This window comes from Physcomitrium patens, chromosome 3, assembly GCF_059467195.1.
Source record: "Physcomitrium patens ecotype Gransden chromosome 3, ASM5946719v1, whole genome shotgun sequence".
In the NCBI taxonomy this organism is placed as follows: domain Eukaryota; kingdom Viridiplantae; phylum Streptophyta; class Bryopsida; order Funariales; family Funariaceae; genus Physcomitrium; species Physcomitrium patens.
This window is the reverse complement of record NC_143412.1, coordinates 122902-174684: the sequence shown is the minus strand read 5'-3', so window position 1 is coordinate 174684 and position 51783 is coordinate 122902. Positions and strand designations below refer to the sequence as shown.

Here is a 51783-nt window from a genome sequence, read left to right as displayed (position 1 = left end):
TATTTATGAAATATTTCTTTTAGAAGTAGTAATTATTGGTCAAAGTAATTTTGTGGCATTTAATATCATTAGATTCCTTTTTAATTTAGTCATTTTCGATTTATTGTGGTTAAAAAATTACATCCTTCAAATAGATTGGATTTCTTCTAGTCTTGATTTTTTTAAAATATAACTAAGAGTGTAGTTTATTAAGTAAAAATTCATAAGTCTAATACAACCAAACCTATATTTATAGGTGCAAGAGCTTTTTTATATACTTCAAAAAAAAAAAAAACAACTTGTGTCATTTATGCCACATTTGATTCTAATGGTGAGAAGACTCTAAATGGCATTCCTAGCCAATATCAAGATTTTCAAGATATATTTGAAAAGAAGAATGCAGATATTCTTCTAAAACATCATTTTTATAACTATTCAATTGATCATCAAGAAGGAATTTAACCACCATTTGGATCAATGTATAATTTATCACAAAATGAGTTAGCTAAATTTAAAGGGTATATTGAAGAAAATCTAGTCAAAAATTTTATATACTATTCTAAATTTCTAACAAATGCTTTAATTTTATTTATAAAGAAAAAAAATAAATCATTACAAATGTATGTTAATTATTAAGAATTCAACAAGATCACCATCAAGAATAGGTATCTTCTATCTTTGATATTTAAAAATTTTAATCAATTGAATTAAGCTAAAATCTATATAAAAATAGACCTATAAGAGGCATATAATTTGTTATATATTCAAGAAAGAGATGAATAGAGGGCTGTATTTTGAACCAAGTATGAATATTTTGAATATAATGTCATGCCTTTTAGATTTATAAATGGACTAATAGCTTTTTAATATTTAATGAATGATATATTTTAAGAATTTTTGAATAATTTTGTTGTTTTTTATTTAGATGACATCTTAATTTATTTTAAGAATACAAAAAAAATATGAACCTTATATTTGACATATGTTACAAAAATTAAGAGATGGAAAATTCTATACTAAGATAGAAAAGTATATATTGCATACTACTTAAGTTAACTTCTTAAAATATATCATTTCAAATGATGGACTTATAATAGATCCTAAGAAAGTTCAAACTATTATAGATTAAAAGATCCAAAAAATGATAAAAGATGTTCAATGTTTTTTGAGATTTTCCAACTACTATCAAATCTTCATCAAATACTTCTCTCAAATTGTAGCTTTACTCACATATTTGATTTTTAAAGATAAACTTCAATAGAATCAAGAAGCAATAGTTACATTTGAAGCTTTGAAGATAATCTTTGTTTTTGTACTAATCATGTATTAGGTTGATACTTTAAGCCATTTTTTTATGGAAACAAACGCATCTAATTTTGCTTTAAATACTATGTTGTCAAAAATGGAAAAAGATGATAAATTTCAATCAATAGCTTTTCATTCTAAAAAAATTTAATAATTGAAATAAACTTCAAGATCCTCAATAAAGAACTTCTTACAATTATAGATTTATTTCAAAAATGGTGCTATTATCTAAAAAATACTTTTAATTCAATCATTTTATATATAAATCATAAGAATCTTGAATATTTTATATAAGTACATGTTTTAAATCATCACCAAGCCTATTGGATCATGTCCTTACCAAGATTCAAATTCAAGATCATTTATTAATTAAAAAAATAACAAGGTTTGTCAAATGCACTTTCTAGATGATCTTACTTTGGACCAAAAGGAGATGTCGCTTTTGATCAATAATAAACAATTCTCTTAAGGCTAAAAGATCTTCATATTTAAGTAATAAAATCAATATTAATTATTGATTCAACTTTCATTAAATAAGTTCAATCAAGTATGTCCTCTAATTCTCTTATTGATAATGTTAAGGAAAATTCTTCAAATTTTTATGATACTTCCAAGTTTAAATTCAAAAAAAATCTATTATATTTTGAAAAGTGCTTATATGTTCTAAAAGGTGGAGCTCAATTATGTGTTCTTTAAGCTTATCACAACTTTTCAGCAATATGATATTTTAGATACAATAAGACTTTAAAAATAATATCTAAGGATTATTGGTGGTTCCAAATGAGGAAGGCAATCAAAGATTTTGTACAATCTTATGATATTTTTTCAAGATTAAAAACTCCTTGTTATTAACCTTATAGACTTCTTGAGCCATTTTCCATTCGAAAATAATTATGGTCTTCATTTCTATAGATTTTATCTTTGATCTTTTAGTTTCAAGTTCTTATGACTTTATATTTGTGATAGTAGATTTTTTTACTAAGATGGCACATTTTGTACCATATACAAAATCTATGATAAGTAAAAAAATAGCCAAGCTTTTTTTTAATAATATTTATCACTATCATGGATTATCTAAAGATATTATATTAGATAAGAAAACTCAGTTTGTATTAAGTTTTTAGAAAATACTTTTCAAGATTTTAAAAGTAGATATAAAACTATCTTTGGCTTTTCATCTTCAAATTGATGGATAAATAGAGCATATAAATCAAGTTTTGGAGTAATATTTTAAGTGTACTATTAACTATTAACAAGATAATTACACAAATTTTTTGCAATTAACAAATTTTTTTATAATAAAATAGTATATTTTTCTACACAATAAATTTTTTTTTTGCTAATTATTGTTTTCATCTATAATTTAATGCTTTTGATTTTTCAAAAGTTGATAATCTTATAGAAAAGTATTTGACAAATCATTTATCTAAGTTACATACAAGTGTAAAGGGGCAACTAAAAGAGGCTCAAGAACAATAAAAGAGCAATGAAAATGCTTATTACAAGGAACAACCTTATTTTTACATTGGTAATAAAATATAATTATTTTTTTATAATATTAAAACTATTTGCTCTTATAATAAATTAGATTACCATAGACTTGGAATATTTTTTATATATAAATAAGTCAATCGAGTCACTTATCAATTATATCTATTGGAATCTATAAAAATCCATCTTATATTTTATGTATCTCTTTTGGAGCCATATAAGACAATGGATATTTTAAGAAGAAGAAAAATATCATTACCTCTTATAGAAGTAGATAATATTAAAAAATTTGATGTGGAAGAAGTCTTAGACTTGAGGGAGCACTGACTTAGATTGAAATATCTTATTCAATGGCATAGATATGATATCATTAAATATTCATGGGAGCCAATAAAAAAATCTTATAAATACAATAGAGAAGATTAAAGCTTTTCATCAATGACATCCATCAAAACCAAGATGAAGAATAGAAAATCTTTACTATAAAAGAAACACAATTTGAGGAAGAATGCATTCTATCTTTTATCTTTATTTGTAGTTTTTATATAATTGTGGTGTTAAAGAGATCAAGAATTAACAACCAACAAATTTAACTTAAAAGCCATCATTTGTTGACTTACTAGATGATACATTATAATTATTACAACCTTCAAGAAAATGTAATAAGAATAAAGGTCTTCAAGAATGACATGATCTTTCTTGAATAGATGGTAAGATACAATATATTTGGTATCATAACTTGAAAGGAGAGTCTTAATGTTTGGTGATTTTATTGGAGGTAGGAATTATTCTTAATGATATTACAAATATTTTATTTGAAAGAATTTATGAAAGTCTCAACAATGATCTAATAATACGGTGGTCTTCTTGCTTTAAAATAGAACATTATTAATGGCTAAAAAGACCTATCAACTACCTTCAAAAGAAACAAAGATCAATATATATGGAAAATATAATTTGCCGCATCTTAGATTTTTTCAATATGTAATCATCACTCCTTGTAGAACTTATTTTTAGAAGTAGGAATAATATCATGAATATATATTTATTATAATTATTATCTAAGTAATATAAATACATAGAAATAGATAAAAATAGATTAATTTTATAATATCTTCTAAAGAAGCCTTTTAGAAGGTTCATAAATGCTCTTTGATTTTACATGTATTTACAGTTGATTGATAGGTTAGAAACTTGGTCAAAAAATTAACCACATGCCATATGTGTTGATAGTTTATAAAACAAACTAACTATATGGCATCTATATAGAAAATTTGCCTTGCAAGTTAAGATATGTGTTATACAAAGTCAACATGTTTTAAAGGTCCTATGGAATGTTGCTATGTAGCTCCTAGGTAGATAATATATATAGAGGCAAGAATAAGCCTTCTTCACGCTTGTCAATTCTTTTCTTGCTTTTAGTCTAGTTTCAAGAATCTATAATTTTCTTGTCTATTGACAGTAGCCATTCTAGTTTCTTTTTAATATACACACTTCTTTATTTTTATTTTGTCATATTTCTTTGAAAAACTCTCACTTGTTTATTTTCTTTTATCAAGTTTTTGTTCTTAACATAAGGATAAATTTTACCTTTTAATCCAAATTACAAGATGACTTCAATTAAGAATTTCTTATAATTGGTAGTGTAAAGTGAGATAAAAAAATAATAAAGATAAAAAAGAAAAAAAGAAAAAAAATGAAATGAATGTAATTAAGTAATTACATACTTCAAACTATAATAACAATCTTTTTTTCTATATTTTTATTTTAAAAATAAAATTAATAAGTTAAAATTATACTTTAAAATAATTAATTTTACTGAATTTCTATTAACATTAAAATATATAAATTAAATTTATTATCATTATATTATGAAGGTTTAAAAATAGAAAGTAAATAATTAAAATAATAAATAAAAATACTTTACTTCAAGAAAAATTTCTTTATAGATTAAGATTTTGAGTCTCACCAAGATTCACATATAATGTATAACAGTGTCATAAAGAGGCTTCGAGGCCTTAGTCTTATATTTTTACCTACATCCAAGAAACTACAATTTACATGAGGCTTGTGTATCTTTCTTCCTACAAGAACTACGTTAGTTGCTAGTCCTCCTATTTTCTACTAGTAGAACTATTTTTTTGCATTTTTAACTGAACTATAGTGTTTAAAAACATTCAATTAGTCTAAAACCTTACTTGACCTTTAAATCTTATTCCATTATTTCATAATGATTTCCAAGGTGATAAAACTCAATTTTATCAAAGTCTTGAAATTGCTTCTAAATATTCCTAAATAATTCTAAATAAATTCTAAATAATTCTAAAAATTCCTATAATATTTCTATATTGCTAATATCAATTTAAAGATACATTTATTTATTTTAAATATTTTTAATAATATTAGAATTATTTTAAATAAATTAAAAATACCTCTAAGATTTATTTAAATTCTATTATTATAAATTTTTATTAATTAAAGTTTTGTGCCCTATAAATATTTTAAAATTTTAATAAATAATTAAATAATAAAAAATAATTTTTAATTTTGATATATAAATATTTTTAATAGATATTTTATATTTTAAAAAATATTAAAATTAAAAATAAAATAAAAAAAATCTTTTTTTTTCTCTCTCAATTTTTTCTTTCTATTTAAGGTATTTAAAATTTCAATGGTATAAATGACTTTCTATATAAATTCTTAGTTTAGAAAATATAATCACTTTGACTTAGAATTTTGAATTTTGACTCTTGTCATACTAGGATTTTTAAATTTTTTAAAAAGTCCAATGGATTCATCTAAAAAAATTAAGTTTTGATTTAATTTACGCCTTTTATATAGAGCTTCTATACCTCTTTTAAATGCATCATAGTCTCCACCTACTGTCACGGACATATACATTTATCTCAATAGTTATTTATATGATTAGGTAGAAGTAAGTAAATATAGATTAATTTCATAAAGTCTTTTAGAGAAGCTTTCTAGAAGCTTCATAGACGTAGTTTTGACTTTAGATGTATTTATAGGTTAGAAACTTGGTCAACAAGTTAACCAAATATTGGTAGCTTGTGGAACAAGTTAACTCCATGTAGTAGCTTGTAGAACAAGCTAACTATGTGGCGCATACATAGATAACTTGCCTTGCAAGTTAAGACATGTGGCTAGAAAAATCAATACATCTTGGAGGTCCTATAAAATATTGCCATGTACCTCCTCGTTAGAGAGTATATATAGAGGCAAGAGTAAAGCCTTCTTCACTCTTTTCAATGTCTTTTTAGTCTTTAGTCTTGTTTCAAGACTTTTTAGTCTTCTTGTTTTTGGCAATAGCCATTCTAATTTGATATTACACCACCTTTTGAGTGACTTTCTAGTTCTCTTTAATAACACAAGAGTGTATTGGAGATTTTCTTTCTTTGAGATTCATACCCCTGATACCTACTTTTTTATAAGTATTAAATTTAACATACTTTTTAAAACTTTGATGATATTTATTATAAGTTTTGTTGCTTTAAATAGTGATCCATCTTTGATATACCACTTCTTTGCATTAATCTTATTTTCAAGATTTGAAATAAGTGTCTTAAATGTAAAATTTGGCAAATTATACATGAAGTCTAGTATGTTAAATGGAAAAATTGTATTGTTGAAGAAGGGACTGAATTTACAAGGGTTATTCAAAATAGTTTGGCAATGAACTAGAATGTTATTGGAATTGTCATTGATCACCTTGTTCTTTTCTTGTCATGAAGAATAATCATCAGCTTCATATTTTTCTTAATTGAGTGGCCAAAGACTAAAATTTTGATGGCCAAAGATTGTAAGAGAATCTATGTGAATGGATTTTTTGGCCTTTTTAGCTCCCACATCTCTTTTATATTATTGTCATTTCTATTATCATCAATTGGCATTATCATAAACCTACTAAAGAAGTGCTTAATTTTCTTTATGTACTTGTTTCACTTCTTCTTCTATGTTCAAAATCAAAGTTAAGTTAATTTGAGCTAATTATATATAAGATATGTCAAATTATAATATCTTATGACCACTTCTTAATACATTAATCAATTTAAATTAAATCGAGTTAAATAAAGAGATATAGATAGTAATATGCTCAAGTCAAGTTAGTTTCTTATTTCAACTTCATCCAAATCATATAATTTAAAGAGACTAATCCTAGTACATTATTTTTTAATGTAAAAAATTAGTTAAGTAGATTTTCATTAGTATTGTGTAGAGCTTTCTTTAGTTCAATTTGACCTAAAGTAAATTAATCAATGCTTGATAGGAGATGAATGTATACTTCACGTCTTATAAAGAAATGAGTGCAAAAAAAATATATATATATATTGACAATTTTTGAACTTCATTCTTTCTATAATTTTTTAAAAAATTCTATACTTGTCTTCTACTTCTAAAAATTTATAATGATAATAATAATAATAATAATATATTTCGATTTTTTATATTACAAAAATTAAATATTAAATAAAGTAGAATTCTAATCATCCTTTCCTACAAAGAAAAGGAAAAAAATCCTTTTTCTTCACTTTTAACACTATGCCAAAATAAAATATATTAAACAATATGATAAATATTATATGGCCAAATAAAAATGAATCTTAAGTTATATATTATAGAATTAAGTTATGTGAGTGGTATTTTAATATATTAATCATCTTTGCTATTGTATATAATATAAATTTAGCCAAAATTAAAGATTATAGCCAATCATAAATTTTTTGAAATCTCCAGGTTAAAGGGCTAGAGTTAAAATATAATACTAGATTTGAAGTATAAAATCTATAGTTGAAGTATAAAGCTAGACTTAAAGTAAAAATATAGAGTAGAATTATTTTTTGAGAGTAAATAGTTTTTGAATTATTTATAGTTTTTTAAGTATAAATAGTTGCTGAATTATAAATAATTGCTAAAATTTTTAAGTTGCAAATAGTTAGTGAAGTATAAATAGTCTTTGAAGTGGAAATAATCTCTTAAGTTTATATAGTTTGTAGGATAAAGATTCATGCATACATTGTTGTAAATAGATTGTTCAATGATTTATAGAAAGTTAGTGCAGTTTTATAACTCAAATTAAGTCCAATTGCATTTGATAGGCAAAATCAAATTAGTAAGTCTTATGAAAGCTGAGTACACTAAATTTGAATAAAAATCAAATTACTTTAATCCTATATTATTATTTTTTAAATTAGAATTTTTATTTTATTCTATTTTGAAAAAAATAAAAACAACCACTTGAGATTTTTGTTGATGTGGGATATTTGGAAAAGAATAATTGTTATAAGAAATTGTAATGCTTATAGGATGAGAATATTTTACTCAATAAAAGTATCTCACATTAAATTGTACACAAACTATAAAGACTTTACATTGATGTTCTTCTACGTCATTACTACCAATAGCTTCAATCTTGGTAAAAATATTTGTTTTTCTTAAAAAAATAGTTTTGTATAAAAACTTAAAGTAACTTAGACCAATGAGAATAATTAGTGTACCAATTATACATAGATCCAAAGGCATAACAATAAGTACCAAATATATTTAGATCTGAAATACAATAATGGAAGAAAAAACTAAAAAAAGTAGAAGGATAAAGATTCTACCAAAAATAAAAAATTCTAAACTTCACCATACCAGCTCTTGTTCTTGTATTCAACTTTAGTTCAAGATAATCTACAAAAAATATCAATCTTAAGAACAAAAGTATATTTTAGATTTAAATAAACAGGACCAAGTTTATCTAAAATATTTAAAATGAGTTTATTCAATTGGTGAATATTATAAAGGAATACATTAGAAAAGGGAAATGAAAGTCAAATGCAAATGCTATCAAAAACAATAAATTAGGAATTCTATCAATTCATTCTTTGTAATAACCTTTAAATGAAAATTACTTATGGTAGAAAATTGAATCTTAGGAACAACTCTATTATGCTCCAAATTTGTGAACATTTTAAAGGTGAAGATATATCCAATTAATAAATATTCCAACAATTTTAGAACACCAGGATAGAAAAAAATCATATAATAATAGATGATTAAGCCTTTAGAGTACCTTAGACCTCTATTTTTAGATATATTTTATATTCATATTATACTATTAATAATATATATCTATATATATATATATATATATATATATATATTGAAAAAAATAAACTATATAGAATTATAATGCATGCAATCTCCTAATGCAAAAAAAATTACAACTACATCTACTATTCTTAATATCACAGCTAAATTGTTATGCAAAAGATGGACACTCATTTTTTTGAGAAAATAATACTCACCCCCTAAAAAATGAATTTTCATGCATTTGATTTCAAAAAATTGATCACAATAATGTCTTCAAATGGCTTAGAAATGATAAATTATCACCCCAAAAAAATCTATTTTTATACTTTTGACATATATTTTTCAACTTTCCTTTGCTTTCTATAGCATTAGTTTGGATGACTTTGCTATGATACCACAACATATAGATTGTTAAAGTTCACATAAATCTTTAGACTTCTATAATAACACCAATTCAAACTTACTTAAAACTAACATTCACTGCCATATTGTACACATTAATGGTGGCAGCCACTACATGGCATATCCAAAGGATCCAAAGCATTTAAAACTTATACAGTCAAAACAATATTATAAACAAAATTTACAAATAAAATGATTTTAGACTCTCATTTTTGAACTTTCCACAATTCATATTAGCCAAAGGTATCAAAAAGTAAAAAAAATAAAAAAAATAAAAAAATAAAAAACTCAATCTACAGTGCTTTCTTGACGGAGGCTGTGGAATTGGGGTTCCACATGTATCATCTCATCTATTCACTTTAAATTCCACTGAACACACTTTTGCCACTTAAGACATAATTTACATTGTGGAACCCCAATTCACATGGCAGCGCTAGATCTAGAACCATGACCATGAGGACTTTTTCTCATCTTCTGCAGCCTGTGCTGCTTCAAGCATTCGAACTACTCTCTTCATCTCTGGACGATCTACACCACTTGACTGAGTGCATTGTTTAGCAATATTTAACACCTGTTTCAATGCCTTTGGATTGAAATTACCTTCAATGAATGGATCTGCAACAGCTTTGCCTTTTTGCTTATTTACCTGAATGTAAAAACGGTTTCCAGTCCGCCACTTAGTTAGCATTCCTTTGGTAATTCATTTTAAAATACAGTATCTAGTATTGGATATGATTATACATCAGAAGTATTGCAAATATCGATTCTTCATTCAATCTCTGGCAAGATCGGTTGTAACTTAAGAACTTTGATCTACATATTTCGTTTTTCTCATCCTTGCTTTTATAAGTTATAGCAAAATGCAACTGTCAACGATTATCAGAAAGTCGATGTTGATGAACCACGTTGTTCATCAGAAACTGACAGACTTACCCAATCAATAATAGAGGTTATCTTCTCCGAATTTTGGATTGGCTTCCGGCCTGTAACAATTTCCAGTAGAAGAACTCCAAAACTGTATACATCACTCTTGTCTGTCAATTGGCCTGTTCTGAGATACCTGTGCAGTTAATATTGTGTTAGTAACAGACATGGATTGGTGATTTTTGTTATCACATATATCATAGCCTTGAGAGCAATGAACATGAAATGGTCATTCCTTGGCATACTAGACCTTTCATGCTAGTTGCAAACTATTAAAAGCGTGACAAAAACATGGATCTTAAATCAGAACCACATTAACAACCAGAATCGACAACAACGGATGTTTGAATGACAATGAGCAAGCGTGTGTCAGAATAATTACTGGCATATCGAGGACGTGGAAGTGATAGAAAACGTACTCTGGGTCGAGATATCCAAGAGTTCCTTTTATCATGGTGGTAACATGCGTTCGGCGGATGTTATCTTGGTCGGAACCCACCTTGGATATACCAAAATCAGCAACCTTGGCATTCATTCTCCTTGTTATCAGAATGTTTTCGCTTTTGATATCCCTGTGAAATATTGTAGGATTACAACCAGTGTGCAAGTACTCAAGTCCTGATACAAAGACGTGTGAACCCAGTCAATACTTTGCCTTAGCCAGCTCATTTTGAAGACGTTTCTAAAGCCCTAAAAATTTGGTCTGGAGTTACAGAGCACAAGCAAATGGCAAAGCCCACAGACTTCAAACTAATTGCAAGGCTAAACTTGTGCTTGAGGTGAACTCATAATTCACTAAATGAAGGAAGAAAAGTAAGATTGTACCACATGCAGTTTGTAAGGCAATGCTGAGACGTTGCTTCCAATCGAGACGAGACCTTTTTCCTGCATTGCTAAACCTGTTAGGAATCAGTCAATGTGCAAACTCAAGTGAAGAAGACACAAAACATACTTTCGATTACTCATCCAAAAAATAAAATAAATGATACACTTCTGATTCTCCATTCCTTTCAGCTATAAGTAAATCTGACCGTGAAGATGATCCCATAAAGTCCCTTCTTCTGCAAATTCGTAAATCAGAACCTTCTTCACATCTTGGCAGTAACCCAAAAGTCTCACCAAATTTCCATGATTCGCACTCCTAAGAAGGTTCACCTGTCCCAATATGACCGGAACGGTTAGAAAACGAAGACAGAGAACAATCACCCTCACGCAAAATACTTTGACGTCCATAGATTAACCCTAAGTGCCAAAGCTAAAAATTGATATGACACTTCCAACCTCTATAAATAGAAATATATATAATTTAATCCATGTTGTACGGCAAACCTTCTTCTTCACATTGACATACAATTTAGTCCCTTCTGTAAACTTCATTTGAGCTTTAATGAGCTAGTTTAATGGATACTTTTATCCTCACCATAGAGGTTAATAAGTGTAAGAGTCCAATGGAAATGCCATCGACCTTTCAGAAAAAAATTCACAAAACGCAACAAAAATTCAAAATCGTACCTCATTGACAAATTCAGGTATCCCTTGTTGAGAAGACTCATCGAGGACCTTCACGACCACCTTCTTCCCATTTGATAGCTTGCCTAAGTACACAACTCCAAAACCACCCTTTCCTAGCTGTGTGGAAGAGAGGCCATTCGTCATATCCTGGACCTGGTCCCAACTAAAATTCTTGACATTGTCTTCGTATGAACTGCTCTCATCCGTGTTGCTTGACTCATATGCTCTAGACGAGCTGGAGTACTCGGTTGGGTTTCCAGAAGTTGGTTGCTTTGACGATCTGGAAGACTCAGTTGAATTACCAGAAGTGGGTGGCCTTGACGGTCTGGAGGTTTCATATGCTTCATGTGGATTATATTCAATTGGGACCGCAAATTGGGAGCGAAAGTTTTCGTCAATCTCTCCACCATCCCTCTGCCAGAGAGAATTCATGTACCATCACACTGGTGTGCATACCAACATTTCAGAAGCAAAATAATAAAGCAAAACTCTCCATCACTAGCATCCGATGCTTAGGAACAATATTAGGAAAAAGGCCAAGATTGTCTAGAATATAGAAGCGGGAGAGAAAATAGGGTCTCGAACCTTACCTCGAATATCCGCTCATTGTCTTCAGAGAATATCTTCCACTTCTTTCCAGAATGCTTATCTGTGGCTGAAACATACAGTTTATTATCAGTATTGAGGTCAAATCTCACACGGATCTGAGGTACGCCGCGTGGAGCCGGAGGTATCCCATCCAATTCAAATATGGTAACCAAGATGTTGTCGCGTGTTCGAGCTCTTTCACCTTCATAGATTTTGATCAGCATACCAAGCTGGTTATCAAAATATGTTGTGAACACAGTCTCTCTAAGAACAGGTATAGTGGTATTCCGTGGAACCACTACAGTCATCACACCTCCAGATGTCTCCAAGCCATAAGACTTGACAGTAACATCTAGTACAAGAGGATTGATCCAAGGCTCAACCTTAACTCCAACCCGAATGCCGTTGCGAACAACAGCACCGCAAACAACAGCCTCATCAGGGTTGATGGACTTATTCAAAACTGCACCATTCTCGAAGAAATCAACCAAGAGCTGTTGCACTTTAGGGATACGACTGGAGCCGCCGATCAATACAACCTCTTGGACGTCTCCCTTAGAAAATTTCGCATCTCGTAGACACCTCTCTACGCAATCCATGCACCTTCTAAAGGGTCCATATTCATCTCTTCGAAGCAGGAACGCGAGATACTGGATTCGAAGTCAAAGCCGTCAAGCAAGGAATCAATGTGAAAGGTGGCTTCCATACTAGAGGAAAGAGCTAGCTTGACTCTCTCCACCTGCTTCTTCAATCTCATGAGAGCACGAGGATGCCTGGTCACGTCCTTCTCATGCTTCAACTTGATTTTCTCAATGAAGTGATTGAGCAATCTCTGGTCAAAATCCTGTCCCCCCAACTCGCTGTCTCCAGAGGTTGCGATCACTTCAATAATGCCCATATCAACGATAACCAAAGTTACGTTCAATGTACCACCTCCGAGGTCGAACAACAGTGCATGGGTCACACCATAAACATCCAGTAATTTTCCTTCGCTCAGATTTGAAACAAGATACGCTAAGGCTGCACAACTATGATCAGAAACAAGATGATACCCTTCAAAACCAGCCGTTCTACAAGCATACTCCACAGCTTGTCTTTGTGTGTAGTTAAAGCAGCCAGGAATACTCACGGTAATGAACAAATTCACGGACCTCAGATATACCTCCGCTAGAACTTTCATATTTTCGAGGACCATGGCGCACACTGCTTCCGGAGAGAAAACTTTCTCATTCCCCTTATACTTGACATGTATCACTGGCTTGTTACTCACACTGCGAACCACTCTAAATGGCCAAAGGGAGCTCATTGACCGAATTAAAACCTCTGAATTCAGATAAGTTCTCCCGATCAATCTCTTGGCATCTGCAACGATAGACAACGACCATCGTCATCATTCAAAGGCCCAGAAAAAGACTAGTGCTTTCAGGATCTGTTTCTAAACTTGACAAGGAGCAGTTCTGTGATAATTGACAAGCAACATCCAAACATTTGAATGGAATGTGAAACAATGATATTCAATTGATCAAGGTTGCAGCTACAAGACCTTGCACAGAAGTATCGCACAGCAAGACTTCAGTATATCTCCCTAGAATGGATCACTAATCATCCAGAAACAATTGTACTACCACACAAAATCACTCGACATTTATGATGCAATAAGACACATGTTGTGCACTAAGAATAATGCCCATAAGAACTTACCAAAAATTGTATTTGTAGGGTTTCTCCACACTTGATTCTTGGCAGCATCTCCAATAAGACGCTCTGTTTCGGTAAACGCAACGTAGCTAGGCGTACTTCGGTCACCATGGTCATTGACGATGTGCTCGAACCGATTCTCTTTATACAACCACACCGCAACACGGCTACTCGTCGTCCCTAAATCTATTCCAATAGGTGTTCTAATAACCTCAGACTCAGCCATGACGCAAAGGTCGTCGCCTCGGAGCTAGCTAGAAGAAATGTAGAGTAAACTCCAGCTTCTTCACTCAGTTCGTAAACGAAAACAGGTTTGAGGACCAAGATTTAGGGCTTCGGAGCGTTAGGATGGTCGCCAGCGAAATCTATTATGCGACAACAATATATCCAACAATAGAGAGAAAAAAAAAAACTAGTTCGGTGTCCACAAGGGAAGGAACATGATCACGTCATCCCTACCAAAGCGCATTCACGCCAGATAACAGAGGAGTATAGTTTCCAAGATCAAAAACGAACCTCAGCAGCATTCCTCCAGGATCAGACCCTAGCCAAACACCTGCTCATCATCCGAGCTTCCGAAACCGCCAAATCCACAACTAGAATCCACTTCGCATCACGCGCGTGAGCATTGCAAGTCGGAAAAAGAAGCAAAAAAAACTCCATAGTATAAAATTTTGACTCCAAGAAGAGTCAAAGTTTACTCACCTTATCAAGTAAGGTGCAAATATATATATATATATATATATATATGTTTGCATATAAAAATTAGAAATCTTGAACACACCTGAACCTTTGTTGTGACCGTTTGGATTTTTATTTTTTAAGGAATTGAATTTCTTAGCAATTGATATGTGTTTTGGAGATTTTTAAACCTTCTTTCATTGCACATTTGTATTGAAAATGCTTCACTTCTTCTCTACCTCTAAAAATTGGAATACTAAGAACTAACACCATTTCAATAATAGTGGTAAAAAATTCAGAACTTTTGTAATGCAAAAAAATGACACCAACTGAAGTCAAAGTCTGCTGATCCACTAAACACATGGATGAAAAAAGTTATTTTCCTCACTTCAAACACTAAAATCTGCCAATCTATGGTCAAATGTTATGGAAATATTTGAGCATGTTATTTTTGTGGTATAGATTAGAATCTTATAGGTGGAAATGGAAATAAGAGTTTTCTTTTTCTTTTCCATTCTTTGGACTAGAATGGGCAATTTTGAAGTGTTTTTGGTGGAAAATAGTCCAAGATTTTTAAAAGTTATTAAGGATTTTAGTTAAAAAAATTACCAAGCTCTTTCATATTTAATAGTTTTAAGAGTAAATAAATAGTGGCATTATTAATCAAAAGTCTAGTATCTTATTGAAACTTTGTATGACTTTACAAATAAATTGACTTGGTCTGAAAACATTGATTTGGTCTGAAAACACAAACATCACCATGTTTGGATTTAAATATGATTGATATTTCTAGAAAATTATCAAAAACAAGAATATGATAAAAACAAATAAACAAGTGAGATTTCTCTTAAAGAAAGATGAAAAAATAGAAATAACTTGATATGTATATTGAGAAAGAAACTGGAATGGCTATTGCCAAAAGCCAAGAAAACTAGAGACCCTTGAAACTAGACTGGAAGCAAGAAAAGAGTTGACAAGAGTGAAGAAGGCTTCACTCTTGTCTCTATATATACTATCTAACTAAGGGCTACGTGGCGATGTTCTATAGGACCTCCAATATGTGTTGACTTTATAAGACACATGCCTTGACTTACAAGGCAAGTTTTTCTACATGTGGGCAGCATAGCTAGCTTGGTCTTTAAGTTAACAACATATGTGGCACATGGCCAATTTGTTGACCACGTTTCTAATCCAAAAAGTCAATTAAAGACACTTATAAAGTCAAAGCAATGTCTATAAAGCTTCTAAGAAGCTTTTAAAGCAAATATTATAGAACTAACTTACTTTTATCTACTTTTATTTACTTCTACCTATTTCTACATGTAATTATTGGCTTACATCCATATATCTGTGACATTACCTCCCCTTCTAGAGATGAATTCCACGAGGAGCAGTCATCATATACTGATGAAATCTATGATGCGATGAATTGTATTCGCCACATACTCTGATCTTTGTTCTCTTCGAAGATGATTGATAGGGCCTCTCAACCATCGGTAGTGTTCCATACTAGGGCGGGAAGACCATCCAGTTATTTGATCATTGTTAAGGCTTTCATAACTTCTTTCGAATAAAATATTTTGAACACCGTCAAGAGATGTTCCTACCTCTAATAAAATCACCAAACATCAGGAGTCCTTTCCAAGGTCGTGGTACCAAACGCGTTGTATCTTGCCATATTTTCGAGGAAGAACATGTCATTCTTGAAGATCTTCATCTCAATTGCATCATCTTGAAGGTTGTAACAATCGTAATGTCTCGTCTCAGAGGTCACCAAACGAAGGCTCTTGAGTTGAATCTACTTGTTGTTGGTTCTCCATATCCTCATCGTCACAACTACAAAGAAGCTACAAATAAAGGTTAAAAGTAGAATGTTATCTTACTTAGATCTTGTTTCTTTTATAAGAAAGATTTTTATCTTGATTTTGATGGATGTCATCGATGAAAAGCCTCCATCTCTTTTGCTACATTTGCAAGTTTCTTTACTGGCTCTCATGTGCATTCATTAATATCATATCTACTCCAATGGACAAGATATTCCAATTTATTTTGATGCCACCTTGAATCTAGGACTTCTTCCACTTCAAACTCTTCATTATTTTCTACTTCTATAGGAAGAGGTGGAGCTTGTCTTCTTCTTGGTATGTCCACTGTCTTGTATGGTTCAAGAAGAGATACGTAGAATATTAGATGGATATTCATTGACTTCGGTAGGTGTAAACGATATGCAACTAGATTGATTTGTGCAGAAATACAAAATGGTCCAAGCCTTCGATAGTCCAACTTATTATAAAGACGAGTGGTCTTGATGTTACGATGAAGTAACCATACCTTATCACCCATGTGGAATGGTAGTTGTTCTTTTCAATAGATATCCGCATTGACCTTTTATTGTTCTTGAGCTTCTTTTAATTGCGCCTTTGTTATTGCATGTAGCTCTGACTAATGAATTGTCAAATCTTTTATAGCAAGATTATCAACTTTTGAAAAGTCAAAAGTATTAAGTCGTGGATGATAACCATAATTGACAAAGAAAGGTGTTTATTTTGTAGAAGAAGGTATTGTGTTATTGTAAGCAAACTATGCCAATGGCAAAAGAGTTGTCCAATCATCTTGTTGGTAGTTGATGGTACATTTTAAATACTGCTCTAAAACTTGATTAACTCGCTCTATTTATCCATCAGTTTGAGGATGGAATGTCGAAGATAGTTTTATATCTACTTTTAGAAACTTAAAAATCTTGATACATATTGAGTTTCCCTATCTGATATAATATCCTTGGATAATCCATAATAGCGATAGATATTGTCAAGAAAGAGCTTAGCTATTTTTTCACGTGTGATAAATTTTGTACATAGTATAAAATGTGCCATCTTAGTAAAACAATCTCCTATCATGAATATAGAGTCATAAGAACTTGAAATTGGAAGATCCGTGATGAAATCCATAGAAATAGAAGACTGCGGTTGTGCTCGAATGGATAATGGCTAAACAAGTCCGTAAGGTCGATGACGAAGAGTTTTTGATCTCGAGCAAACATCACCAGATTGTACAAAATCTTTGACTGCTTTCCACATTTGGAGCCACCAAAAGTCCCTACATATTAGTTCCAAAGTTTTATTGTACCCAAAATGTCATACTACTGGAAAGTCATGATGAGCTTGAAGAACACTTAATTGAACTTCACCTTCTCGAACATATAGGTGTCCTTCAAAATATAGTAGATTCTTCTTCAATTCAAACTTAGAAGTATCATGAGACTTTGAAGGATTTTTCTTAATATCAAGAATAAGAGGATCAGAAGACATACTTGACTGAATTTTCTTAATGAAAGTTGAATAAACAGTTAGTGTTGATTTCATTGTTCAAAGATGGAGATGCTCTAGCTTCAAGAAAATTGTCTGTTGTTGATCGAAAGCAGCATCTCCTTCTTTTGGTGCAAGATAAGATCGTCTCGAGAGTGCATCTAACAAACCTTATTATTTTTTTGGTCGATAAGTGATCTTGAATTCGAATCTTAACAAAGACATACTTCAATGGACTTGGCAATGATTCAAAACACGTGCTAACAAAAAATATTCAAGATTCTGGTGATCCGTATACACGGTGACTGAGCTAAAAACATCTTCTAGATAATGGAACTATTCTTGAAACAAATCCATGATTGCAAAAAGTTCTTTGTTGTCGATCTCATAGTTGATCTCGACTACTAAAAATTTTCTAAAATAAAAAGCTATTGGATTAAGTTTATCATCTCTTTCCATTTGTGACAATATGGCACCCAAAGCAAAGTCTGATGCAAAAATGTCTTAGAAAAATCGACATGATACAAAATTGGTACAGAAGAAAAGATTTTCTTTAAAGCTTCAAATGCTACTTTTGCTTCTTGATTCCATTGAAATTTGTCTTTATAAGTCAAACATGTAAGTGGAGATGCAACTTGCGAGAAGTCTTTGATGAAGATTCAATAATAAATGACAAATTTCAAAAATCATTGGACATCTCTTACCGTTTTTGGGATCTTCCAATCCATAATAGTTTGAACTTTCTTAGGATCCATCATAAGTCCATCATTTGAAATGATGTATCCTAAAAAGTCGACTTGAGTAGTGTGAAATACACACTTTTCTATCTTAGCATAGAGTCTCGCATCTCTTAGTTTTTGTAATACATGACAAATATGAAATTCATGTTCTTCTATGTTCTTAGAATAGATTAAGATGTCATTTAGGTAACAGACAACAAAATCATCTAAAAACTCCCGAAAGAAATCATTCATTAGATATTGGAATGCTATTGGTGCATTTGTAAGTCCAAAAGGCATGATGTTATATTCGAAGTGTCCATACCTTGTTTGAAACGCAGTCTTCTATTCATCTCTTTCTTTGATGCATACTAGATTATATGCTCGTCGTAGATCTATTTTTGTAGCTACTATGACCATTAGTTACTATGTATATAATAAAGATTTTATGAATAACATCTCCTGAAGACAACGGACAACCATCTATGACTTCTATATGAACAGGTTTAATTTTCTTCACTAAAAATATACTATGTCTTTTAGCAAATTCTTCATCTAAGAAACATGCCGAGGCCTTTGAATCTAGCAAGGCAAAGGCTTTGTGATGTTTAGGTCTTAGAATAACATTTATCATAAAACATGGAGAAGGTTCTAAGGAGAGGATAGGACCTTCACTAGGTATTGTGTAAGGTTCCAACCACACGGTCCTTACTATAGCTGGACAAATTCGTTTTTTGACATGCTATCTTCTTTGATCGTCGTACTCTTCATTTTATAATTGCATCATTCCTTTGGGCAATGTTGAGTAGTGTGCTTAGATTCTCCATAATATAAGCACAATCCTTCCAAACGATGACAAGTCTTTTCTTACTCGATAAGAGGTTTGAAACATACCGCATCAATTTGCATATCCTCTACTTCTAAATGTATGTGTTGAACAAATATTGGTATTGCCATTGAATTACAGTAACGTTGAGGTCCACTTGTACAGTTCTCAGATTGGAATTCAAAAAGACGATTGTCGCACTTCATAGCAAAGTCGATTACTTGACTCAATGTTTGAGGATCAGGTAACTTGAGCATTAATTTTTTTACCTCATATTGTAATCCGTAGAGAAATTGGCTAATAAGTACAATATCATCTTACTTGATATCAATTACAAGTTGTCAAAATTGTGAAGCATACAATGTTATTGATCGATTGCCTTATCACAAAATATGGATCTTATTGGTTGCAACACAAATTGCATCATATTCTCCATATATGAATCGAAATTCCATAAAAAAAAATCTCTAAGTTATCTAATATTGGATCTCATCATTTAAGAAAAGATGAAAACCATAATAATGCTGAACTTAAAGGAGCGTACCAATGAATCTAACTTGTAATCTTAGAGTTGGATAGCTTTGGGGTTGAAATTCAATCACAAGTTTTATTCGATTGATAAATCCTCTAAACTTGGATCTAGTGCCAACAAAATTCTCAGGTAGGGCAATTCTTGGTTCTCTAATACTGGAAGGACATTCCACTATAGAAAAAAGGACATGATTTAGTGCAGATGTTGAAGTAGCTCCAATCATTTCTATATCTTCACTTCTTGCCAATCTTGTTGCTCCTTGTGGTGATAAATTGAGTTGATGCATAGCAAGTATTAACTCACTCAATTGTTCTTACATTTGTGCCATTGCACTCTTCATTTCAACTAGTTTTGCCATGATAACACTTAGAAAAGAGAAGATGTCTAATATCGCTCAAGACAAATAAAAGAGAAGACTTGAGAACAAAGAAAATACTAAGGACAATATCAATTTTAAAGAGGGTAATTCGCAACTTCTAATATGCTTATGTCTTATTAAGAGAAAGGGATAATCTATTCTTAATCAAGATTAGACAAAGCTCTGATATCATAAGTATACTCTTGTCAATCTGTCAATGAGAAGAATATGATAAAAATAAATAAATAAGTGAGACTTCTCTCAAAGAAAGATGACAAAATAGAAAAAACTTAATATGTATATTAAGAAAGAAATTGGAATGGCTATTGCTAAAAGCCAAGAAAATTAGAGACCCTTGAAATTAGATTAGAAGCAAAAAAAGAGATGATAAGAGTGAAGAAGGCTTCACTCTCATCTCTATATATACTATCTAACTATGGGCTATGTGACAATGTTTTATAGGACCTTCAATACATGTTGACTTTGTAGGACACATGCCTTGACTTACAAGACAAGTTTTTCTACGTGTGGACCACATGGTTAGCTTGGTCTTTAAGCTAACAACATGTGTGGCACATGGCCAATTTATTGACCACGTTTCTAATCCAAAAAGTCAATTAAAGACACCTATAAAGTCAAAGCAGTATCTATAAAGTTTCTAAGAAACTTCCATATCAAATATTATAGAAATAACTTACTTTTACCTACTTTTATTTACTTCTACCTATTTATACATGTAATTACTCGCTTATATGCATATGTCCGCGATAAAAACAAAACATAGCCAAGTCATTTTTTTCCAATAGATCTATTCTCAATAAATAATTTATTATTAGTATATAAAAATTATAATTAAAAATATATTTTATAAATTATTAATAATTTAAATTCTAAAAAATAAAATAATAACTTATTACTTTTGTAAAGTCATATTACAAAATCAAAATCATAATCATCTTTATCTCAATGAGGCTTGTAATTGAAATTCCTTGTAATAGCAAATTAAGTAAATGGACCACCACTAATACAAACTTCACTATACAGAAATCCTTCAGCAATTAGAATATGATTCAAATATTTAAATAAACTTTCACATGATTCTTTTTAAATATGAAAAATAATTTTTATTAATTCTTTAGATTAATTATAATATTTTGGTTTATTTTTAACATACATACATGATATTTAATTATAAAAAAAAAATTAATAATATTAAAATATATAATCTTAATATATAAAAAAAATTAAATTATAAATTTAAATTAAGTAATATATGAATATAAAACTTATGATCTAGTATCTCCATAAAAAAATCACATTCCAAACCTACAAATACTCAAAATTCTTTTTGCTATGAATCTACATAAGCTTTGACCATATTTTTCAAGATATAATGTTGTTTTAGTAATAACTTAATGTTTTTAAAGGATAAAAATATCATTTTTGAACTCCATAAATTTATCTTTTGAAAAACTACTTTAAATTAATACTATCAAACTTTTCATACAAGGCAATTACAATAATTGTTGTGTTAATGCTTTATCCAATTTTTTAAAATCCACCGATCAAATGTTTTGTTTCTTCACGTTGTCCGAGAAAAGAGATTTTGTCTTGAGAAAGCATTGGACTTTTGGCTGACACTAAATTCTCAATTAATCATAAGATGAAAAATACTCCAAGATTATTTATAATTTTTATTTTTATTCCTTTCTATGATATTAAACATAGTAGCAATAAACATCAAATGTCAAGCTTCTTGTAATAATAAAAGATATAGCAATAAATAAAAATTACCAAACCTCCAATAATAGTAAAAGTTATAGTAATAAATAATAATTACCAAACCTCTAGTAATAGTAAAAGTTATAGTAGTAAATAATAATTACCAGATCTCCAGTAATAGGAAAATTTGTAGTAATAAATAATAATTACCGGACTTCCAGTAATAATAAAAGTTATAGCAGTAAATAACAATTACCAAACCTTCAGTAATAGTAAAATCAATCAGTAATTTCCAAATCTTTCGTAATTTCCAAAACCCTTTTTGTGGTAGTAAAATCCTTGTAATACCAAAATTCCTTCAATATTGAATCCCTTTGATGCACTAAACTTTAAAATTTGATAATTCTCAATCCAATTGTTATATTGAGGTCAAATTTTTTGAGAAGCAAGGCAGTACCCTTAACTCTTTTATATCCAATTTTCAACTATTGATTCTTTACAAAACTCTAGATAACACAATTTCAGTAGCACGGCCTTTACATATTGACTTACAAACACCTATGTACTGATTTTATGATTTCTTACAAACCCAATACTCAAATGACATGAAATTTTTTTTGTATAACTTCTCAATATTATAACTACACCTTTGATCCAAAATTCATTAAAAAATGCTCAAAAAAAATGGCTCAAAACATAACCATCAACAATTCGGTTCACTTACTTCCTTAATTTGCATGCTCTGACTTCGCCCAGCCATTTCTTCCTCACTTCAGATCTGATTTCATCAAATCTTACACAATAGTTGAAGCCCTTCAAGTCAACTTTCCGACTCTACCTTTCGATTGTTAAATGCCTTTCTACAACTCTTTGTATGCTTGAAAGAGTGACAATGGGTACAAATTTCACATCCAGACTTTAAACAGCCATAACTCTCTCATTGCAGACTCAAAGTTAACAATCCTTTCACAAAAATTGTAGCCCTTCAAACCAGCTTTCCAACGACATCTTTCGTTTTCCAGAGAACCTTCTATAACTTTCTATATGCTTAAAAGAGTCACGGTTGGTAAACAATTCACACCCTAACTCCAAACAACCTTAACTTCTTCATACAAAACTCAAAGAACAAACTTTATACACCAAAATTATAACCCAAAAAACAAGCTTTCTAAATCTCTCCTCTAAACCCTTGAATGCCCCCGAAGAAGTGGCCTCTCCTTCGGTTTTCTCTGGAACAGCCCTTTGAAGCTCATTGGTCATGACCTGTAGCCAATGAGAGTGAAGATCCTCTTAACCTTTCCTTATCTATCCATGTAGATGGCCTAATGCCACAATACTATAATATCAATACTCATATCTTTCTACATCTTCTATATTAAATACCCCTAATACTTCTACTTTTATTTATAAAACTTATACAAGTTATTTAAGATTTCTATAAACTATGAACTTTTATAGAAAATAACTCATTACTTTCTAAGGTCATTATTAAATAACATCAATATAATAACCATTATTTTTACACTATGAATAAATTACAACATGACAACGTATAGTACATAGAAACTCAAACTATTTCACCTTCAGTATATGAAAACTCAATTGATTTGATTTTTCTATCATCTCCATGGTTGTAATCATATTTTTGGATGTAATACAATAATTTTTTTATAATGTTAAAAAGTTTCATTCTATATTTTTGATAGTAATAAGATTTTTTACTTAAAAAATAATCTAATGCTTTTTTCAAAAATAAACTTTGAAACAATAATAATTTTTTTTTTTTAATGTTTCAATCCAAGTTTATAATAATCATCCAAACAAGGTTTTTTGTTTGAAATTTCTTATTTACAACACTCTCACCATATCATATCATTATTTGCATTATAATCTAAGTTCAAATTCTTCTATTTCATCTCCATTGTAAGAAAATAAAATAAATTCTTACATTCATAAATAAATCATTTAAAATAATAATTTTATAATTTTAAATAAATAATATATTTCATAATATATTGCATATATTTTATAAAATTTATTAAAAAAAGTTGAATTCTATAAATGAATTTATCAATACTTGTAAATTGAGAAATTGAATTTATAATTACTTTCATGTCTTTTATCATTCTCAACTACACAATTCAAGATTATTTATTATAGTAAATTCCAAATTGTAGTAGTTTTCAAGCTTTCATGTAAGCTAAAGGAACCAATATAATTTCATATAATAATTATATATTCCAAACATTGAGAATGTTGTTGAATTCCACAAATGAATTTATCAATACTTGTAAATTACAAATCTCAGTTCACAATCGCTTACATGCTTTTTTTTCATTCTCAACTACACAATTTTTTTTTAATAAATGCATATATTTTTAGATATTAAGTATTTGATCATTTTGACTTTTGAATTGATTTTGCATATGAATAAGAATTTTAAAGTTTTGATTTGATCTATCTCTTTATTTTAAGGATCTAGGAATCTAATAGTAAATTTAAAATCCTATACATGTTTTTTAATATTGAAATATAAGGTGTTTGACTTGATACAATTGTTTGTTGATTTTTTTTAGAGTGAATAATAAAAAATCTTACAAGTTCAATCTCATGCTTTTTTAAAATTTTCTTCCATTGATTCAAAAAAAATTCAAAGTCTATCAAGCATGCTTTTTTTGTACAACATCTTTTTCTATCTCCTTAATATATTATTCATACTGCTTAAAGTCTCAAAGACAATATGTATATAGAAACGTGATTCTTTTCAAATAATGCACCATAAGTATTTATTAATTTTTTTAATATTTTTTTTCTTTCAGATAAACTATCACTATTAAAATAATAATTCAAATTTTTTAATAAAGATAAAAAATTCAAGTATTCAAACATATCCGGATTTTATCTACAATTCTTTTCTTCAAGACTTGCTTTTATTTCAATATTTTCAAATTCCACACACTCAAAGCTTGCATTATCAAGCATAATATGATAAATAACATTCTCAATCCAAGGAAATCAAACATTAAATGTAAAACTCAATGATAATTAATAATAAAATAGGTGTGAATTATTAAATAAAATTAAAAAAAACATTAAAGATAATACAGAAGTATGGAAGAATTTTGTCCACTCTTGGCTAACTAGTATCAGAGCTTCATACTACATAGCTACTACAATAGATGCCACTTATTATTATAAAACATACTACCTTTAAATTAGATTACAATTTAATACAATCTATTACAATTTACAGCAAGTAGAATTTAAATACATATTTATAATATTTATAATATTGGTATTTTTTTTTAAAAAAATTGAGTTAATCCATCCTTCTATTATAAAGGATTGTGGTTCTAATAGTGTAATTAACTTTACTTGTGCTTCTTTCATTTAGTAAATATAAATATTTTGACTTTTACATGCAAATTGATATTTTGAGATTATTTATCTCTATTCTTTTGGAGTGTTGTGAATCTAGTGATAAATTTAATTTTTCTAAAGAATGTATGATTTAGATGATATAAAAATTTTTAAAATAAACTTTAGAATTGATAAATTCTTAAATTTTTAAATTTTTGAAATTTAAAATTGATCTATTCTTTTATTATTGAAAATTGTGATTCTAATAGAATAAAAATATTTATTTATATTATTTATATTTAAAAAATATTAAAATTTTATTTTTTATTTTATATATTGACTTTGAGATCTTATGATTTAAGATTACATGTGTATTTTAGATTTACATACAAATATAATTGATTCCTTTGAAAAAGTAAATATAATTAGTTCTATTTTCTTTAATGAATCTATATCTAATAAATAGTCCATTGTCAATATAAAGGGTGTGGTAGGAAACGTATTTCCTAAAATTCTAATACTTTAAATTTCAAGAAAAACCAAAAAGCACCCCATTACTTTTATGCACTAACACTTTAAATTTTGAAGAAAATCAAGTATCACTTCATTATTTTTGCAGAGCCATATCACAAATCAAAATTATAATCATCTTCATTTCAATAAATCATATAGTTGAAGTTCTCATATTGAAAATAATAGAGTACTCAATATACCAAAAAACCTGTTTAATTACTTTATTCTAGATTAAATCAAGTTTGGCTTTCAGATAAAGTCTATTATATTATAAATTAGTGACATTTGAACTAGTTTTGAAAAATCTTGAAATAATGATAAATTTTTTCTTTAATTCTTTCAATACATAGAATTCATTTCTTTGTTTTAATATGACTTTTCAAAACCAATAATTCTTTGTCTTATCAATTACGTCCATGCTTTAAATCTACTTGAACTAATAAGTCAAATAGTGATTTTATATAAAAATAAGTTATAAATAGAAAAAATTTAAGTTTATTGAGATATCATGAAAAATTTAAAGTTATTATTCAAGTTGCTAGGTTTATATGATTGTCTATATATTGCACAATGTAAACAATCAAGTTAAAAAAATTTATCAATTTTAAGACTTTAAATGACTAAGAAGATTGCAACTAGATCCTTATTTAGTAACAAATGCATTTTATGATTGTATCAAATTTTATTCAAATTTATGGTTTAAATTTATGTTAAATTTAATCTCACAAGAATTAAGCTGTTAATAGCACAAGCTTATTTCTTAAGCATTTTAGATGCTCAAATTTGTTCATTTCTATAATATTTTTTTTAATATTTTATGTAATTAAAGATATTAATAATATAAAGAACTATTAAAAATACTTTTCATAAAAAGATCTATTTGCAATTGAATGCCTTATTATTATTTTAATAGGCTTCTATTTCAAATTTATCACTTTTCAAATTTTTGTATGTAGTTACAATAAAAAATAAATGTAATTAAAATTATTTACTTTGATTACTCAAAATATTACTAAATGATGCAAAGATGTATTTTTAAAAAATATAATAATAAATAGATCAAGTTTTAGGATTTAAAGTTTAGGATTTAAGATTCTTAAGGTTTAGAATTTAGAGTTTAAGGTTACAAGGATTTAGGATTTTAGATTTTAAGGTTTTGGATTTTGAGTTTTAGAATTTATAATTTAGAGTTATATATATTTTCTCAAAAAATAGACATACATTTTTTGAGATTTTAATTTGACCTATCTCTCCATTTTCAAGGATTGTGGTTCTAATGGTGCAATTAATTTTACTTATGGTTCTTTCATTTGGTAGATATTGATCCTTTGACTTTTGAAGATAGACTTGACTTATTATTAGTGAAGAATTTTAATGTTTTGAAATGATACATTCCTGTATTTTAGAGTATTGTGAATCTATTGATATATTTAGTTTTTTCAAAAAATTCATAATTTAGATAATATGGATGTTTTAAAAATAAACTTAAGAGTTGGTAATTTTTAAAATTTTTAGAATTCTATAATTTGGACATGACTTATTTTCTTTCTTTCCATTCTTGAGAGTTATGATTTCAATGGTAGAAAAATATTTATTTTTGCTATTCTCATTTAAAAGATATACACAATTTGACTTTTTAAGATTTAAGGTTGATTATGGAATCTTAAGATTTAGAATTTAGGATTTATAATAAGAAAATTGTGATTTAATAAAAATGATTTAAGAATAATTTTTCTATATATCAAGTATTAATATTTTCATACATGTCGTCTTCAAGATTTTGAGAAGCATAAGCAATTACTAGAGATAGAAGCATGTAATAGATATAGCAGCAAACTTTGGATTTATATAATATAACTAGAGCTAGCACTCTTGGCTAATTTATAAAGAAATGGACTAAGATTTGAAGGCCACATTAGACTCTTAGGCTAATGGAATGTTTTTAAACACCATGGTGAAGTCAAAAATATAAAATTATTGATTTTACTAGTAGAAAATAGAAGGCCCAATAGCTAATATTGTCCTTGTAAAAAGAGAGGTACACAAGTCCCATATGGATTGTAGTACCTTAAAAGTAATTAAGAGGATAAAACTAAGGCCTTGTGGCTTTTCTTAGGTACCTACATATACTACTTATGAGTCTTAGTAAAGCTCAAATTCTTGATCTCTTAAGCAATTTATCCTAGAAGTAAAAATTATTTACTTAATTTTTTATTTTTTTACTTATTATTTTTTAAACCTTAATAATTTACTCATAGTAACTCAGATTTATATGTTTCTTATAAAATTAAAAATATAATAAAATATCTTTATAATTTCTTATTTTTATTTTTATTTTTTTACTCGATAAAAACTCAATAAATAAACTATAACTATTTTTGTAATATATAATTTTTTGATTGTACTTATTCCATTTGTTTTGTATTTTGCTTCTTTTCTTCTTATTCTTGTTCTTGCTACTTCCATTTTACACCACCTATTACAAGCAACTTTTAATTGAAGCCATCTTGTAATTGGATTGAGGAATAAATTTTATACTCACATTTTAGTGAGTTTGCCAAGAGATGGTACTTCTAATAGTAAGTGTTAATATGAAGTTGTTTGTTATAATTGTATAAGTCAAGTAAATATTTGAATTAGGAATGATACCAAGCTTTGATGATTATTAATATTTTTTGGATTGGCCTTCCTTTTCTATGTATTAAAATTTTTTATTCATATTTATTTCCACTTTGAAGATGTTAAATTACTTCAATGGAGGAATTTGGAGTGATTTTGAACTAAATTGTATATTTATTTAGAATGAATTAGAAATACTTCCTCCAATCCATTAAACCTCATATGCAAAAATACTTTGTAAGAACTATTGTACCTCTGTTCCTTCAATATTTTTGTAGTTAAGATTAGTAGGTGGCTCATTTATTTTTATATAGTTTTTATTTACTAAGTAAATGCTACATATGTATGCCAAGTATTATATTCTTATACATGTAGCGTTGAAGATTGAGGTTTAAGGTTAAGATTTAGAATTTAGGATTACTTGTGTATCACCAAAAAAATGGGCATGTTTTTTTAGGATTTTTATTTGACATACTTCTCCATTTTTAAGGATTGTGGTTTTAATGATGCAATTAATTTTACTTATGGTTCTTTTATTTGGTAAATATTGAAACTTTGATTTTTGAATATAAAATTACTTTTTTATAAGTAAAGAATTTAAATATTTTGAAGTGATCAATCTTCCTATTTTAGAATATTTAAAATATATTGATATAATTAGTTTTTTCAAAAAAATATATGATTTGAATGATATGGAGATTTTAAAAATAAAATTTAGAGTTGGTAATTTCTTATACTTATATAATTTTGAAATTTGGACATGATCTATTTTCCTATTTTTGAGGATTGTGATTTCAATGGTATAAAAATATTTACTTATACTATTTCCATTTTGAAGATATGAAGGATTTGACTTTTTAGAATTTAAGATTGCCTATGGAATCTTAGGGTTTGGAGTTTAAGTTTTATAATAATAAAATTTTAATTTAATATGAACTTGATATATACCATTACTATTGCCTTAAAAAATTAGTTAGAATAGATTCAAAGATCGATACAATATAAAAAAATTACATTTAAAATCAACAATAAAAACTTTAGCTACTTCAAAAAATATATATATTTTCTACTTCCAGCTATAGGATCTTCTTTTAGAATACTAGAAAAAGATTGAATGCAATTCTTTTTAGAATTTTTGACTACACGGATTGGAAGATTGTAGCATTTCATGTAATGATAACAACATTTTTTTGAGGCCCTACATTATAGAATCAGTTCATTTCAATTCCTTATTGAATAAAATATTTATACTATGCAAAGTTGCAACTCTTTACCAACATGACTTATTTGAAGTTAAAAACTTATGTACCAAATTTTTGATGCTATAGAGGAGTGTAGCATATTCTAAAAAAGCTTGCAATATAAAGAAGTCCAAAACTTGATTATCCACATTTTATTTTATTTTTAATTCAATTTTTTATAAAATCTCAATCGACTTATAATTGGGCGTGTTGTGCAACCAAGATTTGCTTCAAGTAGGAAATATTTCTACATTGCATCATGGAATTTAGGTCAGATCTCACTATCAATTCCGTTTTTCCAAAGAAACAAGGAGTTGATAGGAGTTTTTTTTTTTTTTTTTTGTATCACAAAGTATCTGTAATGTTGCTTATTATTTCCACATTCTGGTAGAATTTCGACAGATCATCCATCATGCTAGAGAATACTTAAGATATGATTATCAATCATCGCATATTTTAAAGCTCGTTCTAGATGCATTGTATTGCGCTCCTACATTGGAGCTCTAAAAAATAAACCTCTACTTTTGTCTCTCTATGTGCGATGAACAAATTTTGATCCTTATTATGTATTATGTGTAACTTTGCTCAAGCTTCAATCTCAATAAGTGTCCCACTATTTTTGTCCATCATTCATGTTGCCCTTTTGCCCTCCCTATTTCTTGTTCTCCCATATTTTTCTATTCTTGCTACTATCTGTACTCGATCCGCTCTCTACTTCTTGCTTCTTGTTATCTTGTCACTTATGCTTCTTTCTTCCTTTGTTGTTGAACTTACTATTAGTTAGGTTTTATGATCTTTGCTTGAATTTTGCTTACTTAGTTTTCCATATATTTTGAAGAATATTATCTTTTGAAAATTGATAGATTGGATGTATGATTGATGTTTTTATTATGCTGATTTTACTATATTATTTAGGTTTTTTTTGAGGTTTGATAGAATGCATAGCTAAAATGAGCGCATTTTTAGGTCAATTGTCAAATCATGTAGCAGATACCATGGTGGATATTTGTATATTTTTTTAGTTTTATGAAATCTTACTTGCAGTCAAATTTTTAGGAGTGATCATAGTCTAGTTAGGACAAGATGGACTTGAACTTGTGGCAGTTAGCAATAAATGGAGGATTTTTATTGAATTTTTTATTCTTTTGGTATATGTTTTTTTCATCATTTAGCAATATTGAGCTAAAGTGAATGCAAGCAGGAGGTAGTATTATATTCGAGGCACAGGAGCAAAGCAATTATGTCTTGATAGGAATATGCAAGAGAATATGAGAGACTCTTAGATCACTATTGTTCAGTCTTGAAGGGCATCTTAAAACTCTTAATAAGATTTTTTAGCAATGAGAAGAAAGAGCCGAAAGAGCTTGTAATATCTATGGTTGGCGCTTTGTAGGCAGAAGAACTTCTAAAGGTTGATCTTAAAGCTGTGAAGAATGTTTTAGCAATAGGTTATGTGTGGACTTGTCGTGCTGTTCAAAAATTGGTTCTCTTGTCATCGTAGTTGTCGGATTATGCAAGACAATATATGTAAGTCTCCCATAATTTGCATAAGATGCTTCCTCTTACTAGATTAATACTTAGTTTAATTGGATTCTTGAAGGAAGATAGGAAGTATATTCAAAAATTATCTCTAAAAAATGGAGCTTCTTACCATAGAAAACTCACTAAAAAAATTTCACATTTAATTGCAATTTTGCTAGAAGGCTTGAAGTACAAGACATCAATGGATTAGAGCTTGAAGGTAGTATTTCAAAATTGATTTTGGGAGTCTATCAATCATAATATGTGCCTTGACAAGGTATTATTCAGTGTTGTCCCACCTACATTATAAGAAGACTAGGAGATAAAGAAAAGTCTAATAAACTTTTTTAATTGTCAATTTGTTGTATTTTTAATTTTATCGAGTTATCAACAATGAAACTGATATTAAAGTTGCTACTTTATTAACTTTGTTTGAAGGAATTGACTTGATCCTAAATCGTAAACTATATTCCTTAGTTGTTGGTGGTAAGGTTGTGACATGAAAAGAGAAGACATGTATGTTTTTCCATCAAGTCAAGTATCTTCTCTTGAAATTCTAAGACGGAACCATAGAAAGGACCATAAATGGGATCATTATTACAGACATATATATATTTATATATATATATATATATATATATATATATATATATATTCCAATGATTACTTATGATTAGGTAGAAGTAGATAAATATAGATTAATTTCATAAAATTTTCTAGATATGGTTTAGACTTTAGATGTATTTGTAGGTTGAAAATTTGGCCAACAAGCTAACCGCATGTTGGTAGCTTGTAGAACAAGTTAATTCCATGTAGTAGCTTGTGGAATAAGCTAAATATGTGATGCATACATAGATAACTTGTCTTGCAAGTTAAGACATGTGGCTAGCAAAGTCAACATGTTTTGGAAGTCCTATAGGACATCGTGACATAGCTCCTAGTTTTAAGTATATAAAGAGGCAAAAGTGAAGCCTTCTTCACTCTTGTTAATGCTTTTCTAATTCTTAGTCTTATTTCAAGACTTTTTAGTCTTCTTATTTTTGGCAATAGTCATTCTAATTCAATATTACATCACCTTTTGAGTGATTTTTTAGTGACTTTTTAGTTTACTTCATTGATATAAGAATATATTGAAGATTGTCTTTCTTCAAGATTCATGTCCTGAGCAATCATAGAATGTACCTTAGCATGGGCAATATTTGGCATATTCAAATAGAATATTAGATATACTTGAAGCCAAGATAATTGCCTCCAAGACTTATTAAGACTTCATTTCTTCTCCACTAATACTATTTTCTTTTATTTAACATCTTTTAAATACATCTTCATCTAACAATCATAATTTTGGCACTCTACATGCATTCTTTTGTCTTAAAATAACTAATGAGTCAATTTGATGACTCACAAAGTGTAATATTGGTATGTTCTTCACTTACTTGAGGAAAGATGTGATTCTTCTTCCATGCACCAAGTTGTTTTCTATCTCTCGAAGGATATATCCTTTCACTTGATGAAGCTTCACCTTCTTTCACTCCAAGGTTTCTTGTAAGCTTCTTCTTTCTTAAAACGTATTTCTTTATATTCAAAGATTGATATTCTTCATCATCATCATCATCATCATCATCTTGAATATCCTCATTATCTTCATTTTTAGTTTTAATAATTGTAGGCATATTATAGTCTGTCTTCTTTGGCGCTTCATCTTGATTTGAATTTCCACCATCATCAATGTTATCATCTATTTCTTCTTCATTTGCTGAAATTGAAGATGTGTCGAAAAACATACCATTACTTCTACTTGGACATATCTCTAAGTACTCATAAGTATTCTTATACTCTAAAAACTCTACATCATGACTCTTGATGATCTTCTTGGTTTGTAAACACATAGCTTATATGCCTTCATATCTTTATAATATTCAACAAACATACATATTATATCTTTTGTATCAAGTTTGGACCTCATACAATTTAATATCTTTGCATATGCAATGCATCTAAAAATCTTCATGTGTGAAATATAAGGTTTCTTGCTACTCTAAGCTTCTCGTGGAATCCTTAATGTGAGTGCACTTGTTGGGCACTTATTTCTTGTATATACTGCATTTACCATTGCTTCTACCCAATGCTCATACCCAAGATTTTATGCATGAAGCATATTCTTTGTCATTTCCACAATGGTATGATTTGCTCTTTCAAAAACTCCATTTTATAGTGTAGTGAATGGAGTAGAAGATTTTCTTGCAATACCTTGAATCTTCAAGAATTCTTTAAAATGTTTTGACATGTACTCACATCCATTATCTATATGCAACAATTTGAGCTTGTATTCACATTCTTTTTTTATAAGAGCCTTAAACTCCTTAAACCTTCATAAACATTCATTCTTGATTTTAATGATATAAATCAATATTTTTTTTGAAAATCAATAAATGTGACAAAGTACCTAGCTCTTCCAATTCATGGTATCTTTATTAGTCTACAAACATCAAAATATACAATCTCCAAAAAATTTATAGCACATGTTGCAACTCCTCTTGGAAATGAAGACCTTTCTTATTTGTCTTGTATATATCCTTCATAAGCAAGTGACAAGGCATTGTAGCTAAATTTACTAAGTTCCAAGCCACTTACCATGGATTGGATCTCCTTCATGTTTTTGACATTTAAATGACTAAGTGATTGATGCCAAATTCCAAATTTATCTTGATCTTTTAAAAAATCAATAAATGCTACTATTTCTATTATATTTATCTTCTTACAATTGATGTAGTAGAGGTTGCCATCTCTAACACCTTTGGCAATATGTTGTCTACTCAATGTCTTCACAAAACATCCATTCTTATTAAATTGAACTTTACAATCATGTAATATAAGTTTGCTCATCGAAAGAAGGTTTTTCTTTATCTATGGCATATTTAAAATCTTTTTCAACCTGATTCTCTAAATTTGGTGCTTCATAACTATTTCCACAACAATGGATTCCATTCCAATAGTTTGTACCATGTCATTATCTCCCAACCAAATTTTGATTACTAAAATTTCTTCATAAGTATCAAATGAACATTTATATGGTATCATATGCATAGCAGTATCTGAATCTATAATCCACTTAGATATAGCAACCATGGAGGCTCTTTGACTTACTATAAAAGCATAGTCATCTCCATCAAAGTTATTACAAGCATTGTTTGTATTCTCTCTATCTCTTTTCTTAACTTTATAATAATTTTTAGTAAAATAATGTAATTTTCTATAAATATAGTAATTTTTATGTTACTTTTAAAATTATCACATTGGTGAGAATAGCTACTTTTGCCTTGTCTTAAAAATAGAGCCAAATCATCACCTTGAAGCTCTTTTTTTCTCCACTTGATTATTTCATTAGCAAGCGTTGATGTAATATAATTCATGGTAAGCTCCTTCATATTAATAGACGTCAATGCTACAATGAGGTAGTTGTAGGACTCGGGAAGGCTCATGAACAATGTCAATATAATATCTTTATCATCAACTTGCTTGTCAAAAATTGCTAGTTAGTTTGTAAGTGATTTTACCTTGTTGACATGATCCATGAAGTCATCTTCTTTTTCTAACTTTATTATTAAGAACTTCTTCTTTGTTTAGAGAATATTAGCAAGGTTTCTACTCTCATAGATGTTGTAAAGAGTCTTCCATGCTTTCACTAGTCTATTACAAGGAGTTACATGTGAAAAGTTGGAATCATCCAAATTTCATACAATCATGCAAAAAAAAAAATTTTACAACGTTTGTACTTCTTATTCACCTTAACATCACTATCATCAATTAGAGGCTCTTCACTTTCATCTACAATATTTCATAGGTCTAATGATGTCACAAACAGATACATTTACCTCAATAGTTACTTATATGATTAAATAAAAGTAAATAAATATAGAATAATTTCATAAAGTCTTCTAGAGAAGCTTCCTACAAGCTTCATAGATGCGGTTTTGACTTTAGATGTGTTTGTAGGTTAGAAACTTGGCCAAGAAGCTAACCATGTATGGGTAGCTTGTGGAATAAGTTATCTCCGTGTAATGGCTTGTAGAACAAGCCAACTACATGGCGCATATATAGATAACTTGTCTTACAAAATAAGACATGTGGCTAGCAAAGTCAACACAAGTTGGAGGTCCTATAGGACATCGCCACGTAGCTCTTAATTAGATAGTATATATGGAGGCAAGAGTGAAGCCTTCTTCACTCTTATCAATGCCATTCTAATTTTAGTCTTATTTCAAGATTTTCTAATCTTCTTGTTTTTAATAATAGCCATTCTAGTTAATATTACATCACCTTTTCAATGATTTTTTAGTTCTCTTTAGTGATAGAAGAATGTATTAAAGATTCTCTTTCTTTGAGATTTATGTCCTTGACAAATGAAGCTAACAAAAGTTCTATTTTTTTCTCCCAATGGTCACCTCTAAATTTCTCAATTACTCTCAAAGCTTTATCTTCACTTAAAATCATGTTTAAAAAAAAGATAAATCAAAGAAAATCAAAAAAAAAAAAAAAAACAAACAAACAAACAAACAAACAAAACAAAACTCTCAAAATCAACAAGAATGTGTTGCTGCCTTAAAAACTCCAAAATGCTCTCTTTGTAAATAAATAAGTGATTTCACTCTTAAATCACTCTCAACTATACTTCTAAGACTTTTCACAAGTCTTATATTCTATATTAACCTCTTGTATAAGCTTTGTCATACTACAATTACCCCAATTCTCTCATAAAATACTTCTAACTTCACAAAAAAAAAAATTATCACAATAAGAGGATCTCAAGGGAAGTTTATCATATAAAACCACAATGTTAGATTATAAATGATGTAAATCAGCAAAGAAATATAATACTAGTATTCTAAAACATCACTAAAAGGTATTTAACAACCTTCAAGATTAACAATGCACTTAACAACAAGTAAGAGCAAAATTACATCAATAACTAGATACAACAATGGTGTTAGATGATTCCAAATCCTAATATCAGCAACAACCAAAAGATCTACTCTTCAAAATAAGTAAGACTTCAAAGTACTTCAAAATTCACAACTAAAGTTAATTAGGTCTATAACCTATTGAAAAACAAGTACTATGAAGTCACAACACTTATCATCAGCAACTTTGCATACAAAGACAGTATTAAGTAAGATATCTCTCACTTTCAATATTTGTTATTTAGAGGTGGTGACTATTGTTCTAATAAACAACTTCCATCATTTGATGAATACACTTATCTAACATTCTATCGAGACTATCCATTCCTATCTTATCTACTAAAAGAATATATCTTAAGTATATTTTTTATATCCTTAAGATCCTTTGTCTATTCATCTACCTTACCTCTTGACCTTCTTACATACCAAGAGTCAACCTTTTGACTAATAATAACTTATCTAAACTAATATTATCTATAATATAATTTTTACTTATTTATTTTAATAACTTTAATAAAAAAATCACTCAAAGATAGTATGAATTTGAATGGTTTAGATTTGTTAAACAAGTTTCTAACCTATTAATCGACTATAAATACATATAAAGTCAAAATACCATCTAAGAAGATTATTTAGAAGATATTATGAAATTAATCTACTTTTATCTACTTCTACTAAATTATATATATAATTATTAGAATAAATATATATATATTTGTGATAAGAGCCAAAATATGTTGGAGTATCTTATTTATTGGGACGGATATGATATTAATAAATGTACATGCAAGCTAATAAAGAATCTTAAAAAATACAATAGAAAAAGTCAAAGCTTTTCATCAATAACTATTATCAAAATCAGAATAAAGATTTTAATAAATTTCTATTATAAAAAAAAGATAATCAATGAAGATTGCATTCCAACTTTTATCTTTTATCTTTATTTTTTTACATTAATGGTACCAACAAGATAGAGGATCAATAACCAATAGATTCAAATCAAGAGCTATTATTTATAGACTTATTAGATAAGATATTTTTATTATTACAACCTTTAAAATAATATAAAAGAAGTGAAGGCCTTTAAGAATGACACATTTTTCTTTCAATAGATGATGAGATATAATGTGTTTGATATTATGACCTTGGAAGAAACTTTCAATGTTTGGTGGTTTTATTAGAAGTAAAAACTCTTGATGTTGTTATAAATATTTTGTTTAAAAGAAGTTACAAAGCCTAAACAATAATTAAATAACAAGGTGTTCTTTTTTCCATGGAATGAAACATTATTGGTAGTTGAAAGAACCTATCAACTACCTTTAAAAGAATCAAAGATAAGACTTTGTAGTAAATATAATATCCTACATCTTAGACTTCTTCAACATGTAATCACCACTTCTTTTAGAACTCATCTTTAGAAAAAGAGGTATTATAGACATACAAATTTATTTTAATAGTTATTTAAATAATATAAATAAATATAAATTAATTAATCTGATAATATTTTATAGAATTATTTTTAAAAGCTTCATAGATGCAATTTCACATCTACACATATCTATAGGTGATTGGTGGATTAGAAACTTCGCTAACAAATTAGCCATATCTCACATATATTGGTAGCTTATTATACAAGCAACTAATGTGGCATTATCATATGGTTTGATTTTCTAACTAAGAATATATTGGATACCTAATTGTAGAAAATTTAACTTTAACTTATTAGAAAAGTTCTAATAAATAATATATTCTTATTATAGAAGCCACATAAATACAATAATATCAAAAAATATTCTATTAATAAAATTCTCTTTATATTTAAGAAGCTTTATATATGAAGCTTTTTAAAGCATTTAGAAATTTCTTAACATTCTTTTTTATACCAAATCACAAAAAAAATAAACCATAAATCTACTACAAATCATTTGAAATCTTAAAAATCCTAGTAGGTGCTTTATATCCTAATTTTTAAGCACTCAAGCACTATTTTCTCCATACCTCAAAAATCCAAAATCCAAATGCTACAAAATTTTTGTATAAAGTTTAAAAACATGATAATATATATTTTGAAATTTTATCCACTAATAAATCAGGTTACTTATTGTCTTTAGATTGCAAGTACTGACTTCAACTTCCTATATCCCCTTCATTCTAGCTTAGAATTCATCAAATAGTATTTGAAAAGTGTAGCCAAAAAACTTCTCTCTTCAATTCCAATCGCTAATCCTTCATTATTTTCTATATGTGTGCATTATGTCCAAAAGAATGACAGTATGTACAAAATCAACATCTTAACTTTGAGTGCCTATATCTCTCTTAAAAAAACTCCAAATCACACAAAATTTGGACCGAAATCATAGCCAAAAACCTAAACTTCGTGACTTTATTCTTTCAAGTTGAAATGCTCTAAAAAAAATAACCCTAATTCCTAATAAGGCTTCAAGGAACCTCCTTGAAGTCTACCATGTCTTTTGGCTAATAGCAATAGGGATTTTCATCATCCATCTCTACTCATCCATATGGATACCTTAACTACTCTTTTTGCTTTCAAAATCTCTCTCTAATCTTTTTTTTTAATAAGATTTACATAATATATGTTCTAAACACCAAATAAAAGAAACAAAACAAGTTTTTAAAAGTCACCAATGTCTAATAAAGGTGGCTCTAAATATATAAAACTATTACCAACATAAAATCAACTTCAATAATAGCCTTTTTAAATTAATTATTTCAAAGTAGTAATCTAATCATATTTTGTAATCAACTAAAATCTAATAACATAGCTCTCATTATATTGTATAATAAATTATATACATAGTAGGTGAACCACAATACAATAATGCACATATAAAAAAACTTATGTTGCAAGTTAAGATATATGTCTTGCAAATTGGATACATATCAAAGGTCATATTGAATGTTGTACTTATTGTTGTTTCTCATTTGAGAAATAACAATAAGTATGAAAATATCATCATTTCCTTGTAGCACGAATACCAAGAAAGAAGGTTGTATGATATGATGGGATATAGACGTGCCTAAAGTGACCAATATGCTGATGTGTAGAAGACTAGCAGACGGATTCCTCTCAAGATTGATTAGTTCATGGGATTGTACAAGAGTCAAGGTACTATATTCTTAAGATTGCGAGGTGGGGACGCCATGTGTAGCAGACTGATTGCATGGTGGGCAACAAGACTGGTGCCCTGGCGATGCTCGGAACAAAGGAATGCACCATTCTTGCAAGGAGAATCTGACCATGTCCTCGTCAAGCTCCTTGTTATTTATGTCCATGGCTTCAGAGTGAAAGATAATCTGGGATAGCAAGTAAGATCTCATATTCGCAAGCTGGAGCTACCGCAGGAACTACTGTTCATATTCCCTGTCTGCAAGTTCGATTCTGAAAATCAGAACTTTAATGTCGGTAATTTGCACCCCAATCCATCCTCCATCTACAGATCAGAGTCTAGTTGTCATCCGTTGTAGGTACGTAGATCCGGTGACACATAGCAGAAGACTAGAGGAAGGAGTGCGTCTCACGATGTTACGATGCGGGTGCTGTTAACGAGGTTGAAAACGAGATAAGTCAGAGGTAGCTTGCCACACATTCCCTCAGCACTAGTAAGAGCTCGGGAGTTTGAACTGCATTTCCCCATAAGCATGACAGAGATGAAGTGTGGAGCGGAACAAGATGCGGAAACATAGTCAGCGTGGTGTTCACTAGGGAATGAATCGGGGAAGTTGTGGTGACGAAAAGTTGGGAGGATCTTCGGCAGAAGAAGTCAGGCAAGGGTTAGTGATCATATCCACAAGTCGCTTTTTTATTTGGATTGGTGGTTGCGTTCTTTGCGCTTAGCTTGATCACCCACTGAGATTTTGTTGAACTTAGCACAGATGACGATGTCAATTTGTTCTCTCCAATGCTCGTTCGCCACACCATCCCTACCGAGGGGCTCTTGAATAGGCACGCCTCGATTCCGTGACGGGAGACAGCATCTTCGTGACAAGCCTACTTCGATTCCCACAAGCCGGTGGGTCTTTGCTGGGGGATCAATAGACGACTAACGCACAGTTCTTCGCCTTCGATCATTCCCATCCGTGCCCCTGTAACTGGGCTCGGCATAGGGCACAAGTTTACAACTGAACCTAATCTTATCACGGTTGCTGGCCCCACCGGTTTACACGGTAAACGAGCTTGGATGCATGGCTGCATGCCACTTGGCGGGTTCGATACGCAGGTTCGTCTTTTTAATGATTTTGTAACTGAGAAAAATGTTGACTATTGGAGAATGGGATCTGGCGAGGCTTCCCTCACCATGCCAAATTTGCGTAGCTCTAGCGTAAATCTGGTGGGTGGCGTGCCTTTGTGCAGTGCGCGGGATGTGCCACGCCATAATCTTGGTTTCGGTCTTTGAAACTGGGCCGATGGGGGTGCTCTTGACCTTGTCTATGAAGTAATCCTGGAAACTGGGTACCCCAAAATGAGGTAATTCACACTCAAGTGATTGTACGGCAGTATTTTATCTGGTGTTCCAGGTTAAATTGTCCTGTGCTCAGATGTGCTTGTGTTTACTGATTGCTACCATGCACAAAGACGACCCTGTCGTAGTAAGTGACAAGTATCGTCTTTTGTCTTGCAAAAATGAGACGCATTTGCTTCGCTGATCGTATGTGAAATATCCTGGGTGTGAAGAATTGAAAGTACGTCCAGCCAATTGCTTACACTAACAGAACTTACAATCCGATTCAATTTAATTCTGGTATTGTTGTAATCAATCAAGGCAACGGATGAGATCATGAGGGAAGAATTTATAATTTCTAAAGCATTGAGCACTGCGCACAGAAACCAATACGATGGGCCAAACTTCCGAATAGAAACGTTACATTTGTAAATTGATCCCCGAACAGAGTTTACACCAGGCTAGCTTGGTCTCAGATACTGGCAATGCATAGAACACTGGTACAACAATCTAATTTACAACAGGCTGGATAGAACGTATAATAGCCTGGATTGATGAAAGATTGGAGTTCACATTGGAATATATACAAGCGAGCCGGAAAAAGTGTCATCTAAAAGCTCCTAATTTGTGAAGTTGGGGGCTACCGAGCTAGGATGACATTTCTTGGCCTGCTCCGACGGCTCCGCAGACGGCGATGGAGGCACAACTGAAGCACAAAGCTCTTCCGGGAGCTTTTTAATCCCCTGCAAGTAGAACGTATAGAAGAGCTTGACCGGAAAGATGATTTGATGGAGCTTGGCCACGCCGTGGCACCCAGCGAAGATACCTGTGCCTCCCGTGACGACCAGTTCCGTGTCCTCGTAGGTGATGTATGGCCCTTGCACGGATATGTGGCCGTAGTCACCGAAGTAGAAACTGTACTGTGCCTCATAGCGGTCACCTTTCTTCTCGGCGTTGTGCGATATTAACGTGCAAATGCCCGCCGTTATTCCCAACCGCCTCTGCAACGATCCATCATACACCTGCGGTATTCGAAAGACCAGACTAGGGATCTAAGATGAGTGCTGGACTGACAGATTCAACCAGTGCAGCAACAACTTGCCATAGCCTATCCTACGGGGTATATGGAATCAATATTCGGCGGTCGAAGGAGCCACGGAAACGTGGACTGCGAGTCTCGAGGGATCAACTATGTAAGAGAGGCAGCAACAGTACCTTATTGCTGAAGGGCACAAGGTCGCCGAGACTGTTGGCATGAGCGCCATTTTCGTCCTTCTTGCCACCGAATGGCAAGATCACAGGGCTTCCTCTATCTCGCTCATTAATCTCATATACTGAGAGCTCCTGTACTCCCGCTAACTTGTCTACCTTATTCCCCATCTCTCCCAACACAACGTTAAAACACAAACGAAAGAACGAAGGAACGAACAGACACACACACTCCCAGTTCTCGGAATGAGGCAGGAGGAATTCTTATTGCACAGCACTGGTCATTGGAGCTCTCAAAACCAGCGACAAAGTATAGGTTCTCACTGGACCTCGTCAGAATTCGACGCGGGCCCAGAGAGATTTCTACTTGTCGAATATGGGTATCGGCCCGCTCATCTAACTATCTCTCTTTCCACCAATCAAGCGGTGAGAAGCAAGCAACTCCACTCTGAAGAAGCTATGCTTGATCACAAATATTGTAACCCAAGGCCGCACCAGAAGCCAACATATACACCTAACGGGTGTTCCAGGAACAGCCCGCTGACACAAAAATCACGTGACGGATTGCCAACGACCTTGCTGTGCATCTGGACCGAAGTTCCGACGATGGGCTCGGATCCACCCATCCATCCATAAGCGAGTCTGTAGCAGCAGTCCCCTCTTTCTGATTGATTGCAGCGACTTCCGCCTACCGATTGCACAGTCGACGTCACCGGAAGATAAAAGGAACCCAGCCCCTCGTTCCTTTGTAGATTCCGTCGCCGATTGACGGACTAATTAATTAGCCCCCCACTAGATGATGAATTGTTCCCTTACCAGCAGCCATCGTGGTGCGCTAACGTGTCTGGCAATCAGAAAGCCGATTGATTCAGGATTATCGTCGCCGGAATCTTATTATTCTGGCCCACAGTTTCAGTAACATATTTAAAAGAGATACATTTTCTATATACATATACATACATACATATATATATATATATATATATAAAAAATAAGGGCTCCATGATAGGGGGCGGAAAAACTGAGAAAATATTGTTTGAGAAAAGAAAATTGAAGGTGTCCATGGTGGATTTAGATTTGCTTGACACCTTTGGAGAAAGTTGCCATGGTTAGCCAAAACTATTTCATTTATGAATAGAATAATAGAATAGTTTTGACCCAGCTTATCCTCTCGCATTAAATTTCTCCAAGAAGAACAAGCAATTTTATTTCCACCTTTTGGTGGTTTTTGTGGCTAGATCAAAACAACTCTCAAGCTTGTATCAAGAAGGTTGTATCTCAAACCTTGAATCTTAAACCCTCTTATAGTAAATGTTCATAGTGTAGATTCATCCAATTTAAGAATTAGGTTAGGTTAAAAATGTTTTGGCATGCCCAATAACTTATAAGCCCAAATGCAAAGCCCACTAAGTGTGTTTTAAAATGTCAATTAACCATTATATTCTAGAATAATAATAAGAATAATAATAACATATTAGAAAATCTATTAGAGCAGAAGCAAAAAGCTTTGAGCTTAAGACTAAATGGAGTAGAGAACTTTTACTTATCACATGTTTATAATGTCTAATTTTTTGTGTTTTATTGCAAAAAATTGAATCAAATACATTAAAAAAGGATTTTATTTTCTTACAAAAACTTATGTCTAATTTTCATCTTTTAAATAATCATCTAAAAGACATTCTTCATCCAATGGTATAAATTTTGAAGCTGTATTGCAACATCAAATTATTAATTTTTCTATGAAATCAACTTTTTTTGGATTGTTCTTTTTATTTTACTGTTCTTCTATGTTACTTTTTTCTTTACTAAATTTAAGAAAAATAAACTTACTTACACAAAAAATATTAATTTATTAAAATATTATTTGCATATAATTATTAAATTGTAAAATATTATAACAATAATTAAGTAAACTGCATATCTACATATCTATGTATGATATGTAACCTCTAAATAACATAAAGACAAGAAAAATATTGGAATGTTTACATTCCAACATTATCCAAACATTTTTTTTAAGTAAAAACTCATTTAGAAATTTTCAACTACAACCTATTTACATTTCTAGATAAAAATTTGAAATCAGTAATTATTTGTTTATATATCTAATATACATTGTAGTCTTTCCACAAATAATTTTTTTAATATATTAAATTTACTGTTTTAAATTTTTATATCAGCACACTAAGAACATGTATACATCTACTGTCATAATGTCAATAATTATTTGTAAGATGGTGGATGTATGTAGATGTTTCTATGCAAAGGTTATTTTAAGAGATTTTAGAAAAGCTAATGCACAATTTAAAATGGTTTAGACTCAAAAAATTTAGTCATCATATAGAATATAATATTACTTAGTTGGCGTGTTATTGTATATAAACTAATGTTTAATTTTGTCATTTTTTTTAAATTTCTTTTTTTTCAACAATATAAGAGTTTTAATGAATAAACTAATATATATGGTGGATGGAATTTTTTTAGCTAGTATTTGTATCTATGCTTTATTTATTATTATAAGTATCCAAACATCAAAACATAAATAGACCATAAGTTATAAAATCTATTCATAACAAACCATATTTAAATTAAGAATATAAAACATTTAAATTAGTAATATCATGTATTATATTATATATAAAATAAATACTTTAATACAAATGTATGCTAATCAATAAATAATAATTATTAAGTAGTTTTTTTTATACTTAAATACTTTTTTCTATTATTTTTAAGTTTATTTATATTGAAAATCATGATTTAAAAATATTATAAGTATGTTTTACAAAAGATTTAACTATAAATATTTATTTCCGATATTCAAATAAAATATAGATTATTTTTTCTTAATACTAAAATAATTTTAATTTATGTGAAAAAATATAAAATCTTTAATTTTAACCAAAACAAATATTTTATTTATCTGCTTTTGATAATTTTATTTTTTGAAGTGCTCATTAGTAATGTTGAGTGGTATTATATAATTTTTTTTTTTTTTTTTTCCGTATCAGCCAATATATTAACAAAAATTATTGATTAAAATTACACACAAAGCCATCATTTTGGTGAAACAATTAGTCATCATGAGAATAAAACGTATTTAAACATCCAAGCCCTCACATTGACCAAAAAGCTACATACGCTTCAAGAGAAGTAGGTCGGCTGCAACAACTCTGTTCCCTCGCCAAACACTGCGCTTCATGAGAATGAACCACAGCGCTGCATCATCACAGACTTTGCAAACCTCAACCGGAAGGCCTCATGCGCCATGGAGACATGAGCAGGAAGTAATTTTATGCAATCACACACAGATTCCAAATAGACCAAGCACAACCTTCTTCACAGTTTTTCTTCAGTTGCTCATATATTAATTATAGTATAAACACATGAATAAACTTTATCACAACTAATCATCACCAATACACAATAATAATAATAATAATAACAATAACAAACACTGTTTCCACTTTACTTCACAAATTGATTTATAACTTTTTCTAAACATTACAATTTGTCCTATACTTACAAACACATCCATATATATATATATATATATATATATATTTACTAAAATATCTTTTCAACAAAAGGGTTAGTTTGTACATAAATTTTTTATGTATGATCTCTAGAGCAACAATATTTTTTAATTGGATCTGAGTATCATTGTGCTTGTGAATATGATTTTTTCTCATCTTCTACAAATAATTAATTTCTTTATCAATCTTGTCTTGGATTTCAAAGTCATCTTCTTCAATTTCCCACAACATATTTTAAAAAGAATCTTTAATATATATATATATATATATATTGATTTTGAGATCCATACTTTCCTACATAGATATCTTGTCCTTTGAACAGAAATAAAGAATCTATATACTTCAGTGTAAAAAATTAAATTAAATTAAGTATTATGAATATCTTGGAATAACAATTTGACGTTTGTGTGATGCAGAAGAATCTTATTTTTGTTTTTTGTATTTTGCTTTAAATATGAATTATTTTTAAAAGAATATATTTTATTTTTAGAATTTAATATTTTTTAAAAATATATCAGTTTATTGTTAAAGGAATTTGATTAAATAATTAGTTAATTTCTTAGGGTGCAAGATGAATTCAATGCATCCAGCAGGAGCCCAGTCCAGGTCCTGTTTCTCTGAGGAGAATCTCCACCAAGATGAATGAACCAATGGATGAGGTGGATGAATGAATGAGGGAGAGCCCACTGGGGATAATTATAAATATAAAGTAAAAAGGAAAAAGTGAATGTGCACGCAGAAAGTAGGAAATGAAAGAAGGATGGGGAGTCACAGAGACATGAGATACACATGGACCTTCAACAGACCGCGCTCTGCCAGGCTGTCAATAGTGACATGGCCGATGACGTCATTCTTTCTTGCACTGCCAGCTAGCGCTCTGATTCCTTTTCACACTGCCCTCGCTCTCCTTCGCTGTCTGTTGTTTCAGTCAGCCTTTTACACCGCAGATTGTGTTAAAAAACCGCTGCCTTTCTTTTGAAACTATATTGCATTGAAAAGAATAAACGAAATAAGCAGAAATAATAATAAAAAAACAACAATATTTGAGGAAATAAACAAGAAAGTGAAGAGAATGCTACTACACTTATTCACCCCTACAAACACTCTTATGTTGGATGAGTATACTTCAAACTTCCAACATGTATTTATTTATCAGCTTGCAGGAACAGATGGTTGTAGACTACAAAAGTACGTTCTTTTGATTCTTGTTGTCATATTTTTGAAGTATTTCCGTCTACCTGAACCATCCGTTGCCATTGCCAACTACTGTTATCTTCTAATAATAACACCTAGTAGACGTTCTACTGACCTTCTAGGGAGGTTGTGAAGATAACAATGGATTCGGCTTGTTTTATTAGTATATTGTTATGGCGAGGGGACATGACATGACAGCAAATATGCAACAAAGGGTCCACAAAACAGTCATACAGACACACACACACACACACACAGATATATATAGAGAGAGGTTAGCAAAATAGGGAGAGAGGAAATTTCCGGAGGAGGGGGAGGGATACAATAATAACAAAGATCTGATTCAGGCTGTGTATCTCACCCTCCTCCAAATTTTTCCTTCTCCCGTCTTTCGCATTCGCTGCAAATTTGCGTCTTCACATCGCAAGAGCTTGAAGGGCAGACTAGTTCTGTGAAACTTGGGCGGTACACAAAACCAACGGGGTTTAAGCTGTGAAAGCGGTTACCCTGGAGGGTTGGGAGTGTTTCTTTTCGGATGAGTGCGGTCCCGGTGGATTTAGAGAAGTCAATAGTTTCTATGGTGTGTTCAATGGTGTTAAAGATGGCCAACTGGTGGTCATCGAAGGGCACACAAGTGAACTCCGGATACACGAGCAAACCTCGTCCTCTGCTCCTCTTCTCCACCATCATGATGACCCACATCTTGTTTGAGGATTTTGCATCAATGTTCAACTTGTGAATGCGGAAATACGCTTCGTTCCCGCATTCCTGCTCGCTGAACAGATACACACATCCGTCGTGTTCCACAATCTGGGTGGACGCGAAGTTGCAACCCAATGCACCACCGCGTCCATTGTCCATTAGCGGAATGAGACGGTTAAGGTGACCTGGAATCCACTTCTTCTTCTTCAAATCATACACCAGAACTCCTCTTCCATGTGATTCGATGAAACCGACACACAGCAGAAGCTCCTCACCGGAAATCTCATTTTTATAGTAAGCTCCGTTTTGAAATTCGTTAAGACAGAAGGGCAGTCCAGATAAATCTGAATCCTCAGGACACTCCCATTCCCCAGTTCTGGAATCATATTGTTCCGTTTTGAAGGACAGTTCCTCGTTTCCCATGGCCGCACTTCCAGCCACCACAACCGTGTAGTGACCAGTGTCGTACACCCGGAGGTGCATCAGCACAGGATGCCTACGGAAATTCAGCGGAGGAAGGACCTTTACCTGTGATGAAAAGTCTTGAAAGAATAAGCATGAATTCTAAACCTCGAAAAGGATGATTAACAAGGATCTCTTGTCTTGTTTCCAGTATCCTTACAAAAATGAAGAAGGCTACCGTCGTGGCTGTGCAGGATGCAATGAACAGTGTCACAAAACAAAATGTTCACAATTGCAGCTAGTCACGCCGATTTAATTTCGAGAGCTAGAGGTAAAAAAACAATCAAAGCTGTTACAGAGGTGTTGGCCAAACCTGCTGTTTGAGAGGGTTGCAGACAATAATTTTTTCGAAGTCAGGTGCTTTGCCTACGTTGATGCACAAGAGGCCTCTATGGCATGCCACAAGGTAGTCCTTGAAGAGGTCGGCGTCGGGAGATGGAAAATGTTTGGGTGAGAAGTTCAATGGAGGAAGTTTCAACCACGAACTCCCGTCAAACCCAAGCCAGTGCAAGGCTCCTGAGGGATCTGTGGTGAAGACAACTGGGCTGAACGTACCCTCTGAAATTGCGCTCCGACGCGAATTGATAAATGTTGACCGAAAAATAGTGTTCTTGCAATCTCTGCTCAGTGTCCGCATCTGCATAACCTTAGACATTGGAAGCTTGCTGATAATAAGATCCATAATGTCTGGGGAAATATGTGGGCCTTCTCTTTCAGTCGTGACTGGCGATTTGCGCACCATTGGAACTTCTGTAAGATTATTTCTCATGAGACTTGTTGATGCAGAGTCGAAATTAGTAGCACCTTGCAAGACCTTTTCTTTGTCGTCTCTTTTCGAAATATCGCCATTCGAAGCAAGAAGGATTCTCTCTGTTCCTCGAGTTGTCTTGAGCTTTCTGTGTGATGAAGTTTTTCGTCGTTTGCTGTAGCGGTAAATTTTGCCAATCGAGACAGTTTGTTAGTTACGGATCCCATCGCTCTACAGAACTCGTAGAAGAGTGCTCTCGACCGAACTGGAGCTGACCGAAACGATGGGCATAAAATCTGGATAATTGTTACCAACAATTGAAATAGACTTCAAACTCAGATTGGAAACATATAATGCATGTCAATATTTGTTCGACTCTTTGTCGGCATGATGAGATCTTCAAACCAGACCGACCGCATGCCTACCTGGCTTAAAGACTAATCGATGTCGCTACTTTATGGAATCATTACGGTACATGAAAAGTATTATCACATGCGAATGGGTTACCGATGTTCTGCCCACAGATAATTTTGAAGCTTTTATTTTATTTTATTATATATATATATATATATATATATATATATATTTTGTGAACACTCTGAACTAAATCAAGATAAAGAAGTCATAACCCTCAAGTACAATTGGCACCGTCAATACGCACACTTGATGTTTTATTGGAATGAGCGAAGATGGTTTAGAATGCTTAGAGAACTTAAGAAGTGAAAAGCGCATCTAGGGGGGCAGAGACTACTGAATAGTATTATTTCCTTCTTCGTGTTCTTAGAATAGACGGTGGAAAATAAAGTTTATTTGATTTATTTTATTTTTATTTTTTTCTAATCCTAGATGCAAAGGATGTTTACAACAAGCAGCTCGAACAAACCTGTCTTGGTCCTGCCCCACCTTCGATGGAGAGCGGTTGTGACGATGATAAACACGAATGCCCGCCATGTTTGTGAAGATGAGAAAAACTAAGGTCAAACTTTGTGCAAAACCCCAGCCCAAACCAAAGCGGTGAGGATAGTAAAGGGTGCTCGGAAATCATCAAAAGCAAATTGGGTAGGATATTCGTATCTCATAAAAAAATACACGATTCTGCAAGGCCATGAAAAAATATTAGGCAGCGCAGAAGCAGAAGAAATTACCAACTACACCAAAGCGACTGCTACAGAATTAGCAAACCAACTTCTGACAGAGTGAAAGTCACTGCAATATTAACGATTAAGAGTTGAACAAAGTTTAGGTGATCAATGCTGCAAAACTTACGTTGCCGACAATCACATCGACTACCTAGAAAAATGAAGTTACAAGAAAAAGTTTCCAAAATCACCGCAGTGAAAAGAAATTCTAGACGAAGGACATAAATCCCTCTCACCCGTTATTTTCTTTCTTCGTTGTACTTAACACAACGTTGATGTAATGGAATAAAAACTGGTGGAAAAGTGAGGGCATATATATAGTGGTTCACACTTTTCAAAAGAAAAATTGATAATTCAATCATCCACGCCTTCAAAGATATCAGAGCAATAAGGTTTCTTCGAAAATCTTTTTCAAACTTATCTCATTTTGAACACCATATTAAATAAACATCGTAAATAGCAGGACCACTCAGGCTCGGAAGTGGGGGTGAAACACAAGCATCTGTCACAAGATCAAACAGGATAAAATTAATAAGTCTGGTGATAAAGAAGTGGGGTCGCAACAAATATAAAACCAAAATTACAAGTCTGACCAGATTCCTGACGTGGGGACGTCTCGTACATTTTCTGACACAACGATTGTAATATTTGATGCACATCAACGAACTCTGTTTCAGAAAACGCATTCCACAACATTTAAATGGGTCCAATCTTTCTACAATCCTCACATGTGAGATAGATGTTGGCGCTAATTTTCCCGATCACAGGCTTGTTGGTCTTCAGGGCTTCTATCATTCAAAGAAATGTCTAAACTCGAACCAAACGTGGGATCCAAACAGTACGTTAGGTATGTAGGGACCGAAGATTTCAAACCATCCAGAGGAAAACATTCTAGAACCACTCCTGCTCATATCTTGTCCACTCTTGTACACAGGAGATATTGGATCATCCATGTCGCGAACAGAAACGGCGAGAATAGCACAACCTCGGAAAGGATTGCAGCGCACACAACCCCTCAACCACAAGTTGCAACCTGCGTTATCGTCGTCGTAGAGCAACAAATTTCGTACTATATCCACAATCAGCATACTCTCGACTAAACCACGTACAGATCGTGCACACAAGGCATTAAGTCGTTAACAATTCTGCCGAAATCAAGCTTGTCAAACCAAATTCAAAACCACGATGGAATTTTTGGATGAAACGCTGAGAAAACAACAACGATTTGAAACGCTTGTCCAAATCCAAAGCTTGACAAGCTTGAATTTGGTTTGAAAAGCTTGTCCGTGAGAACAGCACAAAGTACAGCCTTCGTTCATCCATCGCTTAGTCCATACACCCTGTACGTAGTAGAGAGAGAACCAGAAAGAGAACTCAATTGGGGTGTAAACGTCACTCTGCTCGCACACATGAACCTGGGCAAGGCCACGTTTGCTAGGAATGCAGTTGCGGGAGCATCGTAAAGAAACACAGCAAGGCAGTAAATTAACCGGTGCGACACCTGATCATCAGCAGTACTCCTGCCGGGGAAAGTTAATTGGATTGAATCGCGCAAACTCCCAAGAGTCAGTTGTTGCAGAGAAACGAGCTCCTAAGGTTTACTAATTTGCCAAATGCTCCACCGGACGCATAATCCTGCGGATTTATAACTTATACTTTGCAACAGAGTCTTATACCACAGGTTCAGAATTTCCAGATTCAAAATCAGAAGGCGAATGCCTACATGACCTACAGAAGTTTGACTGCGATAAGGGGAAGAATCGGTATGAGAATCCTGGCACAACTCCCCGAGTAGACAAATCGAACTCCTCCAACTCCGCACACGACAACGAACATGCCAAAATTAATGCACTTGCAGACACGTAAATACTATTAAAATCTGTACAGGTCCCACATTCCATCATGGTCTATTATGAAAAGTCTGTTCAGACTTGTACAGACACATTCCGACGGCCAGAAGCTTCGGTCCAAGGTTCTATG

At 31.1% G+C, this 51783-nt stretch overlaps 2 protein-coding genes, 1 long non-coding RNA gene and 1 pseudogene across 9 annotated transcripts; 1 reads left to right on the top strand and 3 right to left on the bottom strand.

The window, feature by feature from the left end:
* Nucleotides 1-9427: 9427 nt before the first annotated feature.
* On the bottom strand, nucleotides 9428-14370 carry LOC112279402 (heat shock cognate 70 kDa protein 2-like; annotated as a pseudogene). Its single transcript, XR_016501946.1, has 8 exons — nucleotides 13999-14370; nucleotides 12300-13659; nucleotides 11710-12123; nucleotides 11229-11352; nucleotides 11023-11082; nucleotides 10617-10815; nucleotides 10207-10333; nucleotides 9428-9919 (listed from the first exon to the last, which is right to left on the bottom strand). The product of XR_016501946.1 is annotated as a heat shock cognate 70 kDa protein 2-like (transcript).
* Nucleotides 14371-37904: 23534 nt separating this feature from the next.
* On the top strand, nucleotides 37905-41402 carry LOC112280617 (uncharacterized). Its single transcript, XR_012217276.2, has 3 exons — nucleotides 37905-40145; nucleotides 40248-40591; nucleotides 40726-41402. It is a non-coding gene; the product is annotated as an uncharacterized LOC112280617 (long non-coding RNA).
* On the bottom strand, nucleotides 41219-42489 carry LOC112280616 (allene oxide cyclase, chloroplastic). Its single transcript, XM_024516282.3, has 2 exons — nucleotides 42029-42489; nucleotides 41219-41835 (listed from the first exon to the last, which is right to left on the bottom strand). Exons 1-2 carry the CDS (start codon nucleotides 42191-42193, stop codon nucleotides 41434-41436), a joined length of 567 nt encoding a protein of 188 aa, XP_024372050.1. The 5' UTR covers nucleotides 42194-42489; the 3' UTR covers nucleotides 41219-41433.
* A 4191-nt stretch (nucleotides 42490-46680) lies between these two features.
* On the bottom strand, nucleotides 46681-51435 carry LOC112280008 (uncharacterized). Of its 6 annotated transcripts, none has more exons than XM_090248464.1 (6): nucleotides 51305-51435; nucleotides 50532-51143; nucleotides 50040-50305; nucleotides 49548-49759; nucleotides 48230-48960; nucleotides 46681-47982 (listed from the first exon to the last, which is right to left on the bottom strand). In XM_090248464.1, exons 5-6 carry the CDS (start codon nucleotides 48683-48685, stop codon nucleotides 47110-47112), a joined length of 1329 nt encoding a protein of 442 aa, XP_090104590.1. In that variant the 5' UTR covers nucleotides 48686-48960; nucleotides 49548-49759; nucleotides 50040-50305; nucleotides 50532-51143; nucleotides 51305-51435; the 3' UTR covers nucleotides 46681-47109. The 6 variants fall into 6 exon arrangements, with proteins under 6 accessions (XP_090104590.1, XP_024370668.1, XP_024370669.1 ...); XM_024514900.3 differs by having other exon boundaries at nucleotides 48230-48839; XM_024514901.3 differs by lacking the exon at nucleotides 50532-51143 and having other exon boundaries at nucleotides 48230-48839; nucleotides 49931-50305.
* Between the last annotated feature and the right edge of the window lie 348 nt (nucleotides 51436-51783).

Bases quoted from the DNA above. Each gene is read 5' to 3' on its own strand.
- LOC112280616 (XM_024516282.3), bottom strand. From the start codon at position 42,193: ATGGGGAATAAGGTAGACAAGTTAGCGGGAGTACAGGAGCTCTCAGTA. The intron at 41,836-42,028 runs GTACTGTTGCTG...CGAATACCGCAG, and splicing joins TTGTGCCCTTCAGCAATAAG to GTGTATGATGGATCGTTGCA.
- LOC112280008 (XM_024514900.3), bottom strand. From the start codon at position 49,615: ATGGCGGGCATTCGTGTTTATCATCGTCACAACCGCTCTCCATCGAAG. The intron at 48,840-49,547 runs GTTTGTTCGAGC...TTACCGCTACAG, and splicing joins GTGGGGCAGGACCAAGACAG to CAAACGACGAAAAACTTCAT. The intron at 47,983-48,229 runs GTTTGGCCAACA...TTTTCATCACAG, and splicing joins GCAACCCTCTCAAACAGCAG to GTAAAGGTCCTTCCTCCGCT.